Here is a 67,527-nt window from a genome sequence, read left to right on the forward strand (position 1 = left end):
TGTGTGTGTGTGTGTGTGTATTATTTTTGGGAAAAGAAAGAGACCTAGAAATTGAAAAGAAAAAAAAACCAACTCTAAATGATGTTACTAAATTTCCTTCTCCCAAGATTAACTCACTTGTAAGGCCCTCAATATGGTTTTTGGCTTAGACCAAGGGTTTACACCATTGGAGGTTCCAATAGACATGTGCATGTATAGCCTAAAAAAAATATTGACTTAGTCTATTTACTCCTTTTTTGGTCTTAACAATTAGATGATTTAGATGGGTTTATTCTATTGTAGTAAAAAAAAAAAAAACTATTTTTGTTTTATTAGCCTTTTTTTGGAGAAACATAGGTATGAAACAATGGTTGCTTAACTTGTGGCTCTTATAATAAGGACTACATACACTTTTTCTCCCTAAGTGGTACTCCCTTCAGTTCTCGTAGCCACTCCTTTCAAAAGAAACCACTTTCAACCATGATGAATTGAACTAAAATGTGGATATCTCAACCATCTTCACTATCTTTGGAACAAATAACAAACATAGAAAAGAAAACACAAACATAAAAATTGAAACATAAAACTAAAACACAAAACTAAAACATAAAAACTAAAATATAAATTTTTCTATAAAAAAAACACAGTATAGAAAAAAAAATACTAAACAAACTAACTTATTTCCATATTAAATTTCCCTCTTCTTTCACTATTTATAGTTTTCATATTTATAAGCGACAAGATCTCTCTCCATCCTACAGCTCTAAAGCTACCCCTAGTTTGTTATACTTCCTACCCATGTTGTTGACCTAGCAAGGTAACCATCAATTAAGAAAATTAGCATGGAGTGGTCAGCTACACTTCTTGTCTTTTCAATGTGACAACATGGTGGTGTAAATGGATCGATGTGAGCTACAAGGGTGTTGTTTGCTACATGACCTTGATGAATGCACAAAGATGGGAAGACATAGCACTAATGCAAAGTGAACCAATCAACACAATGCATTGAAATGGAAGTTGTTTAAGGTGCTCTTCATAGCTAAAAGAAAGAGCTTACTTTATTAGGCGCAGGTTTGTTGTTTTATTTATCAAAATTACTTATTATTGTTGTGAGTTTGACTTACTACTCAATAGCATACTTATGGTGTTGGTTTTATGAGAGTCATACAAGTTGAGGTGGTGTGGTTCACTTCCTTCTTGGCATGCTTGAGTGGTGCATGGCAAATGATGCACCTTAAGGGAAGTGGGAAATCTGAAATGAGCCCCTTTAATGTGCAATTATGAACTGTGCCATTACTAGAGTGTCTAAGGGGAGTGTGCTATTCACCAAAGTAAGTGTAATCTAAGAGGCATCTTTTTAGAGTGCAATAGCTAGGAAGTGCAAAATGTTGACCCAACTCCTTAAATGTGTAATCCAAACCACCAATTAAATTAAGTGCACTTCTCCAAGTGCACAATTTGGATTGATGTTCCCAGGATGTGCTATCTACACTAATTTCTTTTTAGTGCACAAACTAAGGATCCTGCTTAGTGTGCTATTGGTGATAGCATCCCCTACTTAGGTACTCTCTTGTCTACGAAGTGCTGAAAGTGCGCCAAACAAACCTTAACTCTGCAAAAATCTCCCAAAACAAGTCAAAACAAATTTCATTAGGGTTTAAAAACAAGTTGAAGAGATTGCCATGTTATAAGTGCTTCATACACACTAAAATAGGCTCTTTTATAGTCATCCCACTGTATAGTTTGAGTTGTCATTAGATAACCTATTAGTCTAATAAGGGATTAGAGCTTTAGGTGGATGTCAAGCATATACTCAAGTATTCTACGAGAATAAGGGATTATAAGCTTGTGAGTGTTTGTAATAAGTTGGTGTTCATTAGTTACTAGGAATTAGACTTTCAGTCTAATGATGACTCTCATAGGTTAATCTCTAGGTATGTGTATGCTCTTAGTGGTAATTGTTGCTCATTTTAAAATAGTAAAGGAACTTGTTTGGCTTAGGGGTAGTTCCCTTGACTATATCGTCCAAGATGTTGTCATGTGATAATAGTAGGGTGATAGCACAATCTAAATAACCAAGGTACCATTGGAAGAGAAAATACATAAAGAAGAAGTACTACATTTTTTTTTTTTGTGATAGTTTAAAGAGGTTATATGACTATAAAGCATATTCTTTCTACAATATCTAGTTGTTTTTTTAGGACTAGTAGGAGTTTTTTAGGATAGTGCCCTTAAAAACAAAACAGGATGTAACAAAGTTAGATATGAGCTTCCACTTTTCTATCCTTTGTATGCATTGATATGGATTTGAGCCTTTAAGTCCATATCATTTGCATTGTACATGACTTGGGTGCATTAAGAGTTACAAAGAAGATATAAGTCATAAGTTCCTTACAAGATGATAAGTATTTCATAATCAGTTCATGGATTTAGGCAATCCAACAAAGAATGTAGTGCACTACGTCCTAATTGAAAGAATGGATTGTCTCGGCCATCAGGATATGGTTCTCATGGTGTGTACACTAGTGTGCATGGTTACGCATTAGACAAAACCTATGGTGAGTTATTACATAAGGTTATCCAATATTCATGATTCACCAAGCTACTATGTTGCATGGACTCTCAACCTTGGGAAGATATTGAGTCTATGTTGAAATCAATAGGAGGTTTTCAGGTAAGGATGAGAACCTAATGTGATCATATATTCCTTACGGATTCAATCATTGTTGATGGAGGCTAGTGGTAACATGTATTATCTATAGAGGTACCATGATATCTCATAGGATTGAGACAATGCATCCTCATGAGTGATTTAAAGGACATGTGATCATGAAATTTTTTATCATAATAATTTCTTTAGTAGAATTCGACATATGTTCTTTATGAGTTAGAGTATCTTAGTTGATCACATAATAGGAGGATTTGTAACTCAAAGATTGGGTGGTAATCTTAATGGATTGATAGCACTACTCTGTTAAATTATAAAGATTGATCCATTAGGAGTGTTAATGAATGAAAGTAAGTCATGGACTCAAACTTTACCTTGTTATAATTTCATGTGATACTAGAGTGTAGTTGACTCCCTTTAGTGGAGTGTTAAATCAACTTCAAAATTGGATTTTAAAGGAGCCAATATTTTTCTATGGGTCTCAGTGATCCTTGCTCCAACTCCTATTCATGGTGACATGTTTATTTTGAGGGATCTAGGTTTCTAGTTCATAAGTGTGCATAAGGGCGTTTTGATAAAAATGTAAGGTTACACTAAGTATAATGAATAGTTTTTCTAAAATAGCCTAATTAATCAATTGAAGTCCATTAGGTCTAGTTAATTAATTAGGACCTAAGCGGGCTCAATTAGGTTACCTAAGCCCAATTTGGGCTCAAGTTACTTAAGCCCACAGGGAACCCTATATAAACCCCCTTAAAGGTTTAGTCTTTTGCCATTTTGTCTATCGTTTTCCAAAGGGAAAAAGAAAAAAAAGAAACCCTAGTTACCCCCAAGAGAGGAAGAGACCCACACTTTTCTAATGATAGGATCCATAAAGGGAGAAACCGAGTAGAAGATCATTGTGTAGACGAGATCTACGCTCACTACTACAGTTTCGACATCTTCATTGAATATGATTCAATTTAGGGACCTCTATATCACAAATATGAAGGTTTTAATCTCTAAATCTATATTCTATAATAGTTTTTGTAGCTATTTTTTTTCTATTATGTTAGATCTAAAGTGTCTCAGGATAGATAACATGTACCTCTTGAGATTTAGGGCTAAGAAATGGAGTAATCTAAGGTACCTAACAAGTACTTCCTCTTTATGTGTATTCTCTTCCAAGGGCACCTTGGTTCTTTATATTATATCATTGCCCCACTATTGTCAAAAAATAAGATCATAGATGACATGGTAAAAGAAACTACTCCTATTTCCTTAAGGAACATCCAAAACTAAACGACTTCCTTTGTTGCTTTAGAAGTAACAAAGACCAATTATAGTGTACACATTCCCAAAGGTAGACTTGCAAGAGTCCACATTAGACTATAAGTCTAATTCTCTATACCAAAGAAGTACCAACTCACCACAAAGACACAAGCATATATTCTATCTATTCTCTTAAGATACTTTGAGTATATGCTTGACATCCGCCTAAAGCTCCAATCCTAGATCAGATTAATATCTACTCACTATCACTATAACAAAATAATTATTTAGTCTAGTACATTGCATCACATATATATTGCCACCCATTATAGAGGCATGGGATACCATCTTAATGTGATTTCTCTCCTTGGATGTCCAAGGACACTGATCCTAAGAAAGGTAACTTCAAATCTAAGGGTAGAAAACCATTTTTAGAGTCTTGCATCATGCACCTGGCCAAATTTTTGTTAGTGTAGGTGCTATAGCATTATTTTCCTATTCTTGCAATCCCAAAGGACCTTAATCCTAAGAATGTGTTGCGCATCTACTATATTTTCATCTAGAACTAAGTAGACAACAAAATATTGACTGATTATAATTTCCCTACATCATGCTTAATAAGTAGATTGTCATCTACCTACAAGAACGTAGCGCACCATCATGCTTCCTTACCCCTTCTTATACACATAAGGCCATTTGCTACAAAGATGTTTGGTTACACCATATAAATGCTAACATCAAGATGATCGTTTAAGAACTCTATCCTAATATCTAATTGTCATATCTCGTAGTTGAGATGCACTACATTAATGGATAAGAATACTCTGATGGACTGGAGTATGGCTATTAAAAAGGTTCCCCATAATTGAAACAATGTTTTGAACTATAGCCTTTAATTACAACCTAGGCACATAAAAGTCAACCTTTCCATCTACTCCTCTTGTAAACTAACTTACACCTATGGGTTTTATCCCTTCAAGTGCTTCTATAAGAATTTGAACTATGTTATAATATAAGGATTTTAACTATCCCCTCGTAGCTCTTTTCCAAAAATAAGCAACAACATTGCTCATTTCTTCATCCTAATCCATAGGATACAAACCTCCTACTATGATGAGGTATTGATGTACCAAAATTAATAGGAATGGTATATGCTTATACCTCTAGATGCATAGTATCCTATGCAATGTGAGACTATCTTCTAATGTACCAACAAACACCTTCTAATGATCCTAGCTATAAAGGCAATGATTCCCAAGAATATCCTAAAAAGGGTTGTAGGAAATGATGAGAAAATTGTTATCGATCTCACTATGTCCATCAAAATTTGATTTCTTCTTTCCCCCATTCCATTTTGCAATGGAATTCCTGGTGCACGCAACTAGGATATAATCCTAAGCTCCTTAAGGAAATAATCAATCTTATTAGGCATACCACCTTGATCTAATTGAAGTGTCTAATATGTTTACCTAATAGGTTATCCGATTCTGCCTTAAATTCAAAGAATTTATCCAAGGCATCAGATTTCCTATGTACTAGGTACACTTATCCAAACCTAGAGTAATCATCGATAAAAGTGATGAAATAACCATTCCCTCCCCATAAATGAATACTAAAAGGTCCATACACCTTATTATGCACTAATTCCAAACATTCCTTGGTTCCATTTCCTTTAAAAGTAAAGGTCCTCTTGGTCATTTTACCATCAATACAAGATTCGCATATTGAAAGATCCTCTAGAATAAAAATGTCCAAACTTAACTAGTCTTTGGTCCTTGTTTAAATTAACATAATATAGGATTTAGAATCCAAATGTTTGATTAGTGCTAAGTTCATTCCTTTAGTAAGATATGACTATTCTCATTACTTGATAGAGTGATAATCAAGTAACACTTGGAAAAAGTAATATCCCCCACTAGCCTGCATAGCTAACCCTGCAATTGAAACTAAGGTAAGTTCAATCCCATCATATAACCTTGTTACTTGTTGAAAGCCGTGTAAAAAGTTACAAACAATGGACTTGGAATCTATCCACCATAATTGGCGAAATCCACCACTATACATTCAATAATGAGAATATGATGTGTACTTTTCCCTTTATTCTTAGGTAAATCAAGCATTCCTTTTTCAATGTCCTAAAAGGCCAAAAAAAAATTACCTACCGCTAAGTTTGCTCTTTTATTCCATCTCTTGAACTTTTCTTATTTAGTGTTGTTCTTCGTCTTCTTGGTAAAAGAACCTAAAAAACCCTTGATTCACATATGAACATAAAAAAGTTGGGTATTGCTCTAAATATCACTTGAATAACCAAGAGTCTAATAGGGAATACCCAAAGAGGGGGTGAATGTGTGATTTTAAAATTTTAAATAAATATTTATATCTTATAACCACTTTTCTTATCCCAATATATTAGAAGGATAACTTGGATATTCAAATAGGATTTCATCCCAATTAAAAATTAGATTTTTATGGTTAATTGATATCCAAAGATTAACAATATATGTTGAAATATGTTAGGGATAATAATAATCACTACTAGAATGACCAATCTAACAAACTCAACAATAATCTTAACAAATCAATAATTGGTTATAGGTATAACCACCACAAGATAACCAATTCAACAAACTTATTAACCAATCAATCAAATATATTCAATATCTTCAACCAGAATATATGCAGGAATAGATATAAACCTTTTAGCATAGCCCTACAAGACATTAGGTTAAAAAAATTAACCTATTCAAAGCAATTCAAACATAATATCAAATAAATATACAATGAGGCACATGATTTTTAAGTGGAAAACCCCCCACAAGCTGTGGAAAGTCACAGATTTACCTAGCTTCTTTACTCTAAAGATTTACTCTCTAGTACCTACAACTTCATCCACATCCATGAAACAACAACTACCTATTACTCCCTAGTAGATCCTTCAGTCCCTCCGAAGGGATTACAGTCTTCAACCAACAATTCAAAAAATCAATTCATTGAATGAGATAATAGGAATGGTATGACAATAAAGTTTTTCTCACAAGAAGTCCCTTTCTCAAGAATGAGAGGTGTCTAAACTCTAATATCTCTATGATCTCTTAGCCCGAATCTCTAACCCTCAAAGGTTTACAATGGAGGTATTATAGGCAAAATCCATAAGGATTTCAGTATCTTAAGTTTCCAAATTAGAGTTCAATTGAAATCCATTCAAAATACATTTCTAAACTCGACATGATTGACATGACTGCTTGAGCGCTCTAACCACTTGAGCAGGATTAATCGCTTGAATGGGATTAACCACTTAAGCATTCACTACTTTTTGAAAAAACATTTAAAGCTTAAAAATGATACCAAACCTTTTATACCTCAAATAAGAGTCTTATATGTCACAAGCCAAACCTTTTTAGATGTACCTGTGACTTCCCGATTGGACAAATGACTACCCTTGATCTTCAATGGAGAGAAAGTCACTATTTAAAAAGACTTCTATGGCCAAACATTAATTGGAACAAAATTGACAACATATAAACAAGACTCAATGTCCTAACATAACATCCCTATAATCTTCAAGAATCCCTAAAGGAATCTAGTAAGGTCTTTAAGATCATATAAAACTTGGTGTTCATAATAGTCCCAAGGGTAACTTGTCGAAGTTGACCTATCCTTATTACCAAATATTCCTCGCAAATATATATATATATATATATATCAAAGTCCATGGTAATTGACATGCATGGTTGTTGCAATACATTATCCAAAGACCCAAGTATGAGATACTTGGTTTTTTTATTTGTCTTACACCACCTTTGATATATCACTCTCTTTTCTTGCTAGGTTTGTCCATAAAGAATAGTTAGCTCTACCTAAATTAGCTTCTCTACAACTAGTTACTATATCTAGATTATATTGTTTATTCTAAAAGATTAGTTAGGCTTAGTCCATTGTGATATAGAGAGTGATAAAGAAAAATAAACCTAATATCTAGAACAAAGAAAGTAAACATGCATCTTATATGATTGAGCATTCAAGACAAACAAAAGTTTAGCAAAAATGTAAAGCTTTGAGAACTACATATCTTTTTGCAAGGTATCGTAGCATCATAAGAATTAAGCCTAAATGAGGCAAGTCCTGACCTTGTTACTAGTTAGAGATCCTCTCAAATTGATCTCTTTGCCTTAACCTTAGAAGATACCTAAGGTAATATCAAGATACCTTAAAGTTTAGCCCTTAGATTATGCAAGTGGGATTGCATTGTGCGATTCAACCACTTCATGTCCAATTTAAGTGTATAACCATTATTCTTGACATCAACGTCGCTAAGTAAAGAACCCCACTATCAGGATGGCCACTTCTACTATAGACATATATAGTTTCATCCATTTAGAGAGTCCATATCCCTTGGTACTACAACCCATTATGGGGGTGGTGATGAACTCAAATTAAAATGGACTCAACGATGGAGGTTGTGGACTTGCCTAGGGCCCTATTTTACTTAATATTTTGAGTTAAATATCAAGAGCTTTGTGAGAAATTAGTAATTACCATGATGAATAAATTAACTTATTTGAGAATTTCCAAAAATATTTATTTCCTAATTGGAAACCTAGTGTAGTAGGAGAATGTCATCCCAAAAAATTTAAAATTTCTATGAGAGTATTTGGTCTAAAAATTAATTTTGATAAAATATCTACTCCCAAATTTTGAAATCTATTTTCATAAATAAAAAAAAAAAAAAAAAATCTCTTTCACTACATAATTCCAATTAATAAATTGTCTAGGAAATATTTTCAAAAAAAATTATTTTCATTAAATTATTAAGTATATTTTCGTAATATCCTTTAATGATAAATTATCTCTAATGAAAATTTTCAAAATATTTATTTTTCCAATTGGAAACTCTAGTGTAATAAGGAGATTACCAATTTATGAGAGTTTGAAAATCTTGAAAGCACCTTATCCATGAAAGGAACTTTAGCTCTCATATTTAAAATTCCTCAAAACAATTACTTATTCCTACACCTTTCCAATTTAATACATATTCTAATGGAATCTAATTTTCATAATAATTTATTCCATTAAAATTATCAAAATCATAACTTTTAGTAATTCCTTAATGGATAAAATATTTATTTCCTAAAAGAAATAAAACACTCTATTTTAGAAAGCACTTTCAAAATATTTTATTCTCATTAAATTACTAAAACTTTCAAAGATATTTTTGTAACCCTTCTTAAAATCAATTCTCTATCATGAGATTTTCCAAATTTGTTAATTATTTTCTAAATTAGAATGTTTGTATAAAAATAAAATTGCTCTCATATTCCTTGTCCTTAAACTTTTCTTATATAAACATAATCCTTCTTCTCTCAAGTGGGAGAGGATGGAGGACTTGATATTATCATCATTTTCTATCAAGGGAGGGGAAAGCCTAAAAGATCATAATAGGTGTTGTTCTTTTTCTTTCAAAGGGAGAGAGCCTAAAGAACCATCTCAATCATAACAAGAGAAAAGCTTCAAAAGGAAAAACGATTTATAATTAGCAATATCCAATTTAAATAAATTACTTTGGAAAAAAATCTCATTAAAAATTATTTTCTATAAGAATACCAAAATACTTTACTTTGAGGTCATATATACAATTAAATTAAAAGCATAAAATAAATAAGGAAATAATAAAATTTTCCTATGGCCTTTAAGCATCTTGTAGAGTACATTTTTGGAAAATTCTTCCTTTTTTTTAGGAAGCAAACATCCAAAACTTGAAAAGAAAATAAAATAAAAAAGAAACTGTTCCAAACTATAACAAAAAATTATAGAAAAAATCTCCAAAAACATGTAAAAATAATTTTTGCACATAGGATGCACACAAGATTCACGCAGGCTAATGCATGTAGATTACATGTAGATTCTTGCCTTTTTGGAAATGTGGTCCTCTAAGAATGCCTTCTTCCTTTTCTTAGGTTACAAAAGAAATTTTTTTTTAATTAAAAATAAATAAAATTCTACACCCCTATGGGGCTTGCAACCCATCTAGAGAAGGGATACTTCAATCATAACAACATTAAATCACAAATATGAATATCATATTCATTCATTCCTTCAACCCTTTAGGCCAAAAGATGAATAAACACACCCTTCTAAACAAAGTGAGCACACCATATAATATATCTAGCATACAAGAACCTAACTAAGGTTTGGATACCAGTTGCTAGGAACCTGAATCACTTCGCTTCGCTCCTTTATTGAGCATACATGTCCATATCACTTGCATTGTATATGACTTAAATATATTAGAAGTTTTACAAAGGATATAAGTTATGAGTTCTTTACAAGATAATAAGTTATTCATAGTTGTTCATGAATTTGGGCAATCAAACAAAGACTATAGTGCACTACCTCCTAATTGGAGGGATGACTTATCTTGGCCATTAGGATAAGTTTTCTATGACTAGTACACTAGTATGTATGGTTACACATTGTATAAGAATAATACTAAATCATGATGTAGACTATCAATTATTATAATTCACTAAGCTACTTTATTGCGTGGACTCTTAACTTTGAGAAGATATTGAGCCATGCCAAAATCAATAGGAGACTTTGACCTATGGGTGAGATCCTAATGTGGTCACATACCCTTATGGATTGGGTCAACTAATTAATGCATACAAGATAGTAAAGTGAACAAGAAACATAAATAAATAAATTTATTAATGAATCTAAAACTGTTACACTATGTTATGCTTTTTAAAGCCTTATTCCAACATATATGACCATTTTGAGTTTTCACCTATAGGTCAAAGTCTCCTATTGATTTTAGCATGTGCTCAATATCCTTTCAAGATTGAGAATTCATGCAATATAATAACTTGGTGAATCAGGACAATTTATAGTCTTACATCATGATTCACCATAGGTCATGTCTAATGTGTAACCATACACAGTACACTCACCATAGGAAACTCATTTGAATGATCAAGACAAGTCATCCCTCTAATTAGGAGATAATGTATTATACAGTCTACTGAATTGCCCAAATCCATGAACTAATTGCGAACAACTTATTATCTTGTAAGGAACTCATGATTTGTATCATCTGTACAATTTTTAATGTATCTAAGTCATGTACAATACAAATGATATGAGCATGAATGCTCAAATCAATATTCATGCAAAACCAAATAGCAAATGGAAGGTCAATTCTGACTTTGTTACATCATGTTGTGCTTTTAAAAGCTCTATCCTAACATCAATCAACTTAACTAGATAATCCTTTATGCTTTTGTTAACCACCTTAATCAAGATTCCCTTGATTTCTCTATTATCAAGCTCTACTTGACCTTTAGCTTCAAGATGATAAGCAGTAGTCACCCTATTTCTAACTTCATATTTTTTTCATCAAGCTTGTCATAGGTCATTACAAAAATGGCTTCCTCCATCATTGATTAACTACCTTGGCATGCCAAACCATGAGAAAATGCCGTTCCTCAAAAACTTGATCACTAGTTTGTGGTCATTTGATCTACAAGGTATAGCCTTATACCCATGTGGACATATAATCAATAAAAACAAGTATGTATGTGTACCCAAATAAATTAGGAATGGTCACATAACGTCTATGCCCCAACAATAAAAAATCAACCACAAGGATATTTTGAAGAGGCATAGCCCACTACTTTCTAATTGAGCACAAATTTTGACATTTTTAAAGTAGTCCTAAGCATCCTTCATCAATGTATTCCAATGGAGACCAAATTGAATCAACTTAGCAACTATTTTACTAACAATCCACAGGCATCATCATGACATATTTTTAATATAGCTTGAACTTCACCTTCACTTTCACTTTCTAGAATACACCTAATTATTGGTTAAGATAGTACTTACAAGTCTTGCATAATAAACCACCATAAGTCTTGCATAATGAACCACCATAAGTCTTGCATAATGAACCACCATAATTACTAACAATGAAGTGACCTCCACAGGCATCATCATGACATATTTTTAATATACCTTGAACTTCACTTTCACTTTCTGGAATACACCTTCTAATTATTTGGTCAAGATAGTACTTATAAATCTTGCATAATAAACCACCATAAGTCTTGCATAATGAACTACCATAAGTCTTGCTTTCATTTCTCTATCCCAGCACAATTCCTACGCCTAAATCATTAGGATCACACATCAGCTTAATAGAAAACACCTATAGGAACTCTCATAATTGATGTTGTAGTACGGAGGTGCTTAATATGCTCAAAAGCTAATTGACAAGCTAGAGTCCATTTAAACTCAACTTCTTTCAATAATAAATACAGCATGCAAGGTTTAAGCAACTTTTGAAAAGTTTTTTATAAAGCACTTGTAGAAGTTGAGATGTTCAAAAGTTGTTTCACCTCCTTGACATTTGTTAAGGTTGGCAGCTTCATAATCAAATCAACTTTTGCTTTATCTACCTTTATTCTATCCTTAAAGATAATATGGCCTAATACTATATTGGAAGTACTTTCAAGGGAAAACCTTGCCCAAAACAGCAGCTTTGTGCAATAGATTGAAAAGGTCTTAGAAAAAAATGAAACTTTGAAATTTTCTAAAATTTTAATCCATGTACATCATTTTCTAGTGTTTTGAAAACTAATTTTCAAAATAAAATTAAATTTCCTAAGCCCCAAAAATGCTAAAGATAACTTTCAGATTTTACCTAGATGCCTAAGATCCTCATGAAAAAGTTAACCAAAAGAAGAAAGCAACAATGTCCTTCAAGATCTTGGCATGCTTGGGATGTAAGTTCCTTCAACCACTAATATGATTTTCCAGGATTTCTTTGACAACTTGGAATGCAAGAAACTTTTAGAGGACGGCTAGGATTTCTAAGAAGAATGAGAGAGGATGTAAAGATCACAAAAAAATTATTAATCCTCTTTTTATATTCTCTTATATAGAGGAAGAAGAGAATCAAATTAACCTATACCATATAGGAATCAACTAGATTTCTAAATTAACTCCCCATAATTTACATGAGACTTAGAATATCCCCTTATTGAATTTAGAAACCTTAAACTGTCATTTTTTAAAAAACTTATTTTCAAAGCCAAAATAACTTGTCAAAAGTCTTAAAACAAATATCATCAAATAGGTAAGTTTCCTTTTTCACATCCATGCAACCAACTACTAAAAATTTCATCTGTGGACAAATGAAAGGACTCATCTTTGATGACATCTCTCAATTCTATTTCATTCCTAAATCTATTAAGCTTCTATGAATCGATTTAGTACGATAAAATGTACAAAATGAGATTCATATGTCAATATAGCAACATTGGATCTCAAGCACCAAGCTGTCTCAGAAATCCTAATTTACAATCCACCTAAGTTGGATTCCAACCCATCAAAGGTGGATCTGGCCTATGTAAGCCTATCTCCTCACTTCGTTCCAAGTGTTCCCAATTTAAAATCCCATGATTTTATATTACAAATATACTTCTTATAACCCATGCACCAAACCATAAGAACCCACCATTTGGGACGTGATTGTCATCTTACTTCTTAGCTCCCTATATCAAACATCAATATTCCAACCAAATTCCCATGGTCTAAGACTATAAGAGTGTCTTAATACAATGTTGTGATTTCACAAGCCCCTACATGATTATGATCAATACAAATAATTGATGTTGATAAAAAAAGGATGTTGACTCTTCACTTTTTTCTTTTTGTTTTTTGTGTTGAATTTTGAACTAAATCAGTTTCAACTGTATCCATGTTGGTTAAGTACCCTCACTCTACATGTCCTACATCACCACCATTCCTTCAGCACTCAAACCCATCAAAACCAAAGGGAATGAACTATCTCTGTGACAAAGAATCCTTGTTTCCCTCGGAAATGTTGGGTTATTTTTAAGAGAGTGGTGCAGTTGCTCGAGATATGTTGCTGTGTGTCTCATTGTGTCAGCTGATTACTTATAATTAGTCCAACAACCGACAAAGGATAAGCAATCTTGAGGTTAGTTATATGGAGGTGTGGGTTGGGGCACCGGTGAGAAGCAGAGAAGATTGAACAGGATGTGATTACCGAGAGCCATGCATTGCGGTTCTTGCTTCAACATGGCTGGAAGCATAATCCAGTACTGAAAGCAATGCCCTGCCACAGGTTGCACACAAAAGAAACGACGAGTAGAGTGGTCCATCCTACTAAAAGCTCATCTTTTGAGTGGGAACTTCTTCAGAGTCACACACTACCACCCCCAAATATGGATAGAAAATGTCAGCTAGACTTGGATTGCCAGCTATTATTTTGAAGATGAGTGAGGCTACCAACAATTAATAATTAATAATGTTGCCACTTCTCTTCAATCAACGCTTGCTGACAAGAATTCGAGGACATGCAGTATGCCCATCATCATGGTTCCATTTTTTATTTATTTTTTTTATTTTATAAAAGAAAGACTTGTTTGATTCGTCCTACGTAAAAGACCAAATCCGTGTTTTTTAAATGATTTTTTTTTTTAAATAAAAAATATATTTAAAAATTAGAAAATAAAAAACATGATATTTTCAAGAAAACATTTTTTTTCATTTGTTTTTAAAAAATTATTTAAAAAAATAATCATATAAATAAGAAGGATAAATAAAAATAAAACATTAAATATAAAAATTACTTTTAAAAATATTAAAAATAAATAAAAATAAATTAAAAATATTTTAAATTTTCAAATAGAACTGTTTTAAAAAACAATTACAAAGCACAGTCCTAAATGTATTCTATGACAAAAATCAGAATTTCTTAGTTCGAATTTACTCTAAAGACGTATTATTTTTAAAAATAAATTAAAATGTTTGTAATAATTAACAATTGAAAATGTGAGAAACAATTTGAAAACTTTTTTCCATTATATATAAGGGTACAATTTCTTTAAGAAAAAATAATCGAGAAAACTTTTTTTCATTAACAACCTTATGGCCTCTTGTGACAAGGAGAATGTGGATGGAGGTTTGATTTTTATGCTAGAGTAGGAAGAAAAATTAAAAATAACATGATCCCCTCATTCAAATTTTGCAATTACAATTAAGTTGGGACTATGAACACCAAAAGTTGCGGAATATGATTCATTCAATTGCGTATCAAGGAACATCAATATCATCCACCGGTCCCGGTTACAAAGAAGTAATCAAGGAATACACTTCCATAGGGATGGGAAAGCAAACCCCCCAAAACTTCCTAAATCTGTAACTGACAAAAAGGGTTTGGGCTTTCTCTCTCTTTTACAGAGGGTTACAGATGTATAAATCTCACCTCTTCGATTGTTTCTATGTTACAGTTATCTTCGCCATCATCTGAAGGCTAATACTCTCTCTCAATTTCGTCCATGCAGGAAATTCAATCAATCCAAACTAAATAACGCCAGACCAAAGAATGCTATTTTGTAAGACAGAAGATTAAAATGAAATCTGTGAACCAACTTAATCTACCTTGAATATGGCTTCAATAATTTGATACCTCCACCCTCATACATCTACAACTCTCCGGTAGAAAAGAACATAAGCAGCTGAAGTCTTTATCTTGTCCTCAGGGATGGGAGAAACATGGCTATCATCAAAATCATACCACTGATCACCCCCATGCTGTAAGACAGAGAGAGAAAGAGTGAGTTAAAACTTAACCAACAAAAGCCATCATTCTTAATAAATGATATAGCAGATAAAGAATTAAGCCTCCAATCAAATATTTCTTAGTGTTAAACCAAACAAGTTCTTTTCTTTCCTTTGCATGTGCATGTGAGCATGTGTGCGCCATGCCTGTGTGCAGTAACCACAGGAAACACACATTTCATTAAAGATTAAGAATTTCCACTGTCTGGCAGGGCCTTTACTTGGTGCGCTGATCAGGATTGACTCTTTTTATAGAGAAGATCACTTCTTTGTCTCAGCAGATTGTGAGGAAAACGTCTCCAATGTGGTGAAGGTTGTGGGATGAAAACAGGGAAGAGCATGTATTGGGGTTTAATATAATTCTAGCCAGCTTTGTTCTATCCAGGAAATTTAAGGCTCTAAGAAGGATGTCAAACTTTGGAACAGAGGGTTTCTTGAGAAGGCAGCATTGCATAAGGCTGGTACTTTGGAGCAGATGACTTTTCACGCATGTAAAGAGAAGGAAAGAGCCTTGTCAGAAGCAGAGTTGGAGGTTAGGAGTTCTGCTTTGGAGTAGCGTAATCAATTGGCAGTGGCAGAAGAGACTTCTTAGAGGTAGCATTCCAGGGTTTTTGTGAATAAAAGTAAACAAGTTATTCTGCAGAATAATGAATGTTTATTAGAGGGGTACACCTTCATCAGCAGACTGAGAATGAAAATTGAGTAGCTCCTTGAGACTTTTCAAATCTTTGGTCCATGATTATGGGGCAGCTACAGGGGACTTTAGGAAAAGAATTTGTTGCACATTTATCTAACAAAGAGAGGTAAAGCACAGGGTGATCTAGATGGCTTCAAAGCGACTTTTTGATAGAATAGTTAGAAAAAAATTAAAGGTGATCTGATGCTTTTTCCATTATTTTCATGAAGATGAGTCTTTGAAAAAGAGCGTAAATGCAACTCTTTTTGTTTGGTCCCTAAACATGCATGGAAGAAAAGACATAAAAGACTCCAGATGTCCAATTCACTCACCACTGCTACAGATTGAGAAAGCTTTGATGAATAGATTAAAAGAAGGTTATTGGGAAAGTGTGTCCAAATCCCAGAATGCCCTTCATGGTAGGAAGCCAAAATTGGATGCAATCCCTGTTGCTAATAAGCTTATTGAATGCAAAAGAAAAAGTTTGAGAGAGGCTACTTGCACGTTGGATATTGAAAGGAGTATGACCATATTAATTAAGACAGTCTCCTCTTTGTAGTGTGCAAGATAGGTTTGTGTCAGAAGGGGACGAGGTAGATAAAGTCCTGTATCTCTTCAGTGAGGTTTTCTGTCTTGATCCAACCACCCTCTTTAAGGGCTCAAGAGATCTATCATAGGGTGACCTCTTTCCCACTTTTTGTAGGTGTCAGTCATGTAAGCTCTGAGTTGTTTCGTGTTCAAGGTGATGGAGAGAGATTCCATCAATGGTTTCATGGTGAAGGGTAGAGGAGTAGGAAAGAAGATTTGGCATTTACATCTTGCAGATGACTTTCTTCTCTTTGGAAAGCAAGTAGTAAATTATTATTATATTTGAGGTTTATTCTCCTTAATTTTGAGGTAGTTTATGCCTGAAAGTGAATCTAGAGAAAAGCAAGCTCATTTCAGTAGATGAAGCTCCTTAGGTAGTTTCCTTCGTCAGTTCTGGTTTGTACAGTGCAAGATAATGTTGGAAATAGGTTCCATAGAACACTTGCTTCTTGGAAAGGGTAATACTTGTTTAGAATGCTAGTTTGCTAATTACTTCATCCTTCTATTTGACTATTCTTATATAGAGCACTCTTTCAGTTTAACAACTTACTTTGTCTCCCATTTATCATTCTTAAGGAGGTGTGCCTTAGGTTCAAGAGGACTTGCCACAATTTTCTTTTGTGGGGTGGGGGGGTGGTCTTTATGGTCGGTCATCTATTCAGGGAATATGATCAGTTTGACTTTTGAAACTTCCAATTCTAAATAACGTTCAACTTGGTAAATGGCTGTGGAGATTTGCACTGGAGCAAGATAATCTCAAGAGACAGGTTATTTTAGGTAAATTTGTGGAAGAGCTTGGAGGCAGATATGGGATTGATTTGTAGAAAGTTGTCCGAAGTGGTTGAATGCATCTAGAACTAGTCTGTTTCTTAGGATGCTAAAATGCTTGTTTTCTAAGGAGATTCCATGATAGTTGGATGAGTGGAGTTGTTCCAGCAGCACATCCAGTCAGTGATGGTGCATTGAGACTGAAAATTGTTTAGTGTAAGGATGTGCTAAAGACGAGATCTGCCCAACTCTTCAATAGATCTTTGGACTCTTCAACTGGTGGCCCTTTCCCTGCTAAGGACGTGTGGGGTTCTATGGCTCCTCCTATAGAGGATGTCTTCACTTAGAAGGCAGATGGAGAAAACTTTAATGACTGACCAACTTATAAAGAGGGATTGGCCTTTGTTTAATTGCGGCTGCCTGTGCAAGCTCTGGGAGAGAATCAGCCAACTACATCCTCATCAATTGTAGTTAAGCCCAGATCATGTGGCACCATTTATTCTCCCTCTTTGGTCCTTCTTGGGTTTTTTCTTGGTCAATAAATAAGGTTTTACTTTGTTGGCATGGGGGTTTCATGAGCAAAATGTGATAAGAACAATTCTTTTATTCTTGTTTTGAATCATTTGTAAAGAGAGGAACTGTAGAAATTTTGAGGCTTTGGATGTCCTAAATCAAACTACAAAAAAGTTTTTTTTCTCAAATTTTTATTTGAATTGGTCTAACAACTCTTTAAGGGCTAATGGTAAGTTTCTTGATTCTATTCCTTGTTTGGCAAATAGTGTTCTGCATAAGCCTTTTCCATTTTTTATCCCTTTTGACGCCTTTTCTCACTTATCAAAAAATAAAAATTATGGAGAAGAATGAGCTATAGTTCAAGAATAAAGAGAAGAATGCAGTGCCCTAGAAATTGAGGCATAATATTTAAAATTGCTAGGGTCCTCCTAGACCTAGAGGTAATACTGTCTCAGCGAGTCAAAAAATGCCCCACAAAGCTATTTACGACCAAAGATGCAACAGTAGTAGCTAACCAGTCAGCTACTTGATTGACTAGTTCAAGGATCCATGTGAAAAGCACCCCAAAACCTTCATTATACTGATAGTCTTGCAGATCCATGGACCAACCTCTAAACCCCTCTCTTACCCTAAGAAACCAAGAAAAATAAATTGAATTCCCTACCCCATTGAAATCATTAACACCCATTGTTTTCACTTATATTAGCCCTAACTCACCTTGGCTCAACTAGCTTTGAGCATAGTCTTGCCACATTGCCAAATGATCTCCACAAACACCTACAATCTCCATCTCCACCTCCACCAACCAATGAACAAGTATCAAAGTAAATCTTAACACTACCAAAGGTAGGGAGTCTCCATAGAGCAAACTGTGTGTTAATGTATTAGGTTTAGTTGGCAATTTTGCTCCATTGTTACAGATTAGAATGTGATTCTTCCTTGGGTCTTATTGATTGCAAGAGGACTTCAGACTTCATTAGGATTGATTTTGGATTACTTTAGAGTCGCCATTTTCAAGGTAAGGATGCATCAAGGTTGGTAAAACTTATGGAATGGTTAAAATAAGAAATTAAAATGGAAATTGTGCAGAAAAGGCACAAGAAACAAAGTCAGGATTGGTTTTCAGCGCAAACATTTGAACACCCAATAAGGAGCATTCAAATATCTAGTAGAACGTTCGAACATTCCTCAAGGAAATTTCAAATGTTTATCCCAACATTCAAACATTCCCTACAGGGCATTCAAACACTAGTTGGATTTTTTTTGTAGTTTCACTCCGACTTCGTGTTTTCGGGGGCAATTTGGTAAAGCTAAAAATTGAATTGTTTTCCAAAACTAGTCTAAAAGGGATTAGTGTTGTTGAAATTTGCTACCCTAGAAAATATAGTCATTGATTAAGCTCGGTTCTCCATCTCTCAAAGTTTTTGGGATTCTTCGTGAAAGTACCTATTTGGCATAACAAAAGTCTAAGACTCACACCACATAAACTTCAATAAAGGCTTCAAGGGATCCACTAAGAAGCACAAGGGAGTGCTGCATCAAGGACTTCGATTACACCACAAACCATCCCCTAGCTGACTTCTTCCTTCCCATTTCCCACTAATGCTACCTAACAAATCAAACATCTTACATTTTGATTGTTTATAAAGCTAAGTTGAAGGGTACTACACTTTAATGGTGGAAGTGAGTTGAGGAATAACATAGTTGACAAGGCAAATTGAAAATCAACACATGAAAGCAAAGGTGCAAAGCAAATCTTATTGGGAGATTATGCTATGGAGTAGTATGAGTAGTTCCACTCATTAAAATAAAGAGGTATATTAATGGCTGAATACACTTCTAAGTTTGATAATCTCTCTATTCAGGTCAGTTTATATGAAAGCAGTGAACAAATGACATCTCGTTATCTTGCAGACTTGAATTCATCAATTAGAGATGAGATGTGTGTGGTTTCTTGGTTTAACTTACAAGATGCCTAACAATATGCCTCAATTGCTAAAACAAAAGTAATGGAGCTGTGATGCAAGAAATCTGATGTTCGAGCGCTTTGATGGTGCGCTGCATAGACATATAGCTGCTGACCAGAGTATTTGGAGTAATCTAAGAGTCAAAACGAATGAGCAGGAGACCATCATAACTAGTCAAACTGCTCCATGTTGATAGGGGTGAAAAGGGGGAGGAAGTAAATAGGTTCGAAATGCAAAATAACCTAGCTACAAGCTCTTCAAAACCAAGCACTATGTCACAAACTAGTTTCACTGGTGCTAAAATATGGCATACTTATGCATTTCCACAACGAAGAGTAAACCAAATACAAGATGAGTATGAAGAACAAAAGCTATCAAAGCCAATCAAGGATTAAAATATCAAAAATATCGGTAGTTGGATTTTATAGAAATATTTGAAAATATCAGGCAGAACTTCGGACAAAAACTATCGGTAGGGCTGAAATTAATCAAAACTCATAGAAATATTGAAAAAAAAAACTCCAAGAAATGATAAAGTAAGCAATAATACACATATTAAAATTGTTTTGTTAAAGAAAACAATATATGATGATATAATAATTCATGACATTCCACAATAATATGTAGAATTTGAAATTACATTTAATACTAAAATGATGATCTATGTAGTATTCAAGAAATAAAAGAAATGATGATGATGATGATGATATATATGTTTATAATTGTATTTACAAGTTAATATTTCTCTAGTATTTAATTACTATATAAAAGATATAAAGAAAACTCATTAAGAAGATTATTACGACTAATTTTTTTTAACCATTTGTTAAATGGAATTTGAAAATAAAATAATGAAAATTAATTTAATTAGTAAAATTTTATTTGAGTATTCGCTTTTTTATGAGATGCTAAAGTTTAGGAGAGAGAACTATCCTATCCATACAATCTATGCACTTATATATTTATCTAAGGGCAAAGTTGCCCAAGTGGTTGCATGCCCATCATCTCATGCAAGAGTTGTGGGTTAGAGTCCCAGCCCTCCTCCCTTTTTTTATTTTAGGATGATGACCAATTGACCATGTTGACCATCCAGAAAAGCATATAAAATGGTGATATAATTGCCAAAAAAAAAAAAGACCAATAAAATCAGAAAAACAGTAAAAAATTCAAATAAAATTGGGACAAATCCATGACTTTTGATCAAATGATCTTTCCCATGTATATGTCACATTGGTGTGTACCAATATACCGATATATCCCCAATATTTTGCTGACTTTAGGCAATATTTTCATCCATGGAGCGAATATATGATGAACACGCCAAAGAAGATAAGACATTGAAAATTTTTCAATGTAAGGTAAATCCTCTAAGGTTTTTCAAGAAATGACAACACTATAAATTGAATAGAAAGATTAGAAACAACATAGTATTTTTCATACATATCTTTTGTAGTCAAAAGGTGTACAAGTTTAGTCTTAATTGTGGTAGCAACAAGACTATTTTTTCAAAAGTGGTGGTTGAAAGTTGATTTTGCCCATTGAAAAGCATACTATTCGATTACAAAATTGCATGGTTTTGAAAGAAGAAAAAAGTGTTAGTTACTACCCATTGTTTAATGAAATTCACTATGGGGGATGCCATTAATAATGAGGCTTGGTGAGATGTTGTGCCTAGCTTGTCACATTCTATTAGGAGGACCATGGCTATATGACAAAGACATGGTTCATGGCACTAAAACCAACACATATTCATTCCACAAAGATGGTGAGAAGTTAATATCTCAGCCCCTTAATGAAGAAGTCACTAATCCTACCAAAACAACCACACCAAAGGGTTGCTGACAAGTCAAGATTTTGAACATGAGCATGGTAGGAAACCAACTAGTAAGAGTATGTGGGTTGTGAAGGAAGAGTCAAGAAAGATTGATCTTGAAATATATACTAAAATGGAAAAAGTTTTCTTGTTAGAGTTGAGTTTTTCCCTACCTGGAGAAACTGATGCAGGATCATTCAAAAAATATACTAAGGCCAAACCACTTTAATATAATAAAAATAGAATTTGTTCACAATTAGGGACTCACTTAAAATAGGTTTCCATATATTTAAGTTTCCTATTCGGATTAGACTTTATTTATATTTTATATTCTGATTATGATTTTATTATAATAATTTTCTATATTATTTAGACTTCTACTTTATGTTTTACTATTAGGAATTTAAAATTAACTCTATAAATACCTAAGATTGTAGATAATTATTTATTTATTATTCAGCCGATAAAAATAGTTTGTCTAGAAACTTGCAAGAGTAGCATTTTTATTCCCTTCTTTATCCCCTGTTTCCAACTCCTTCCCATTGTGTCATTAGAAATTCAATGTATGTGAAAATATGAAAAAAAAAATGAAGTGCCAATGAAGTGAATTGTAACAAAAGTTGAACAGCTAGATATCAGAACTCAGAAAGATTGAAGAGTGGCATTAAAATCCTTGTCAAAGCCACATGCCAACATACAAGCCTATCTGCAGAGACACAGGTATTGCACATGAAAAAAAGTACACAGATGTTGACTGATAAGAACTGAGCTTAGACCAATAAAAAGGAATTATCAGCATCCCAGGATTGGGGCAGTAGATATCATTATAATAGAGTATTTTCACAAAAGATCTTTTCAAATATATTTAATAGAAAAATCATGAAACTGCTCTGTATCTAAAATTCTGAACATAGAACACAGGAATTGCTCATGGAGGTCCAAGAGTCCATGGGTGCTCAAAGATTTAAAAAAAAAAAAAAGGAGCAATAAGACCGCATGTGTTTGAAAAAATAATGAATGAATAATTGTACATAAATCAATGAAAATAAAAAAATAAAAAAAATAAAAAGATGAAAAAAGTGATGAGACCCCATGTGTTTGTATGAATAATGAATGAATGATTATTCATTTTGTATGAAACAAAAAAAATCTCATCATATTTTTTTTAATATTAGTTTATTTTCATTTTGAAATCTACAATAATAAAAAATAAAAATGCTCCATGAAAGGGAAAAAAAACACTATTAAACAATAAGCATCACTTACATGGACAAATGCAGTATAATGACCACCCCCCATGCTTCCATAGTGATTACTAACTGCGTAAAGCATGTAACGATTAGATACCATGCCATTTTTGTGGGTTATATATGTTGACAAATCAAGATTATCAACAGGAAAGTCAACATATGTCTCCAGCTTGTTCTTCATAAACCGGCTGTAAGAGAACCTCTTCAAATGAATAACCAGGATCTCTGGCAGTCTCCAAAGATCTAATTTTTTACTGGCTTGGCGGTGAGTCTTGCATCCAGGACAGTACCTAAAATTACATATAATAGTACCAATCATTAGAATGACAATAGCAGACCACATTTTTGGCAAGAAAATCAACAAAAATGTTTATTACATGTGAAACTTCAAACTAGACAGTAAAACCAAAAATAAAAAAACTAATAATACAAAAAATTTAAAAATTTAAAAAAAAAAAAAAAAAAAAAGAAAACCCCACAAGCATAAAAAAATAACTTTTCACCCCAAAATTTTGTCATTCCCTTGGGTTCACACCCTGGATCCCAATCCCAAGATCTGAGTCCCCATCCATGGATCAACTCATGATTTCAAACCCATACTGGAACTAATCTCCATTAACTAAGTCCAATCATAAAACCACACAGTTATTTCAAATTTAAACCATCAAGTACTGGCAATAAAACCATTAAATAAAATGTACTAGATTCAACCCTAGCAAACTTCAAAAATCATAACCAAGTCTAGAAATCTCCAATTATGCTAAAACTTTCTTTGTAAATAGGCACATCTACTTCAGAAAAATATTCAGTACAAAAAATTATTAGACATAGCATTAACAATTTTGAAAAGTCTGAAGTGTTTGATTTCCATTGAACAAGTTAAATAGATTTTACACAATTTCTATTCTGAAATCTAGGGGCATTGTATAAGCAAAGCATTTAAGTTATGCTAATGCAAACAGGAAATTTTCTGCAGTTTTTTCTGTCCTAGAATCTGATTTAAACATAATCCAAAATAAATCAATTTATAATGAAACTAATTTGACTAGAAATCTAATAACAAACTCAAACTTCTCTGTTATCACCCAAATCTGTAGATGTGAAGTTTTAACATGACGTTTGAATGAACATAGTCCTTGTGCAAAATTCAAATAGCAATTCTACTACCATAATCACATGCCAACAAGAAATAACAAATGCTCTTCAAAATGAATTTTCTATTATGAATTCCCTAGTCAATCAGGATTTATAACATCCAAAATGACACAAATTGAATACTGATAAATTTAGTAGCGATTTAAGCAGGGAAAAGTATAGAAACTAGATTTGATTAAGCTTTAAGAGAGAGAGAGAGAGGGACTCTTAACACTCAAGTCAAATAATCATTCACAGTTTAAATAATACTTGAACCACTAAAACTGCAAATAATATGCTCTAATTTCCCAAATATAAAAGCTCCAAATTTAATTAAACAGTCCCTATCACATGAAAGATACTCCTATTAAGGAGCAAACTGATCTCCCCCCTTAACTGTATTGTTCATGTAGCTACCTTGGATCTGAAAATATGTATATGCAATTTGGACAAACTCAAAGCACAATTGGTACTCATTCCTGTGGCAAACAACAAAAAGTCTCATGGCCAAACAAAATGATCTCTTTCTCAACATAGTAAGAACAAAATAACCAAGGATATGATTCAGGCCAAACATCAAGAATGACGAAGTTCAAGAAACAGATTTAGTTGCTTAGCTTAAGAATGCCCTTCATGCTATGGTGATAGTTTAATTAAACTTGAATTTTATATTTGGGGAAATTAAATCTTCCAGCAAAACTGTCTTAAAGTCAGAATTGCAACACTACTTAAGTGGCTTTGGTCGTATCTAGCATATTTTAATTAATGGTTCTATTTTAAGAATGGTTTAACCTAAAACTTCTGTATAATTTGATATTTGGACTTGTGTGGGTATTGTTTCAGGTCTTGGGTTCAAAACTTGGGGCATGCCAGTTACAGATCAACATAATGGACATTTAAACCAGTGTCATTAAAGGTGAGCTAAGGCAAAAAAAAGCAACAACGTGCAGAAAGGTGCACCAGAATCACATGGTCTGGTACCAAATGAACCAAGTACAAGGCACATGAAAACCATGGCCTTCCAATAATTTAACTTATCAGTTTATATTTTTCTTCTTCTATGAACCTTTTGTTGTATAATTCTACACCATATTTATGTTGTTTCATTGTACAAATCTTACAGTCAATAATAAAAGAGAAAAAAGACATGTTCTTCAACAAGGCGTAATCAACAGCCCTTCAATTTCCATAAGGTTCTAAAGAGATTTGGCTAGCAAGAAGGTAAGAGTCATAAGACCAACCATAAGCTTCCTTTTCTTCTACATGCTTTTAATTCAGCTAAATTCTCTGTCTTCCTTTCCCCTTTTGATTTTTTTGGCCTCCCTTCTTCTTTGCCTTTTTAATTCAGTTTCTGAGTGATCTGATATCCTGACTTAGACAACACCTCCTGTTTTTCATACAAACAAATCCTAGAAACCATCCTTCTATGGGTAATATTTTATAGTACATAACATTTACTACTTACTCTTTTCTCTTAAATTTCTTTTTTCACAATATTCATTTACTTTTTCTACATATTTAAAGATTATTCTGCTACAAGTGAAATTTGGGTAGTAATGACATGGACCTAGCATGATTTTGATTATTCAGCTTCTTTCGCTTTTTTGTCATAAAGATTTTTTCTTTTTTTTTTTTGTCTGGACAAGGTTATTTTTGTAAATTTACCTAAATATATGCATTCCTTTGTTCAGGCATGCTTTGCTTTCATGCCTTGCACCTAAGCTTTACTGGCCACAAGTAACTTTGCACAGAACTTTAAACTAGAGCCAGATAGCTTAAATAAGGATATTTGGATAGCAACTAAACTTGAAAAGATTTTTCAAAAATAGACAACAAGAAGTTGCTCCACTGGTTAATAAAGAAACAACATAATTCTCAATATGATTATTCTTCTGCACAAATAAAAATGGCACTAGTTTGAGTTCATAAAGAGAATTAAGACAATAATAAAATAAAAGAAATATCATGTTGTCAATATTAAGCAGAAGAAAGCTTGATGAGAATGATTATAATGGCAATCAAAGTGATAAGAACAAATTAACCAATAAGTCCAGAGCTTTTGTGGAGCATAACTGCCCTAAATTAACTACCAACAAATAAAGCCAATAAAACCTGGAATATTGAAAGAATGCATCAAACCAACAAACTAAAACTAAATCCTTTATGGAATGACAAATCTTAACATACCCCAAAGTGTATCACATATTAAATGGGTAGCTATCAACAATGTATGAATATTTTCAATATTAAAGAGCTGGTGTACACACTCACCACATATCATCTGGTCCAAGAGGCTCCTCCTTCAAGAAAGCTTCAAGGCATCTATATAGAGAGACTGACTCTTGAGGTCTTCTTGCAATAAAACCAGACTTGAAAATTTCAGGTAATGAGCTAATAAGGTGGGTATCATACTGTTCTATTTTTTTTTCTGGCCAAAACACAAGTAGATTTAACCGCCTGGGCAACCTTGTCACTGGCTCATCCATTACTAGCTTGGAGGCCCTAGTTGCTCCTTTATCATCTGTTAAGTAGAACTGTAATTCAGCATCAGAGTCTGGGTCAACCCATATCTCATTGATGCCATTTACACCTGCACTCAAAACAGGACTTATGGCATCTTTCAGCTCCTTAACTTCTTCAATCACAGTTTTTTCACTGCTATCAGAATTGTTGCTGATACCTTCACTCGTTATTTGGAATGGATTAATCAATTTCAGATACAGGTTATAGACATCAGATCCATTAACAGAATTACAAATCCTTGCCACAAGAGGAATCCCAAATGCCTTCCAACTAGAACTCAGCTTTCCATGGATGTACTGCCTGACAATATAAGTCTTATCAGATAGCTTGGACATCAAGGTTGATATTTTCATTTGAAGATGACTTAATAAGGCCTTCAGAATTTAACAGAGCAAGGATTATAAACATTATTAATGTAATGATAAAAGAGGTATATAGAAAGTTGAGAAAATGGATATCTTGCATTCTAATAGTGATCCACCAGTATCCTGGGTAGAATGTAACAATCATGATATGAAACAAAATATTTGCATACAATTAGCAGCATCAACAGTCTCCTCAACTCTACTCTGATATCAGATGGCTCTTTGATCTTTAACCTGATCATTTAACCCTATTTTGTTTAAAAATCCATAAAGAATCAGATACAGTGGGCAGGAAAAGGGACCCTTTCCTAAGATTGTAGTTTTGGGATAAATTGCCTTTTCTTTCTAGTTTAAGGCTTTAAACTCACCCTACTGATCATCTGGACGTGAATTAATGTTACCCAACATGTGTTCTGTTGAGAATCTAGGAGCTTCTAGACCTACATACTATGAGGGCATTTAAAAAGTTAAATGTTAAGTTCTATAAGAAAAGGATGAGCAAAAATCTTTAAAAATAGAAAAAAAAATTAAATCAGCTGAAGAGATGGACTTTTAAAGAAAGGCAAACTAAGATAAATATCACATAATCTATTTTAATTGATCTATAATATTTTGTAATAGCATTTTTGTAAGTATATTATATAAATTTAAGAAATATGAAAAAGGAAATATATTATTCTAGTAAAATTTTGAAATTTCTGTTTAAACTTTGTTCTTCTTAGATTTTTTTCTTTTCTTTGATTAATAAGGAAGATAATTTGCTATCATTTATAAACTTACTTAAACTAATTTAAGCATGTCAAATAATGAATATTAATTTTAATCTAATTTGACAACCACTTTCACTATTATTTGGTTTTATAATTAAATAGTTAATAATCTGTTTGATATTAAGATAACTTGTGTACTTTTGCATTGATGCATAGTCTTCTATATGCAGTCTCCCACATAGAAACTTTATCCCATGCAACATTCCTAAGAATGGTTAGATTTAAATGGATGTTCATCTGATTTATGCATGTTTATCTCATGTAACATTCTTAAGAATGGTTAGATTTAAATGGATGTGCACCCGATTTTATGCATGTCCATTTATTTACAACTTAACCAAATAAAAAATAACAAAATGTAATAAAATTGAAACTAATTTCTAGAATTAGGTAAACAATTTCTTTTTGTTTTTATTATTTTTAGAACTATTCCCAACTGATATGAAGAAATTTTGATAATTTTCTCCTTTGCTAAAACTGTTTTCAAAATTTATCAAAACCAAACATTTTTTGACCCAAAAATTCAAGAAACTATACATTGATTTTGTTTTCAAATACCTGCTCTTCAAAACTAGTTTTTATTAGTAAATCGAAATGTGCACAAAGTTTCTCCAGTTTGCAATTGATACCATTTTTTTCCAATCATCAAGCAAAGACAACTTATCTAACATTAGGCATACCCTCAAAACCTTTAGGTTAACTTCTGGCCTGAAAATTAACATTTGTAAAAGCATCTTGTCTGAGTTCAATATTTAGCAGGAGCACATCCCAAAGTTATAGCTAACATCTGCCTTTAGCAAGTGGCTTTCAAAGCAGCTTGGCCTTCCCTTAGGAGGTACCTTAAAGTTTCCAGTTTTCAGGAACCTACGGCTGTTAAAGTCTCCAGGAGACCCAATGGCTGGAAAAAGGTCATTTCATCCCTGGGAGAGAGGACTACCCAATATGATTTTTCCGGGCCCAGTTTCTCCCTTATTTCCTCTCGATCTTTAAGACTCTAATTAGCATGGTTGCTTAAATTGAGAAGTTTCAAAAAATCCCCCAGTCAGATCAAGAGGAACCCAATAGGGACCACTGAATTAACTGAGAGACTGAGAGTAAACTGAACTTGAGGAAGGGTTAGGCATTGAGGGTGTTTTTAACAAACAAGGAGTTACTTGATAAATGACTTGGAGGTCCTCAAACATAGCAAAACTCTCTTTGTTATCCTGACATTGAAAAGCAAATATGGATTGTAAAATACCATTCAAGATGCTGATTCAACCACAAAACAGTCATCACTATCCTTTGAAAGCAATTCGCCAAGGCATTGTCATTTTCTCCACACATAAGACACATTATTGGTAACACATCCAAGATGCACTTCTGGGAAGACTTTCAGTAGGGGACCAACCACTCAACAATTGTTTACTATATTTGTTCATATTCCCGAGATGGAGAAATTCTTCTTTTTTTTTTTTTTTTTGGATAAGTAAGAGAGAAAACTGTATTAAAAAACCCACCAAAACAGCGGCTGAAAGTATACAAAAGGAACCCCAGCTGGAACAAATTAGTTGCCAAGAACAGAGGTGCAAAAGGAACCCCACCCTCAACGGGTTCCCACCCAATCAATAAAATCAACTAAAATCGAAGGACTATCTTTTATAAACAATTTCATCTCCGACCAAAGGAAATAAAAAAAAAAAAAAAGAACTCCTAAGTCTTTGGATTGACAGCACTTCTTTCTCAAACGCAATTTTGCCTCTTGCCTTCCAAACCGTCCAAAAAATACACAAGGGCCTGCTCTCCAAACTTCCTTTCTCTTTTTTCCCACAAAAGACCCGTCCCAGCCTAAAAGCATCGCCTTGACAGTGGCTGGCAGCACCCACTGCACCTCAAAAAGAGAGAAAAACATCGCCCAAAGAGTCCTTGCCTTGGCGCAATGGAGCAGAATGTGGTCTATAGATTCTTCATGCATTTGGCAAAGGTAGTATCTATTCGCTAAAGGTCAACCTCTTCTGAAGTTGGTCCAAAGTAAGACCTTTTCCCCATGAAGCTTCCCACCCAAAAAAACTCACTTTAGGCTGCACACAAGCTTTCTAAATGACAGTCGAGGGGAAAGAAACTGGAGGGCCTGAATCTAATGCTTTGAAAAGAGACTTAATGGAAAACTTTCCACATTTAGTCTTCTCTCCAAAGCACCCTATCTTCCACATCCTGCTGAACTCTCCCATTAAGGCCCAGAAAAAACCTGTGCACCTCATCCACCTCCTAATCATTGAAAGGTCTAGAGAAGCGTGGGCTCCAACTCCCCCCTCCCTCAATGGAACTCCACACATCTTTGACCCAAGCATCCTTGACGACAACTAAAGCAAATAAAGTGGGAAAAGAAACACAAAGGGGTGAATCCCCACACCATCTATCTTTCAAGAATTTCACCCTTTGTCCATTCCCCACCTCAAAAGAGAGTCTACTACTTACAACATGTCACTCCCTCCTAATTGCTTTCCACAACCCGACACCATACCCACCCCTCACTTCCTTGGAACACCAACCCCCTTGCTCCTCCCCAAACTTTCCCATGGTCACTTGATTCCAAAAAAACCCCTCTCTCAGTAGCAAATCTCCAGCTCCATTTGCACAAAAGCGTCTTATTGAGAGTAGAGAGAGACTTTACCCCCAGCCCCCCTTTACTTTTGTCTGGGCAAACCAAACCCCACCATACAAGATGAGGTTTCGGCTCAAGAGCCCCACCTCCCCACAAAAAATTCCTCTGAATTTGTTCTATCCTCAATCTAACCATTCTGGGCAAAGAAAACACAGACATCAAGTAAATGGGCATGCTCGCCAAAGTGCTCTGAATCAAGGTGATCCTCCTTTGGAGATGTATTGGCTCTTCCACCTAGCCAATTTCTTCTTAAATCTCTCCTCGACTCCATCCCAAACAACCATGTATCTATGAGGAGCACCTAAAAGCAATCCTAGGTAAGAGAATGGGAGACTCCCAACCTTACACCCAAGATCTGCAACCAAAGCCTCCACGTTTTCCACACCACCTACCAGGATTAACTCACTTTTATCCAAATTAACTCTCAATCCCAAAATGGCCTCAAACCACATTAGAATCCAACTTCAATACATCATCTCATCCTGAGAAGCCCCACAAAAAACCAAAGTATCATCAATGAATAATAAATGAGACACTTGAACCCCTTCACCACCTCTACCCCTCGCCTTGCAAGCTACCAAAAAACCTCCATTTACAACTTTCTTAAGAAGGCAACTAAGAGCCTCCATAGCAATCACCAATAAGTACGGTGAGAGGGGGTCCCCTTGCCTTAAACCCCTAGACTCTGGAAGAAACTTGAAGATGTCCCATTAACCATAACAGAAAGGCTAGCTGTGGAGATATACCACCGCATCCACCGAAGCCATTTCAAGATGGAGAAATTCTTATATTGCTAACATTGTCCTTAAATACAATTATTCTTTTACCTAGATCTTTAATTTTCAAAAGAATCTTAATGACTAAGAAACTACAGACATCACCTCCCTTCTCCATACTTTATATACATATTTCCTATCTAATTCAAACTTTTGTCAAATATATAAAACCTTGAATAAAGGCAGTGTTTTACATTCTAGACCTTTCTTCCAACTCCTCTCTGGCTAAATTAACTTGGTAAAACAAAGCCCTTGTAAGTTCAAAGCCTTTGCTTGGTTCATACTTAGTATCCCCCCCGAAGCTCAAACCAATAATAGTTTTCAACTTCATAAACTTTATAAGAAGTCCAGACAAACATGTATTATGTTTGCTGAGTGAAGAATCAGTTGGATCTTCATTGCTATATCTTTAGAGTTGCAGATATGCATCTTCTTTCTTTAGAAGGTCATTTTTATTTTTCTGATTTTTTTTTTTTTTTTTTTTTTTGTCTCTTTTTGGTGACCACCCAAGACATTTGTAGTTATTTACTTCCTTTGAGAGCTTTGGTAGGGGGGAAGGGGGATAGACTGCTGCCAGTGCAGAGGGTAGAACTATGTGGCAGTGCTCCCTCCCTGCTTTGATTTCACTCATATGGCTGATTTTAAAAGAATAAAAATAAATAAATAACATCAGAATATTTGAGGATAAAAAGAAGCCTAGGGATGATAAGTATATATCCTACCTTCTCTTAGAATGATTACAACCAAAGAATTTCTTGGTTTTTTACAAAGCATCATCTCTCTGGATTAGAAGCTCACATGTTTATATAAGCAAAGAAAAGAGAAAATCAGTTGTTTGTAATTTGTTCTCCCATCATAGCTTTATGCTAGACTTTCATGGTTGCACTGCATGCTTTCTCCAATCTGAATTTGAATTGGATTGGTATTGAAGTCAAGCTCTTACCAATCTTGGAAGGTTTACTTCAGCTTCTAGATTGAGCAGCAAGAACTTTCCAGTGGAAGGGGATTCCATGGTGGTTATTTCCCAGGTAGGAGGATTCATTCTTTAACAAGATACATTCTTGGAGGCAGAGTTCATCTACTCATGTTGCTGAACTGGGCCAAGAGGGGAGCAAGATCTTGAGTTCTTTGATGGGGGTTTTTACCCCTTGACTGTGTAGTTCATTCCTTTGAATAGTTTGTACTTAGGCTGAAGATTCTCACCACCTCCTTAACTCCCCTCCCCCCCAACACAAAGACAATTATTTCCTGGCCAAGATCATCTAATCATGTGGCTGAATTTGGCTAAATGGGACGAAGATCTTAGTTTTTTGTAGGGAAATTTTAACTCCTTCCCTCTAAGCAAGGTAATAGAGATCATGGTGGATAGAATTTCTTTAGAGAAATTTCATTTGGCATGATGTCAATCAAGAGGGAGATGTTGAAGATGCTAACATTAAGACAAGAGTGGCAGATGCTGTCCATAGGGCTCTATTCAAGTCGGGGGAGTGGAAACCAAGTATTAGGGGGATACACCTCACCTTCACCTCCCTTTCCCACCCCTAAAAAGCCAAGGTAAGGGAGATCATGGTGGATAGGGTTTCTTTTGATTGAAAACAATTACAGTGTGAAATATGATTGAAAGGATTTGAAGGGTTTCCTTTGAAGTGATGCCTCAACAAAGAGGAAAATTCACCTAGTTAAATGGGACAATTTGTTTGGAAGAGAATAGAGATGGTTTGGGTCTTTTAGAAGGCTCATGATGCTCAATAAAGCTTTGTTAGGTAAATGGCTCTCTTTCTCGTGGTGGATAGAGTTTCTTTTGCAATCTCAATTAAGGTGTCAAATAAACTTAAATAGATTCAAAGATATTTCCTTTCTTCCTCTCCCTAAGCATCGTAGCAGAGACTATGGTGGACAGAGTTTCTTTTGTGATCCCAACTAAGTTGCGACATAGACATGAAAAGAATTAGAGAGATTTTCTTTGGGGTGATGATGCCCCAACAAAGAACAATATGCATGTGAAATAGATTGTCTCAACCAAGGTGCAAAATCAACTTGAAAAGATTCAGAGAGATTTCCTTTGGGGTGATGATGCCTCGACAAAGAAGACATTCTACTTACATGGGACACAATTTGCTCTGATGAGAATAGGAGTTCGGGTTTTAGGAGACTCTAGAATAGGAGGAGAGTAGGTCCGGTGATTATAGATATTGTTTTATTTACCAGACCTTAGCATGCCTTGTATGCTTCTCAATACTAGATGTGCCCTTTTTTCTAAGGTACCTATTTATATAAATACTTTATATTCCTAATTTCCTTAATTTGATCTACTATCCAACTGGAACTTCTTCAGTCCAACATCTTCAATTCCAAAATCTAAGTGAACAACTTTCATTTAAGACTATATTAATATGAATATATTAATTGCTGACAGTTGTTATAGGTTATAGAAATTCTAAAAGAAAAGATCTATTCTGTTTCTGATCAAAAAATAATTAAAGGAAAAAAAACATACGCAGCAAGTCACTACATAAAGCTCATTTAAAACTTAAGGATGTCATTGGTACCTCATATATTAATGATCCAAGGAACTTATATTACCACAGAATTTATAACCCACATAACTCAAGGAGAAAGTTGTTGCATAGACAAAATTATAGTACAATCATTTAATATCCCTCTAGATGAACAAATATATGTTACCATATTTTTTCCCAATTTTTTAAAATGAAATTGTGTAAACAGATTGTATAAATAACCAGACTTACAGCATCTTAATTCTAGTTCCAATTTTCAAACTGCATTTTCTTGGAGAAATAACCATACTGCACTGTAGTCAAACAATTCCAGTATAATATTTTCTTCATAATTGAACTTACAAATTATGACTCAAGCAGAGGTCAATAAACTACATGGGATATATATCGAAATTATGGACGAAACAACATATTAAAAATATGATAAAACCAAGAAGCATACAGAACTTACTCATCAATCCGTTGATGCATGAATACAACCAAACGGTCTTCATTAGTAACCTTTGGCAAACGATAAGCAACCAGTCGATCACCATCTCTAATCAAAGATAATGAATCAGTTGGATCCTCCAGATAACGTATAATCCGGTTGTTATATATCTGTATAGAACTCCACAGCTTCAGAGCTCAAAATGAAAATTATAGACACTAATACACAAAGCATAACCAGTCTAACCGCCGTCACAAGCAAAAGACTTTTGGATTAACACAATGGCTGCAATATACCTCAGCTACTAATAGTGTCTCATCATCCTTTAAATAACATGAGCTGCTTAAAGCTTGAATAAGATCCTCGCACTTTCCATTCTTGGGCACAGTAATGGTGCATGGGGATGGCTGAGTAATTCCATCAGCACTCACAACTGTCAAAGTCATTGTCCTCATTGTTGTTGAAGGTAGAGGTAGAGACAGATACATGAATGGATCAAACGTAATGGAGACCTTTTTGCAAACAGGACACACTAACGTTGACCTATACTGTCCCTGTGGTTAAAAATAAGCATAACGCATTTAGTCAAAAATGTAAAGAAAATTATCCTGAAAATTTGCAACAGCACCTAATTTCATCTTCGAATTAACATATATATGTGTGTGTGTCTCTGTGTGAACTTATATTTACACATGTATAGGACAGTAGTCAGATCTGATCAAGATATACATCTGAATCCAATGTAATAAAAAAATTCCAACACAATCCAATCTGAGATTCTCATAGATGGTTAGAGTTACTTTTTGTTTGGTCATATATATGATCTGATGATACAAACAAAAAGTTGTAGACATGGCTGAATGATCAAAATACGTCTTTATGTTAGAAAATGTGACTGCATAAATATATAAGGGTTGATCCTATCAAATTGTTATTGGTTTAAATCAAGCTATGTTTGAATTTCAATCATTTAGTGCTCATTTGGATACACTTTTTGTTTCTATTTTTAAAAATAAAAATAAATAATAACTTCTATATAAAACATAATAACTCATATATAAAAAGTATGGAATTATCTTATGTCCTTAAAAATTACTATTTAAGAATTTTAAAATTTGAGATAGTAAAAAAAGTTTTAAACAGTTTCTAAAAATCATTATTTTTTTGAAGTCTCCAAGAGTTCTTATATTAAATATAGGAGTTACTACAATTTTCTGCATTTAGAAACAGAAAACAAGTGTATCCAAATGACACCTTAGTTAACTTGTTATTAGAGCATTGCACAAATGCTACCACAAGTTGACAATCACTAATCATGGCCTAATACATCAGCAGGCCTACAGCCATACACACTACAAAACTCATAGAATTGAAATCCTAGTATAACTGAATTCATTGAAAATTTTAAGTCTTCTAACAAACAAGTCACAAGATCAACAATCTGATGCCATTTTCTATCCAAGGCTTTAACGTCACCAATTAAAACTACAAGCACTCAATGAAGTCCAACAAACTCATAAAAGCTTTAGAGTTCAAAAAACTTCACAAACCAGAACCTTAAGCCTAGGTACTAGAGTTTAAAAAGATAGCTTTGGCTTTTTTTTTTTTTAGTGAGATTAACATCCTGAGGTCTTGGAAGTCCATCATTATCATGTGTTTTGCACTGATGTTCTTGCAATTTTGCAGGTTCAGAGAAAAAATACAGAGGGAACTTTAACAAAATGGTACTCACCTGAGACACATCAACAATGATAGAGTCATTGCGAGCCAAATGATTCCTCCAATACTCATCAGCCACTTCTTCATCTGGCCAACCCTCTCCATCCTTAGCTTCAATATAGGGCTTGCATTTTACGCGATTGAGATCTTCATGTAGCCCATCCAATAGAAAAGCAAGGAGCTCCTACCATGAAAAATCCATAAATGTCAAGAGATTTGTTTTTTTTTTTTTTTTTTTTTTTTTTTTTTTTTTTTTTTGACAACCAAGGAACCTTCCATGGTACCCTTTGGACTCCTCATGAGGACCTAGACCTCAGGGCGTTGACCCCACCCACCATTCTTTGATAAAACTTCAAAAGAATAATAATAATTATCAAGGAAAATGAGCGACCTCACACCCCCCAACCTCAAAGAAAAGAAATGAAAATTAAAAAAGCTTTTCTCAGAGCAGCAAGAAAACCTTACTTGGGAATCATGCTGATTAAATCCACTAAATTGGGGGGCGAAACGAGCAAGCTTTGACTTAAACATTCTTGGTGCCACTGGAGTTGCTCCAGGAGCCCATAACTTCCTTATTAAATCTCCAAAAGCTAAGGCAATCTCACCCTGGCCAAGAAGTAAACACTGAATAATTGACTGCACAAAAAAAATGCAGACACTAAAAAGGCAACAAGATAAAACTGCTTGCTGAAAAGGCGACTTAATAATTACATAAAACATAAAAAGGAAGACAAAACAAAAAGAAACTTATTCCAGGGTGACTTACATCCATTCCCAACGCATTTTCATGATTTATTTCTCTACTATAATCTCCAAGAAAATAGTCAACAAGCTTTGGTGTGTGTGCTAAGCACTGGAGGGAACTGTTCATGAAGCAAGTATTTCCAAGATTCTGCAATCCCGTCAAGCCCAAAGAACCAGCTTCACCAGAGCTTCCATAAAAGACTGGAGAATTGGTGTGAACAGAATTAGAGTTCATACAGGCAAGGCTACCATTCATCATAAGTGAAGCACCACAAGAGGAACCGGCCAAATTAGAGTGCTGTGCTGCCATCTCATCTTTCTTCCCTTCTCTGCACCTCAAGGAATCTGATAACCCATAAACTTGCAACTCCAGGAGAATCTATAAAGAAGCATGACAGAAGTGCCCATGTTTAAGTACCACAACATAAAACACATGGAGTGACAAAATAATTTCATATATAGATTATAGGTAAGGTACCAGCTTAAAACAAAATGCCTGGAAAACATTGTAGCAACTCAGAAGCTAGAATAGACCTCATATTTTAATGGTATATAAACAACTGCTCACTAGAGTTACCCACTGAAGAGATGGAGAACCTTACTATCATTAATTTATGAGAAATTTTAGAAATTCAATTAGAGGGTTCTGTTTGACAACATTTGAACCCCAGTAAAAGCTTGCACAGAACTCAACCATGGTACCTTTCTCACTTCCCTTGGATACTGAAAAGCCTCATTACCAAATATAGCAAATGCAAGAGCCCCTCAAGAATTTGCTTCCCTCTGACAACAGACCATTAAATTGGGGAATGGTATCCTGAAGAACCTTATGAACATATTTCAAGCATACTTTCACAATGACATTGTACAAGCAGGCTTTAATAATGACATTGTACAAGCAAACTTTCACTTATCTTTTACTTTTGGCCCACGTCTCGTCTTGGGCCCCCTGCACATTGATGAGCCTATTTCTTTTTGTTAAAGATACCCTTCTCAGATTGTCCATGGGAGCCCTTTTAGAAAATAAGGCACTGTGTTTCCAGCCCTGTCCAAAGTTGTAAAAGACCCGGACCTTTCCAAAACTAATGGCCCACTGATTTTGAAATTTGAACTGAAATTATGGTTTGACAGGATGCAGTCTTACTCCACTGAAGTCCTATCACTGCCACCTGCTCTAATAGGTGAAGGCTTCTCCATCCTTTGATTTTGTTCCATCTCATGATAGTGAGCTAGCCTTCTTAAGTTCAAACCTCTTTTGCTCCAAGTCAACTCACAAACTTCTTTGCCATCTTCTTCCCCAACTACTATCACTATAGCTGTAAAAACCCACGCTCCATCTAATATTTTCATAATAGTCAAAATCACAGCATTCTCCTTCACCTCGACTTTTAGACAAACCTTAGAGAGATTGACAAGCTTACTTGAGCGTCAATAATTTCAGCTACCTTGCCCCAACCCATCAGCTAGATGCATCAAATATTTCTCAATCCACATATGAAAAGGGACTCCTTTCACTTCTATCAATGTGGAAGGAACCCAAAATATGTTTACCCAAGGTGACCATCCAAAATGCTTGAATATTTACCCCTTTATTTATTTTTTTTATTAGAAACAAAAGATGCATTAATTATGGATAAAAAGAACATGAGAAGGATGAGGAGTCCTCCCCAAAATTGTAAAAATCTTATCAAAATACGATTGAACTCCTCCATGATATAAGGAGCCTATACAAAAAGCTTTAGACCAAATAACAATATACATAGATGTCATATCCTTAAGTCATAACTAAGTTCCTCTCAATTATCCAAACCCTTTTGATCTGCACATTGAATGTCAATTGAGCTAAACAACATTGAGAGGAATACCTTTAAAAGCATTGGTGCAAGAGGCCCAAAAATAGGAATAGAAGTGAAGTAAACCCCATAACATCTCTTATAAATTACTTCTCATGAAGGAATTTTGCTTTATCAATGGAGTCTACGAAGAAAATACCTAAAGACCCAACAAAGGGAGAAACGGAAACTCTACCTTTCATCCCCAACTACTTGGCCAAAGCCCTTCCTGCCTCAAACTTACTCACCTCTACATTTGGGTATTCACAAACCATTGCCATTGCCCTTACCCATCTCCATATTGGACCTACTCCTCCTTTTCTTAGCCCTCCCTCAACCAAAACACCGGTATAACTCTGCTTCATTCAAACTTCACCTAATATCCCAGGATTGACTTTTACTTCTTTTGTTCCCCCGAAAACCTTGGACAGATCTAAGGGCTTGTTCAAAGACATAATAAAATCTTTCACTTCTTCCCATCCACTCCTATTTTATCTTTCTAGAATCAATACAAAGGATGATTTCCATCCTATCATGAACTCCAAAAAACACAAGAACCTACCCCTAGTGTTCAACTTCACCTCCTGAAGATGCACTCTCAACTTTCCTTTAAATTTGCTATTAAAACCCCTAAATTTGAGCCAACTCCATAGCCTTCTTTAGGTGATCTAAAAAGCATTCAATCTCTTCTTTCTAAAAAAGCCCACAGTATATGAAGCACCTGAGATCTTTCTGTAATGGAAATCCATGTGCCAAGACATTTATTTTCCAACTTTATCTCAAATGTCTTCCTTTCCACCAAGCATGTTCTTCTCCAACTAATATTTTCCTCTCTCACTCCAACATCCAATTTCAAAGCTAAACCAAATGATCTTTATAGTGGAGACCTCAGTATCAAAGTTCAAGTTATTAGTTTCAATATGATTAATGCCCTTAAAAATCAAAACAAGTAATATTATCTTATTGTGCGTGGACAAAACAAAGAACTTACCTTAGTACTTTTTTTTTATAGGTAAATAAGAGATTGTATTAGAAAAGCCTAGAATAGGCGAAAAGAGTACACATGAAGTATACAAGCAACACCCAAGAAGCTAGGCAAAAAGAAAGAAGAAAACATTTCTCCTATCTAGACAATAGCCACTCTATAAAATCAATCAAGGACAAAGAATGATCCTCTAAATACACTCTACCCCAATTCACAAAAGTGTACAAAAAAAAAAATGTTTTAAAGCTTGGTCGGAACATTCAGTGTCATTGAACACTCTTTCATTTCTTTCCTTCCATAAGGTCCACATTAAACAAAGGGGAGTAGCCCTCCAAGCCTTTTCGTTTCTCTTACTCACAAAAGCACTATGTCAACCTATCAAATTCCTTTTGATTGAGGAATACAGGACCCACTGCACATCAAAAAGAGAGAAAAGCAAGCTCCATAGCATTGTAACCTTCTTACAAAAAAGGATCAAGTGGTCACTGGTTTCCTCTTCCACTTTATAGAAGTAACACCTGTTTGACATATTCCAACTCCTTCTTTTAAGTTGTTCAATGGTCAAGATTCTGTTCCAAGACGTTTCCCAAGCAAAAAAGCTTACCCTCATGGGAGCCCATGATCTCCAAATAATACTCCAAGGAAAAGGGTCACTAGAGGCTTTTGGGAGGGAGCGGTAGAGAGATCTAACAAAAAAGGAGTCGTTCTTGCTATTCTTCCAACTCAAGACATCCTCCACATCTCTATGCAAAACCAAAGAATGGAGTTTCCGGAGCAAGCCCTCCACCTCTTCCATTTCCCAATCATTTAAGTGTCTTGAAAACAAAGGATTCCAAATTCCCACCTCTCCACTCTCCTCCCAAGCATCAAACACCCATTGATCCTTGTTGACCGCTAATCGGAAAAAGTTAGGGAAAGCATCTTTCAAAGCTTGGTCCTTGCACCACAAATCCTTCCAAAATTTGACCTACTTCCCATTCCCTACGATAAAGCGGGATCTAGAGCGAATGTTTTCCCAATCTTTTCTAATAGCTTTCCACACTCCCACACCATAGGCTCCTCTCACTTCTCTCAAACACCAACCTCCTTCCTCTACCCCATATTTGTCTATGATAACTTGTTTCCACAAAGAATTCCTCTCTATAGCAAATTTGCAGCTCCACTTCCCAAGCAAAGCTTTATTTAGGGCCACAAGACTGCGAATACCTAAGCCTCCCTATTTCATATCAGCACAAACCGCACTCCAATTCACCAAGTGCGTGTTTTTCTCTATGGCACCACCGCCCCACAGGAAGTCTCTTTGGATCTTTTCAAGTCTTGTACACACCTTCCGCAGAATGAAAAAGAAAGACATAAAGTAAACTAGGAGACTTGAAAGAATGTTCTTTATCAATGTAAGCCTCCCCCTTTAGAGAGATATTGTCTCTTTCATAAGGACAAACGCTTTCTGAATCTCTCTTCCGCTATGTCCCACACCCTTGAGGATTTGAAAGGAGCACCCAAGGGTAGACCCAAATAAGAAGAAGGGAGCTTCCCAATCCTACACCTCAATACCGAGACAATATTCTCCAAAGAATCAACCCTTCCTACAAGGATAGCCTCACTTTTATCCCTGTTCACTTTTAACCCAGAAATCGCCTCAAACCATAAGAACACCCAACTCAAGTAACTCAGCTGCACACTATTGGCCTTGCAAAATAAAAGGGTATCGTCAGCAAACAGAAGATGAAGCAGATCTCTTCCTACTACATTATTGCTTCCCACCTTAAACCCCTCAATGAAACCCCCGCTTCTGGCTCTGAAGAGCGGCTGGTTGACAATCTCCATGACTAATAAGAAGAGATAAGGGGATAACGGATCACCTTATCTCAAACCCCTAGTGCTACGAAAAAAATCTGAAGGGGTTCCATTAATCAAAATTAAGAAATTAACTGTGGAGATGCACCATCTAATCCAATTAATCCACTTCTACCCAAACCCCATCTTGGACATAACTAATAGAAGGCAATCCCAATTGACATGATCAAACGCCTTCTCAATGTCCAATTTTAGGACTCCAAAGAGACTATCCTTCAACCTGAGTCTACAGCCTCATTTGCAATGAGTGCGGCATCCAGAATTTGCCTATTCTGAATGAAGGCATGCTTGTACTCTGAAACCACTTCCCCAACAGCTAGTTTCAACCTATTAGCCAAGACTTTGGCGAGTAATTTGTAAAGGCTCCCAACCAAACTTACTGGTCTAAAATCTTTCAACTCTTCCACACCCCCTTTTTTGGGATCAAAATGAGAAAAGTGAAGTTTAGACTCCTCTGGAAAGTACCAAGGCAGAAAAAATCACTAAAAAATGTCATAATCTCAACTTTGGTAAAATCCCAGGAAAATTGCCAAAATGTCATGGTGAAGCCATCCGGACCATGCGTTTTATCTCTAGAGAGGTTGCATAGGGCTTCAAACACTTCTTTTTCTGAGAAAGACTCCTCTAAACTTCTGAACCTTTCTGTCCCCAGAACACGAAACTGTAAATCTCCAATTCTTGGTCTCCAGTCCTCAGTTTCCGATAACAAAGTCCTATAAGCCCTACACACCCCAAACTTGATATCTTCCTCACTAGTAAGACAGTCTCCATTAATATTCACCTTGGATAAAAGTTTTTTCTCGCCCTGGCGTTGGCCATCTTATGAAAAAATTTGGTATTCTTATCACCCTCCTTTAGCCAGATTTCCCTAGATTTTTGCCTCCAGAAAGTTTCTTCCATTAAAACGCACTTCTTGTACTCCCTCCAAATCCCCCATTCGAGCCTCTGCTTCCTCAAAAGATAGGGGTTTAACACTCTCCTTTGAATCCCATAACTGAATTCAAGAGAGGCCCTCAAATTTTCTAGCAGAGACATTACCAAAAACTTCTTTATTCCATCTTCTTAGATCCCTTTTAAGAGCTTTCAACTTTTTAGCAAGGCAATGGTTGTTAGACACTGTAACCACGTGCCCTATCCACCACGCGCTTATTAGCTCTTTGATCCCATCCAACAAAAGCCACATATTCTCAAAGCGAAAAGGAGTCTTGCCTTTTTTAAACCCCCCCCCCCTCCCCCGCCCTCCAAGGAAATGGGACAGTGATTAGAGACTATTCTAGGGAGAGCACATTGAAAAACACCCAAAAAGTGATCCTCCCACTCATTGGAGATTAGAAAGCAATCCAATCTTAGAGCTGCTTGAGAATTAAGACCACCATACCACGCGAACTGACCATCGAAAGAGGGCAGATCCTTTAGAATCAACTTCTCGATGACCTCAAAGAACCTTCTCATCTCTGCTATCAGATTGAGCCCATTCCTCCTTTCCCCTAGAAATCTAATGGAATTGAAATCCTCCCCCCCACACACCAAGGATCATCCCACAGGCCTTTAATAGCGCCCATTTCTTCCCAAAACTCCTCTTTTTCCCTCGATAAGACTGGTCCATAGACACTAGTGAACACCCAAATAAAGCCATCTTCCATATTCCTGAAGCGACCTGAGATGGTGAAACTACCGCGCTCTAGCTCCAAGAGTTCCAGAACCCTGTTGTCCTAAAAAATCAAAATGCCTCCTGAGGCACCCCCAGCATCAACCGCACCCCAGTCCATAAACCTTCCAGCGCCCAAGCTTTTCACCACCTTTAACGACATCTCCTGCACCTTTGTTTCTAGAAAACAAACTAAATCTGCCTTCTAGGCTCTGACTACCAAATTAATCATCCTCATTTTCTCCCTGTCGTTGAGCCGTCTAACATTCCAAGAGAGGATTTTGATTTTCATCAATCCACATAGATCATTTCCCATTTGTTCCTGCCACTCCTTCTATTCGCAAGCACAGGCTCTCCATAGCTAACCGTACAATCCAATCTCTTAAGTTCCCTTTCAGAGCGTGATGCGGACACCGTTTTCTTCTTTCTCTTTTTACAAAGGGTCCCCCCACCAGTCATCTTCAACTTCTTTAGCAATAGAGCTATTTTTTCTTCGCACCCCTCAACCGGAATTTCCAAAAATCTACTGAAATCTTTGAAATTGGAAAGCTCCTTGTCGGAGGGCGGATCCTCTTTGGAGGAAGCATTCTAAAGGAAAACCACCTCTGACCCATCTTGTAGAACCATAGATAAAGGCCCATTTACAACTTCCCACTCAGAGGATCCTCCCCAACGCTTCAGAAACAGTGTTGTCCCTTTGCGATCCTCGCCCAAAGTAGAAGAATCCGGCACCCAGAAAGGAGTAGTAGAAGAAGAAGAAGGCCCTTCCCCCCAAGAAGAACGGGACGAAGACAACATACCTTGGAATCTGAGGACTTCTTCTAAGAGAGAGATGTCAGCTAGAGGTTTCACGATCACCTCCAAAGCCATCGGAAAAGACGCACAAGGGTCAAGGCCATGGGAAGGACCCATCGCCGTGGACGGGGAGCTAGGGCACCGATCATGAAGAACTTCTCTAGGAGAAGAGTGGAGATTCTCCCCTCCTTTTAAAATACAGGCCAATCCTTGTTTTTTCAAGGTCAATCAATTCACTTAATCCTTGAGTACTCAAACTTATGTTTCAATGATCAATTTGAACCCCCAATTTGATGCCCACAAAAAGATTACTTTGATTTAAGAAAATGTTGTTTAAATACATTCATGGTTTGTTTATTCCCTATCCTGAAAATCCTATTTTGTTGGATCAAAATTCTCTTGTATGAGAAGCGTTGAAAATTTTATCTCAAAACAACAAGTGAAGAAATAAAAGAACAATTTTTCTATTAGTAGGGAAACAACAAACAATAATGTTAACCCTGTTGAGTACAAGTATATGGTAGCTACAAAGCAACCATGAAAAAAAAAAAGCCATATAACACACTGGCAAAGCTACAACAAGCATTGTCCCCTATATTTAAATCAGTATAAATGAATCAAGAAGTCAAATAAGTATTATATTTATTATTGAAGCATTAAAAATACTAGCTTTCAGTTAGATCCCATAATTCAAGTATGCGTAAGTTAAAAATCAATGATGTTTGTTGAAAGAGAGAGAGAGAAAACCTTAATTCTCATTCATATAATTAACTTCTTACAATAGAAAAATATATATACAAGGTTAGGTTGAACTAACTACCATATATGTGACCTATATTAAGAAAGGAAAGAAAGATTGTACACTATAAATACATTATATTCAACAGTGTTAATCTGTTTTTATCAATTTAATATTTCAGTTTATAAATATAAATAAACCAAGCTAAGAGTATCACAGAGAACAACAGGGAAAAAATAAAAAATAAAAAAAAGAAAAAAGTTGACCACAACATTTTATTCAAATGATAGTATGAAAATTTTACAAAAACAAGGAGTGGAATAACATTCAGCTCCAGGGATCAAGTATCAACTCTAAGTATTTTCAGACTGATGTATACAAATGTCTTATCATCAGTGAGAAGCATAATATGAACAAATTATTATCAAACAAATTTAAACCTTACCTCCTGATCTGACTGCCGTTGACAATCTTTTGGTAACTTATTTTTGTCATTTATGAAAAACAAGGTCGTCTGCCCAGAAAAGTCCCAAATGTGTAACTGGAAAATAGCAGAAGTTAGAAATCCATCTACTTCTGCCAGCTTAAATGAAATATCTTAATTAATAATTATATGGCCTACCAACTCAGACTCAACACTGAAAATTTTGCAGGCTCTTCTGAAGAACTCAACTGCATTGTCCTGAAAAAATCAACATCCACTGTGAGATATGGGATAAAGAAATCTATAGACAGGCAAGATAGTCTAAAGACTTGGAAACCTGGAAACATCAGTAATCACAGGTCAAATGAGGAAAATATTGAAAGTGTAATAAATTTAGTCACATCATATAAGTACTTTTTTTATGATAAGTAAATAGAGAGAATATATTAAAAGAGCATAGAAAATAGCGCAACAAAGTACACACGAAGTATATAGTAAAGGCCAATAGGCAAGCAAGGGAGAAAAAAAGAAGCGCAAATACCAATCATCCAAAGCAACTAAACCCCTACAACCTAAAGACCAGGAAAGAAGAGAAAACACCGCTGGGCACTTCTGCCATACATAGCCCACAACCAAACTGAGAAACAAGAAATGACCTCATAATAGGAGAGATTGAACCCCACAGCTCCTCCCCTTTTCCCTAACTGAGAGAGGAGAGCTATTGTAATTAACCAAGCATTCTAAATTACGAATTTCCCTCTCAACATGGGAAGCCGAAAACATTTTCCTCTTTCCCCTTGAGATCCTCACCCCACACCCTTTTCTTGCCTCCATTTTCCTCAGGAGGGAGGTAATTTCCTTTTCAAAACCCACCACTAGCATCCCCAAAAAGCTACTGAACTTGGAAACAGGGAAGGCTTTCGGAAAAAACCACCTCCCCTACTGAATCGTTACTAGCCTCCATGGCCCTAAAATCCTCCACCTCTTCATCCCTAACCACTAAATCCCTCCCCGTAAGACCCTTTTCTGCACTCCTCGTTAGCTCCAACAACCTTCCATCCTAAAGCAACATCCTTAATGGCTGAGAACCCAAACACAAGGAAGACAAACTCCACCCTTGATAGGCAAACTGGCCCGTTGCCACAGTTGAGCAATCCAACTAGAGAGTGAGGAGGAGGAGAATGGTGCGTGTGTGTGTGTGTGTGGTTGGGGGGGGGCGTGCCAAGGGGGTGTGAGTCACTTCTTCCAAGAGGGCTTCATGAACTCCTAAAACCCACTCTATCGGTCCCTAAGTCGCCACCTTTAGAAGTAGATCATCGAAGAGCTCTAAAGAGCCAAAATGAACTCCACCTTAAGGAGGTCTTGAAGTACCCATTTGGGTCTTTTTTTTCTTTTGATAAGTTCCCACTTGGGTCTTCTTGCCCAGGCTCTCATAAAAAGGGATGGAGGACAAACCGTTTGGCCGGCCCTTTAGAAAGTTTAAAAGGCACAGCCCACACTTGGCTAGCCCACCAAGGCTTCCTTCAGACGAACGAGAGCCATTTGCAAAGGACTAGCCCAAGTAGACGCAAAGGGCCCCTTCACCCACTACACTTTCTAGAAGTCAGGGACCCATCTTCAAACTCAAATAAAATGAGAGATTCTACCAACAAACACAGATTTAGCTCACCTTTCAATCCCCTAAGAATGTCAAGCCCAAGAATTCAGCAAGTTTAAAACCGAAAAACAGCTCGAAAGAGCATCCCCTCTCCCCACCAAACACTTCTTGAGAGACCCTAAGTTGCGCAAAACCTCCTCTGTATCGCTATCAATCCACACTGTCTTGCCCACCTCCCTCTTGCCTTTGTTCAGCACCTCTGCAAAAGAAGCATGGTTTATAAGAGCACCTCCTCCCTTTTTTTCATATTCCTCCCAGCACCCAGCAACCTCCTTATGAGCCTCCAAAGGCCTAGGCTAAGTAACAAACCCTCCTTAGCTTGGTGGCAAGGATCTTCCAACCCCCTAGGAACTCTTTTCCCTCTAGAAAAACAAAGGAGAACCTTATTTCCTATGCGCTCCAAGCTGAACAAAGCAAAAACCTTCCAGCTTTGCTGCTGCACAACTCCAGTTTGTAGCCCCTTCCACTTTCATTCCACACCCTTTTGAAAGACTCCCCAAACTTCCCTTTATAGCAATCTTCCACCCCCCTCTAGAAGCCCAGCAAAACCCCTCTCCCCAAACCTGATCCAAGAGGAAAACCCTCTGCCCCTCTACACAATCTTCCCTATCACCTTACCTTTTACTAACTCCAACTAGATTTCAAAAGTTTTCATCTCCACTCCAAACCAACAAGTTCCTCCAAGAGTACCCAAGCCAGCATCTTCCTCCATTGCACAAAAGCAAAAATCTTAACAGAACGGCCAATCTTCCTCCATAGAAAGCTCCATTGTTAATGAGTTAGGCCCTCAGGATGCCACTACTGCTGCTTGCACACTAGGCTCGCCATTGTCAAACTCCACTAACGTTAGTCTCATTATATAAGTATACAAATATTTAAAATTCCTAGACATTAATGCATGCCTACTCTACATTACTTGGGTTCACATACAAGTTAGTACAAGTATGTGACTATTGTCTGATCTTTCAAATTCCTACATTTTAGAATACGGGAAATTGGCTAAAAATAATCTCAAGTATGAATACTTACAATGAACTTTTATATTATTTTTTTTGATAGGCAAACACACAACAAAAATATATTAGAAAAGGGCGCCTTGAGGCTGACCCAAGCATACAGGATGTATACAAGAGGCGCCAATAGGCACAAAAAGAGAAAGAAATACAATACCAGCTCTCAACTAGCGCCTAGCCAATCAAAAAAATTGATCAAAGGAATAGGACCATCATTTACAACCGATTTAGTCCACAGCCAAAGATTACAAACAAAAGAATTCTTCAACCTATGAATTGATAACTCTTCATTATCAAAAGCTATCCTGTTTCTTTCCTTCCAAACCGCCCAAAAAATGCACAACGGGGTTGCATTCCACACCTTCCTACGCTTCTTGCCCAACTTAAAGCCACTCCAACCACTAAGAGTATCTCTAACCGAAGAAGGGAGGACCCAAGTAACACCAAACAGAGCAAACAATAACTCCCATAACCCTCTTGCCTTAGAGCACTGGATAAGAATATGATCAATTGACTCTTCTTCCATACCACAAAGAAAGCATCTGTTAGCTAGAGACCGACCCCTCTTTTTAAGTTGATCCAAGGATAGCACCTTCCCCCAATAAGCTTCCCAAGCAAAGAAGCTCACTTTGGTAGGCACACAAGTACTCCAAATATTACTATAAGGGAATTGAACATCTCTTCTTGAAGCTAGCGAACTATAGAGGGACTTAACTGAGAAAATCTCATCTTTAGTCTCTTTCCATAGCATTCTATCTTCCACAAGAGGATTAAGCCTCCTACCCCGGATTGTCAGAAGTAATCTCTCCACCCCCTCCACCTCCCAGTCATTAAAGGACCTAGAGAAGCTAGGATTCCAAACCCCTTCATCTCCCGAATGATCCCATAACACCACTAACCAAGCCTCTTTAAATGAAGCAAAGGCATACAAAGAGGGAAACGAATTACTAAGAGAGAAATTCCCACACCAATTATCATTCCAAAATTTCACCCTTCTACCATTCCCCACAGAAAAGACAACTTTGTTTTGCAAGAGAGCTTCTTCCTTCCTTATTTCCTTCCACAAGCCTACTCCAAACCCCTCCCTACCTACTCTAGTATACCAGCCCCCTTCTTCCTCCCCGAACTTCCTACTAATGACTTGCCTCCAAAGAGCCTCCCTTTCATTCGCAAACCGCCAGTTTCACTTGCATAAAAGGGCTCTATTGAGAGTAGACAAACGTCTAACTCCCAAGCCACCCTTCCTTATGTCCGAGCACACGGAATCCCAATTTACTAGATGAGGCTTCCTCTCCAAAGCACCTCCCCCCCACAAAAAATCCCTTCGAATTTTTTCCAATCTTAAACTAACCACTCTTGGCATTCGAAGTAAAGACATCAAGTATATGGGCATACTTGACAAAGTACTACGAATTAGGGTAATTCTACCGCCTTTGGAGATATAATTCCTTTTCCACAAGGCAAGCCTTCTCCGAAATCTCTCTTCCACCCCATCCCAAACAGCCACGGATTTGTGATTCGCCCCCAACGGGATCCCCAAGTAAGAATTTGGCCGCCTTCCCACTTTACAGCCAACCTCAAGAGCCAAAGCCTCCAAATTCTCTACTCTCCCAACCGGAAAAATCTCGCTCTTATCCAAATTAATCCTCAAACCTGATATGGCTTCAAACCACATCAACAACCAGCTTAAATGAGCCATCAGGATAATTTATTTAATTCTATAATTCTTTTTGCATCCATAATACCAGTTTTCGCTATTAAAGTTATATCATTCAAAAGTACGCAGGAAATGTAATTAAAAATTGCCATATTATTTCTCCAATTTTTTTTTTTTTTTTGGGGGTGGGGGGAACATTTCAGATTTTTTACTTTATTATTTCTGTTTTATTTCATTATCTCTTTAAATTTTGTTATTTTAAGATTAACAAAATTATGTCCATGGATCTTGAATCATCCTATCTTTTCTCATCTTATTTCCTAGTAAAAACTTGTTTCTTTTTCATATTATCTCAAAACGTCCTCATAAAAATCCAAGTTCCATCAAACTCCTCTCCTCCTATAGTGGTTGCAACCAAAAACTCAAATCAATTGAAAAACCAATCATTCATATCAAAAGTAAAAATGAGGATGATCACAAATGCTTTTTGATGAAATTTAAGAGTAGCTTCTCTTTTAGGGTGTAAAGTAAGGAGACTTCCTACTTCTTATCTTGATTTACCCCTTGGGGCCTCATAAAACCTCCCTATCTATTTTATGTCCCTCTTTGCAATTCCCAAAAAAATGAGAATTATATTAGAGAGAATTCAAAAAGATTTTTTGTGGGGAGATCCAAGAGAAAGAAGAAAGATCCGTATGGTAAATTGGTCAAATGTTTGAAAGGATAACAAGTACAAGGGGATGGGTCAAAGAAGATTGGAGGGTCTTAATCAAGCCTTGCTTGGCAAATGGTTGTGGAGCTTTTCTTTTGAGTGAGAGAGCCTTTGGAGGAAGATCATTCATGGAAAATTCAAGGAGATGGAGGGGCGTTGGACAACTAGAGGAGTGAGGGATTCTTTTGATATGAGCATTTGGAAAGAAATTACAAAAGGTTGGGAACAGTTTAGTTTCAGATTAACTATCCAAATCTGAAATGGTAGGCATCCTAGATTTTGATGGGACGGGTGGGCAAGAGAGTTTAAGTTGAAAAGCACATTCCCTGTGCTTTTCATAATAGCCTCTCTAAAAAATGCTATAGTTGCAGATCCATGGGATAGAGGAGGTGGAGGTGGCAAGTGGGAGTTTCAATTTAGAAGACCCTTCCAAGATTGGGAGATACAAGAGGTAACCCATTTTCTAGAGCTTATTTACCCGTTGAAAGTGCAAGAAGGAGAGGACACTTCACTATGGAAAGAAGATAGGAGGGGAAATTCAGTGTCAAGTCATTTTATAAATCCCTAAGTGCAGAGAATAATTTAGTATTCCCAACTAAAGAGATTTGAGGATCCTATGCTCCACTTAGAACATGGTTTTTTGTTTGGGAAGTTGTTTAGAGTCTTAACTACCGATACATTAATGAAGAAGAGATGGCCCATGGTTAATAGATGCATCCTTTGTAAAGAAAACGAAGAATCAGTTGATTACGTTTTGATTTATTGTGATAAGACGAGTGCTTCGGACTTTTTGTTAGCAACCTTTGGCTGGATTTGGGTGTTTCTAGCCTTGGTGTGAAATCTTCTCCCTGAATGGAAATTTAAGGAGCTAGATAAGAAGCAAAGAATAGTTTGGCACTTGACTTTGATTTGCTTGTTTGGAGTATTTGGAAAGAGCATAACTGAAGGACTTTCAAAGATGAAGAGCTCTTAGATCAAAGATTGAAGGGGTTCTTCATTAAATCACTTTTAGAGTGGTCCCATGAGGAAATGGAAAACCCCTCTATTTTGGATTTCTTAGATGCTATTTCTAGTTACCTGGTTTTTGTAGGCTAAACTGGTTAATGTTTGGTGCTTGTTTTGAGATGTTTTGGGTATATAGCCAATATACATAGGATGCACCCCCTCTTTTTGGCATTGCTCAATTCATGCTTTTGTTGTCTATTAAAAATGAAATTTAAGAGTCTAGGTATCAATATGGCTACTTAAAACAACTTATTACAAAATTTAGAATACAAAAGTAATTCACATTATAGGGGGTCAGATCATCAAGAAACGTCAATGCACTCATTACAAAATGCCCAATAACTCATCAATTTGAAATAGACAGGAGAAGGATGCCAATTTGATAGATGTACTGATTCAAAGCATAATTTGGCTTAAGCTTGAGTTGTTATTAGACGGATACTGTTATTAATTCATCTTCAATTCATGCCAAAATCCATTGCTATTCTCCATCATAATAGTTGTTAAAAAATGCCTTGGAGAAGGGTTTTTTTATAGTATACTAAGCAACACTATAAAGGAAGCATTCATAGCACACCCAAAAAGAAAAAACAGAAAAACAAAAGGAACACTAATAGAAAAAGGCCAAAAGACAAAGACTTAATGCAAAAATCTTATAATCTAAACTCTAATACACAACCCTTCAAAAATGAGCTAATTCCACTTGTTCCCAATCAGCAGCACAAAGGCACAGTTTTTCAAACCTTCCACTTCCTTTCCCCAGCAAAACTACCATACCCACCAAAAAGGCCTCACCCAACAAATACTGAAGGCAAAGAAGAGGAAGGCCAAAAAAATTGGGACACCACATGATGGAGGATAATTTGGTAGTTGACTCTTCATTCTTTCTACATAAACAGATATAAATAAAGGAGAATATGATTGAACAAGTTATGGATTTAACACATATTTAAACATTGCTTTTCCAAATTAATTGTTATGTAATATGATTAAATTTTTTCCTTAAAGATACCAGAAAATTATTTATACTTTTATTAAGTTTCCAGATCCTTTATTTTGATACCTTTTCTTTTATTATATTTATTCCATGAGAGAATGTGCAATTGGACTCAGACAATTAGAATGGTGAACCAAAAATCGCTTACTTTTGGGTCCAAATTACAACCCAGGTTTTAAATTACTAAATTAGGCGTCACAGGGCAATACTGAGAGGCCACTAAAATTTTTCTTTCTGAAACACAGTAACCCACTAACCTGACTTTGCAGGAATGGTGAAAAACAACAAATATTAAGCCCTATTCCCAAGGACAATGTATCAAGTAAGCCTTAGACTCCAACTGGGAGCTTACATTCCTAAGCAAAAGCACCTACAATTGAGCTATGCCATCAGAGCTAAGGGAGACAGTAACATACATCACTTTACTACCTTCAGAAATGACCAGATGTTAACACAAATTGACCACAGAAAAATATTCAGGGTTTAAACATATCTCAAATTCAATTTAAGTATTTAATTTAACCTTAATATCCATATCCATCATACAAATTTAAAAATAAAAGCAAAAGTGAAATGGAGCTCAAACCTTTATTTCACTTCTAATCATTTTAGAAGAATTTGTATGCTCAAACTCATAGAAACCCATAAAGTCATAGGTCTGACCTTGGAAGCTTACACAGAGAGAAGCTCGGTAAAGGAAGCATTTGGACCATTTAATCTACCTTATCATCAGTACAGTTGGTTACAGGCAACATGTAATGAAAGGTGGAAATTTTTCTTCTCCCGTTTTGAATATTATGAAGCAAGTTAAACCATAAAAACGGAAGTAAAAGTAAGCCTGTACTGGTTTCGATACTAAATGACGATAGAAAAGTTCTTCTAACATAGTTATACAAAAGGAAATATAAAAATGAGGATACATCATTAAATGGTCTTCTGAGAGGACCATTTACAATGAATTATTAAATGTGAAATCTGGCCACTATAGCAAAAGAAACTTCTATGATTGACAAATTGAGAATCATGAACTTCTAAAAGAGGAAAAATTCACTAATCAATAACCACTCAAGTCAATAATAGTTTTAGGTATAAATGGAACACTTAAAACCTGGTTTAGATCTGCTCATTGAACTTGATTTCCTTATCCTATAAGAAATTTTGGATACAAATGAAGACCTTTCCATCAAGGCCTCTCTCACTATTAAGGAGGACACCTAAAATGAATTACACAGAGAAAACAAAATGATAAAAGTCTTCAGCAGCTAGAAAATCAGCTTACCATATCATATGTCATATGGCTGAATGCATTTTTTATTTAATAGGCATATTATCATATACTTCTTATGGATGGAACATAAATCCATTAACATAAAAGTACCAACTCATATTGCAGACGATGCTTTCAACCTTGATATTTAATCTCAAAACATTTCATTTTGAATGAAATTTAAAACCACAATTTGAATGAAATTTTCAGTAAGCAAGCAAGACCTAGAACAAAAGCCTGGATACACACAATACATATGTCACAGGACTTAATAATATAGCCATTGCAATGTTCCATGCCATAGAGAACCAAAAAAATGAGAGAGAGAGAGAGAGAGAGAGAGAGAGAGAGAGAGAGAGAGAGAGCGAAGCCAATGGGGCTAGTAAAATGAACTAACCTTTTTGGTTATTTTTACTCCCAGTGAGTTTGTCTCTCTCAAAATAGAGAGCCGGAGTAGTAAAGGATAAACATCTGCCATATCATCCTCCATAACTGAAAAGGTCCTACCATCCTTTGTTGCAACCCTAGAATCAGTATGCCTGCATGGAAATTTAGAATAGTACACATTCTGAGATGTTAACTTATTCTTAAAGAATCCAATAAAAACTAATAATGAACCATAAGTTGCATCCAAAGCTGCAATACCTCTACCTTTAGCACATAAGGAAAACATAGACATGAAAACTAGTAGAATAAATTTGTCAAGTACTACCATGCAAGTTATGTTTTTTAATGTACAGTAGAAATTGAATGCCTCCTTTGGAAATTGAATGCCTCCTTTGTTATTTACAAAGCATTTTGGAATAGAAAACAATAGATGTCAATGGCCTCATTCAGAAAACAAAGATAAAATGGCAGCCACCTCAAAATAGTGATGAAAAAATGAAATATCACCCTGAGGAATCTCCAACATAGTCTACCCCAGTTACCAAAATCAGCACAAATAAAGTTGAAAAGCATTAAGAAAAATAATGAGCCAGTCCTGTAAATAATTAAAACTAAATGCGTCTAGAGCAGAAAACATCAGTGTCTTTGGGAATTAAATGCATCTAGCACAAGCGACATGGAACACATGCACCACTTCAGTGCCTTTTTAAAACAAAACTCTCAATTTATTGTACAAACGCCATATGTATTTTTTCAATTTCCAATCAAATTCAAATAGTTCAATTCAACAAAACTTGACAAAGCACAATCTAAACACACTCACCATTTGAGGGCCTGCAACCACAAATCTCCAGGAACCAATGCATAGTCCCTCCCTGACACCCCCACTTCCCCATTCTCATTACTGTGCCCTGAATCCTCTTCTCTCCTAAGATTAAACACAAGATCTGAGTTAAATATGTTGTTTATGATCTTCATGGGACCAACATACGATGAACCCGGCCTGGCAGAGTATAAAACCCCTCTCTTCGCGTTGCCATCGGCCAAATTTGAATCCTGGGCCTCCTTCCACCACCTGAAAAACCCAATTCATGTATCACTCCAAAACACTGCGAACAGATTTTACCAGCACGTTTCAATGCAGAATGCAGAAACACACCCACATTCCAAGAACATGAACCAGAGAACCTATTTCAATAATTCTCAGTTTGGTCGCCGAGAAACCATAAGAAAGCATAAAAGAAAAAAACGGAAAACCTTACGGCAGCAAATCCGCGGGGTTTCCTTCGGTGTTCGTTACTTTTCCTACAATTTCTCAGCACCCAAAAGGGACACTAAACAGGAATCCGAATCTGGGTTCGATCCGAATCGGGATTGGGATTGGGATTCAAGAAAGACGGTGTTAAGTTGAAGTGAAAAGAGAGTGAATCTGTGGAGAGATGAGACCTGTAGGGAACGAAGTAGACCCGAACATCGTCATTTTGCGGGTGAGTGGAATCGGAGAGATCTTCTGAGGGAGCGTCCATCGTGGAGAGAGAAAGAGTGAGAGAGTTTTAGAGAGAGGAAGGAAGTGTATGGATTGTGTGTGGAGGCTTTCGAAACGTTTCCTCTCTCTCTTTTTTTTGGTTGTTGTCGTTGTGTTTAGAGAGAGAAAGAAGAGAGAAAATGGCGGATTTGCAGAGAAACAAGTGGAGTTTTTTCTGTGAAGATGATTGAAAGAAATTAAGCGCACTTACATATTTTTCTTTTTGCCATTTTTGTGAATAGAATTGAACTTTAAGGAATAAAAATTTAATATATGTAATGTCATGTTTTTATAAATATTTATAATAAGCTTAAAAAATCCTGGCCATAATTTATTATACAAATTAATTTTTTTTTTTTTTTTGTGAGAAGGTGTGATAATAGGGTCTGTTTGCAAAGTGTTTCCAAAAATAGATTTTTTGTCCTTTAAGAACAAAAAACACTAAAAAGAATATGTTTGATAAAGAAATATACAATTGTTTCAGTGATCTACATGTTTTCAATTTCAAAAGTCTTGCTAAAAAACAAAAAAAAATGACATTCTTCATGTTTTCTAACATTGTTTAGAGAATTAAAAAAAAATGAGTGTGCTCTTCGTATATTTAATATAATGTTCTTTGTGTTCTTTCCTCCTTTCCTTGCAGTGTGAGTATCTTCACGAGCTCGATGGTCGGTTCTATCTACACAAGCACATCTCCAACGAAACATACTTAATATACTGAATGTATTTCTAATATTTTCAAGTTTTTTTACTAAATAAGGATGAACTTGAAAGATCAAGTGGATTTTAAAAATTAAAAAATTAAAAAAAAAAATTGTTGAATTTGGGTAAAGAGAAAAAAGTGTTGAAATGAACCATGTTAAGATTGGTTGGTTACTTTTAAAGAATGTTTTCAGAATGGGACTGGTCATCGAATTAGAAAAGTTATCTGTTCATGATTCACTGATCGTACTATGATCGAAACCATGATGTCATAAATATATATTTTATATATTATTAAAATTAAAATTAATTATAAAAAATAAAATTTCGTATATCATATTTCTAATACAATATAAGATGTGTTCATAATGTAGATCAATACAATACTTTTATCAAATCATTACCATCCTATATTCACAAATGAGCAATAGACTAACAATGATAAAGTTATTTGAAAATTATAAAATTAGTTTCAAATCATAAATTTATATAAAAATCATAATTTTAATTTAAAATTAAAATTTTTAAATTTATTTTTAAATCATAAACTTATTTTAAAATTAAAAATTTATTTATTTAAAATATGAGGACACAATATTTTCAAAAATTTATTTAACATCATAATGTTTCATTAATTTAGATTAAAATTTAAAATTATAAAGTTAAAAGAATTACAAATGTAAAAATTAAGATAAATAAGGAAATAAGGTAATAGAGGAAAAAGAAATAAAGAAAATCTGAAGATGGACTTATGGCCATCAGGATGGTGTCCTCGTCAATCGGTGATAGCAATTGCAGGAGGGAGAACGGGGTGGAAGAAATGGGTGGGCAACGACTGTAGGCCTGAGTGGGAGAGGGGTGGAAAACAAGTTGGAATAACGAAGAAGAAAGTGAAGGTGTCATTTGAAAGGCAGAAAACAAAAAGGAAAAAATCATTTTGAACCGTTCAGTTCATCAAAACCAATGGTCAGCCAGTTCATTGATCTAACCGTCAGTTCCGACAATTCAAGGCTAGTTCAAAGGGGTGAATAAGACTGGAATGGTGACAATCAACTATCAGACCGGTCCAATCGGCCAATCCGATCCAGTTTTTAAAACATTACTTTTAAGTTTTGTGTTGTATTTATTTGAGTGAATTTTTTTTCAATAATTTCTAGTGTAGTGAATTTGTTGGTTGTGTGTGGTATTTGTGCAATTAATGCAAAAGTTTGGAGTTTGATACTTATGTGTTGTGTAAATCTAGGCTAGAAGTTGTCGATCAAACTCCCACCGGAGTAATTCGTTTCTAAGAAACAAGTAACTAGTTTATTGCCTTGATTCAATACCTACATGGGCAATATTGTGTCAATTGGATCACCAAAACTCCCCCACAAAGTGATAGGATCTTAGCCAACCAATACAAAATTTCCAACACAACAAATTTCTTGGTCTTTTATACTAAATCTAGACTTTTTACCTCTCTCTCTCTCTCACTCTCATCAAATGATCTTAAAAAACTAGGTACTCCATTTTTTTCTTTTGGGAATTTTGACTCATGGACAAGTAGTGTAGGTTGTTTTTTTTGAGTTATTAAATTAGAAGAAAAATGAAAGCTTTCAATGTGAATGAGGCTTTAGAGTTTTTGAACCATCAAGTGGCGGACAACCTACTTGTTCCCTTTTTTATTCAGGAGGGTTTGGTTGTTTGGGCTATGGAGACATGGATTTTTTTTGTCTCTCAAATTGGGTTCTACTTGTGGTGGTTACATAGGCTACAATTTGGGTTTAATTCTTTGTTGGTTTCATGTTTTCTCTTGTTCAATTATTTGTTCATTTTTTGTTTTGAAGTATTAAATGTGCAAGATTTGAATTGTGGGAGAGAGATTTGGGTAGGCAAGTTTGGTTTCTAGTTTCAATTATTTGTGTTTATTTGTTGGGAATGCTTTTTGGATTTTGGTTTTCAATTCTAATTTTGGTTCATTTCTTTATTTGTTTGATTTTTTTATATTACTAGGTACCCAATTTTTTGAATTTATGGGAGAGATTTCATAAGCTAATCTAATATTTGGTTTCCATATCTCTATTTGATTATTTTGTTTCTTAGGAGTTGGAGTTCTGTCTATAAGATTTTTCAAAAAATTATTTACCTTGATAATTCCTCTAAAGGTAATAAAATAGTTTTATATAGTTACAAGAATATAATATGAGAGAAAGGATGAAAATTTCCAAAAGTAAAATAAAAATCAATAATCAAGTATCAATGAAAGAGTCAATTGCCAAAAAGTTGACCAAATTTGAAACTCATGTTTCATTGAGTTAAAGTCGGTGCCATTGTACTACCATTTAGGAGGTAATATAGTATATGCAAATTTGTAGTATATTACCTAAGATCTCAAATTTGTATACATTACCTTTCATCTTGGCATGCCCTAACCCATTTAGGTCATACTACATATCATAGTACCATAGGAAACCCATCCCGACAGTCAAGACAAGTCATCCCTCCACCAATGTACTACAATTTCTATTGAATTATTCAAATCCATGAACTAATTATGGATAGCTTACCTACTTACAAAAAACCCATGACTTGTATTTTTTATGCAACTCCTAATGCACCTAAATCATTTATAATGTAAGAGATATGAGTTGAATGCTCAAATCAATGTCAATGCCTAAAAGGGATAGCTTGGGGACAATATAGTCTAAGTTTGTAATAACATGTCTTTTGTTTAGGGGATCGATCCCAACACAGATAACTCTCTTTAGTGGAATGTTAAGTTAACTTTAAAATTAGATTATGAGGGAGCTAATATTTTCTTATGAGTCCTAGTGGTTCCCGCTCAAGGTCTCATTCCATGGTAACACATTTATTTTTGTAGTTCATAAGAGTGCATCAGTATTTTGGTAAAAAAGCAAGATTGCACTAAATGTTATGAGTGGACTTTCATGATAGGGTTAATTAATTAATTGGAGCCTGGTATGGCTAATTAATTAAATAGAACCCAAGTGGACTAGATTAGGTGACCTAAGCATATTTGGCCTCAAGTCACTTAAGCCCATAAGGTAGCCTATAAATACCCCCTTAGGGGTTAGAGCTTCATATTTTTGTCAATTGTCTTACAAAAAGATAAAAGCAAACCCTAGACACCCTAAAGAGAGGGAAAGAAAAGTCAACCCTTCTCTTATACCAAGCTTTGTGAAGGGAGCGATCAAGTGGAAGATCCTTAGGTAGACAAGTTTTATGACGCTTTGACATATTTCACAACATCTTCTTTAGATTGGATTTGATCTAAGAATATCCAAATCACAACTATGATTCTTCTATTTTCTAGATCTAGCATTTTTAATGTTTTTATAGTCATTGTTTTCTATTGCGTTGGATTTAGAGAAGCCTAAGAATACATGCATGCACCGTATATGATCTAGGGCCAAGGAACGAAATAATCCAAATTTCCAAGAAGAAGACTAAGGCCCTAAACTCCTAAGAATATTTATATAGGCTTCCTTGTGGGCTTAAATGACTTGATCCGAACTTGGGCTTGGGTTGTTTAATCAAGACTACCTAGTTCTTAATTAATTAGTCATATTAGGTTTCAATTAATTAATTAATTAACTCAATCAAGAAAAATCATTCATATGGATCTAGTACAACTTTGCATATTTACTAAAACACCCTTATGCACACATATAAATTAGAAACTCATAAATACTCTCAAAATCATGTCACCATGAATGTGGAGAGGACCATTGGGATCCATAGGAAAATACTCATGCCCTCGTAATCTAATTTTGAAGTTGACTCAACATCACACTACAAAAAGTCAACTACACTTTGGTATCCTATGTAATATTAAACAAAATAGAACTCGGGTTCATGACCTACGATCCACTAGATGTAAACGTCCCATGAATTGGTATCTGAAATCTAACGAGGTATATGCTATCAACCTCTCAAGATCACCTTCTCACTTTTTAAGTTACAAATCCTTTTATTATGTGATCAACTAACATACTCTTAACTCACAAGACCATTTCTCAAATTCCACTTAGGTCATGTTTGATATATGGAAATAAGGAATGAATATATATATATTCATTCCTTATTTCCATATATCTCCTTGAATAGGAATGAATTTAGTGATTCCAATTCTTTTATTTGGATTCATATAAGAATGTATGGTTGTAATGATTATATATTACCATTTCAATGTTAAGTAACAACAAGAATAAGAATGAAAAAAGAAATAAATGAACAAAAATATTCATACATATGATTTTAAATAATCTTTCATTTTATTTTTCAAAAAAAAAAAAACTCACAATATACATAGTTTAAAATAATTTTTTATTTTCATTTAAAAAAAGAACATCTTTGAGAGTCTTTTTGCTGAATAATAAAAACCTATTTGGGCTTGTTTATTTTTTTAAAATATTATTTTTAAAAATTAATGTCATTGTTTGGTTGTTGTTCTCATTTTTTTGAAAACCAAATTGGATCTATTGATCCAATCGATTGGATCATCAACCGGTTGCCTACCTAGTTCAGTCCAATCAAATGAACCATCTAAAGGTTGAACCGGTAGTGAACTAGACAAACTGACGGTTGAACCGACAAACCAAATGAATAGTTCAATTTTCCATGAAATGGTCAACCCTTGGTTTGACTAAAAATTGCTTGGGTTGTCCACCCATTTGGGGTAAGCACCACTAAACTATACAACCAATTTGTAAGATTATACAACAAATATTTATATATCCCATTTCCAAATTATTATTATATAAATCATTTATTTTTATAATAATTATTAATGATAAATACGAAAAATAATATAAATTGTTGTAAAATAAAAAAATAAAGAGAAGAAAAGACGAGAGAATAAACAAGGATATTCAAAGAAAAGTATAATAGAATGTAAGAAGAAAGCAATATTAATTTTCATTAGAGGTATCTCTCTTTTATAGGGATTTACAAAGAAATATACATCAATATGAATGATCATCCACAAGTTCCTATAATTCGATAAATTTTCACATTTTATAACACTCCCCCTTGGATGATCATAAGAATATGCCTCATTAAAACCTTACTAGGAAAAACCCTAGTGAAGGAAAAAGAGTACAACATTCTTTTGGATTAGTATAACTACCTCGTTAAAAACCTTGCTAGTAAAACCTAATGAGACAAAACTTGGATGAAGGAAAAAAGAGTGCAATGTAGTGATATTCTTATCAATTAGCTCTCCCTCATGTTGGCATGATTATATTTTCTCTAGTAGCACAACATGGAGATCTTTGAATCGGTGTATTCCAATGAGCTTCTTGAGTATTGCAATTGACAATGCCTTTGTGAATAGATCTACTAAATTGTCACTTGATCTTATTTGTCAAATAACAATTTCATCACTCTTCTAGAGTTAATGAAAGTAAAAGACTTGGGCGATATATGCTTAATTCTATCACCTTTAATGTATCATTCTTTAATCTGTGCAATGCATGCAACATTATTAACTTGGTAGCATTACCTCTAATGGAGGGTAGTCCGCATGTTTCCATTATTTGCTTGATTGATTTCCACGATATTGTCGTACCACCATATATAAATACATACCTCATTTAAGATCGAGCTTTGTGGGGGTCTGGAAGATAGTTAGCATCTACATATTCAAACAAGTAAGATTTTGATCCTTCGGAATAACATAGACCCAAGTTATTGTAGTACATGATTGATTGGCTTTATTCCAATATCTCCGAGTTGGTGAAGAACTATATCTCACAAGTAAATTAACAAGGAGTGCAATATCTGGTCGTGTATAGTTTGCAAGATTCATCAGTACACCACTAACACTATAATATGGTACTTCTAGACCAAGTAGTTCTTCATTATCTTTTTTAGGACATAAGAGGTCATTTTTCACTTCAAGTGAATAAACTATCATCAAAGAACTTAATGGATGTGATTTATCCATATGAAAATGCTTCAAGACTTTCTTTGTATATGTTAACTACTAAACTAATATTTTGTTTGAAAAGTACTCGATCTACGTTCCACATATATTATAATAATTGCAAATATTCAACATAATGAATATGCATAGAAAAATAAGGTAATACATACATATTTCTCACTTCAAATATTCATTGAAGTGATCATACCACATGTATTTGGATTGCTTAGTCAATACAAGGATCTTTGTAGCTTAATTGAGTATATGCTACAATGTTTTGAATTAGTTGCTTCAAGCATTTGAAATCCTTTAGGGATTTTCATATATATATATATATATATATATATATATATATATATATATATATATATATATATATATTATCGAAAGATCCATGTAAATATGTAGTAACGACATCCATGAGACGCAAATCTAGTTCTTCTAAGACTATTGGTTGCGTCCATCATGGGAGAATATGTTTCCTTGTAATCAATACCAGGTTTTTACGGGAGACCTTGAGCTATGAGTCACGTTTTATATCTCGTGATTTCATTTTTCTCATTACACTTTCTTATAAATACTCATTTATATCCTACAAGTTTGACAACTTTGGGTATTTAGACTACATGTCCAAATACTTCTCATTTTTCTAATAGTCTAATTTTTTTTTAGGATGTATTCTGTCCATTTTGGCTAATATTTTCTATGTTGACATTCATTCATAGTTTCTACTTTGGGATCCTCATCATTTCTTATGATGTCAAAAGGTATTTGGAAAGAAAATATATTGTCAATGACGAGTATTTCAATCCCATTTTTCTCTATATATAAGTAAATAATTGAGATATCATCAATATCAGTTACTTGTACCTTTTCAGGAGCTAATTGTAAAACATATGCCTTTCATAAGGCTATTTGTTTAAACTGTGCCTCTTCAGGGGCTACTTGAGATTGATCAATTATTTTAATAACTCACTTTATGTGCAACTTCTTCAAGAGTGCCACATTTTATAAATCTTTCCTTGTGTTTTCCTCTTCTAGGGAATGTGCTTGTCTTTTCAAGGTCTACCACGCTTTAAGCATGCCTTAGACTCATTATTTAATTGTCCTTCAGGGACATCAACGCATTATTTAATTATTCTTTAAGGAAATCAATTCGTACTGGAATATTCTTGGTCAGTGAAAATGATTTTGTCACTTTCTTTGCATCAATGAAAACATTTGGTGGTTGATTTGCAAGTTCTTGCAAATAAATAATCTTTTAAACTTCTAGTTCACATTGATTAATACGAGGATCAAGATAAGTCAAAGTCAATGCATTCCAAATAATTTCATGTTGTTCTTCTGGAACTAATTCTTCTCCCCCTAACGGTAAGAAAATTGTCTCATTAAAATGATAATTTGCACAACATGTCATTCTACCTTTTAAGTGTATAGGTAGACTAGTCACTAAATAAAAATTTCTGGTTTTATAATGTACATCCATATAACCTTTTACCCTAGGGGACCAAGTTGGTCTTACAAGATTCTTTTGGATTTAGCATTGTATAAAGTGTCATTCACATGGAATAAAATACTGCTAGTGACATAGTATAAGCTCTTCTAGAGCCTTTAATTCAGTTTCTATCACCTGATATGGTATTAATATTGTCTGTCATCAATGTTGTGCAATTAATGAGACAAGAGTTTCATCAAAATAACAAGTCATAAAACATTGTCATAAAGACATCGTCTTTATAAAGTTGAAGAAATATTATCATAGAGAAAGAATTAAAATCAATAGAAAAATATTGGTCATTGATGATGATTTAACTTAATAAGTTGTGTAAAAGCAATGAAAGCAACAAATTCAAGTTTTACAAGGTTTGACATTATCTGAAAACTATACATATAGAAGAATATTAATAAAAAAATATTTCAATTATTATAATAAACTATTAATAGAATGCTTTAACAATATTTCAAGTAAATAATATCTAAAAATATAATAACCTAAAATTTATCAATTATAAATATGGTAAAAATGTATAAATATGAAATAAGAATTAGAATCTAATGTGTGTGTATGTATATATATATATATATATATATATATATATATTTCTTTTTCATATCTTTGGGCTATGATTGTTTTATCATAAAAAAAATGCAAATTAATACATAGCTTTAGGCTATGAATTATTTTATGTAAATTTGTGTATAACTTCAGGCTATGAACTTTCATTATGTAGATTTGTACATAGCTTCAGGTTTTGAACATTTATTTATTTATTTTATAACTTCTAGCTATATAATATTGTTTGGTACAACTTCCAGTTGTACCGTATAATTAAAAATAAATAATTAGGGATCATATACATAACTTCTGGTTATGTATTTGTAATTTTGTAATTTTCCCCATAACTTCTTGTTATAGGGATTGTGCATATTTATGCATTCAAATAAAATAAGTGAAAATAGATAGTCAAAGAGTAATAAAGTAGAAAATCATGATATAAGTTTATCATATACATTTTTGAGAGAAAGAAAAGAGAAGAGTCTTTTTATTTCTCTAAAGAGAAGAACGTATTTTTATTTCTTTTGAATAGAGAAATTTTTTTTATTTCTTTTGTAAAGACTATTCGTACTAATAACGTGTTGTAAAATAAAATAATAAGGAAAAGAAAGAACGAGAGAATAAACAAAGATATTCAAAGAAAAGTAAAATAGAATGTAGGAAGAGAACGATATCAATTTTCATTAGAGGTATCTCCGCGAGTTACAAAGAGATATACATCAATATAAATGATCATCCACAAGTTCCCATAATCCAATAAATTCTAATATTTTATAACATAAATTAATTAATATAATAATTTTTAAAATAACAAAATACATAGATATATAGATAAAATTAAACATTATAATTTTTTTTCTCATCTTAAATATATCATCATCATATTTAAATTTTATACATATTCTATTTAATAAAATTTAACATATTAATAAAATTTAATAAATTAATAAATTTATATTTATATTTATCATTTAATTTGACATATCAAATATAAAAAATAAAATATAATTAAAAAATTTAATTATATATATATATATATATATATATATATATATATATTAATTTCTTAAAATTATTTTTAATTTTAATAAAATATAAATTAGATATTTATAATATCATCGATTTGACCATAATTCAACCACTGCTCGTGAATCAATAACTTTTTTTATTTTAATGATTGATCTGATTTTTAAAACATTGATTTAAATATCAATTCTTCTTTTCCTTTTTCTTTTTTTCTTTTTTTCTTTTTTCAAAGAATGTAATGCACGGGCGGGAATTTTAGAGAGAAGAAGGGTATGTCACTCTTGGTCTTTTTCCTTTCTTTATATATTTTCCTTTTTCCTTATTCTTTTTTAGTTTTTGGTGAATTGGTATTTTTGGGATTTTAGAGGGACGTGGAGCACCGTAAATATCTAATGTGGAGGGTAGGCAAAGCCGCAAAACTGAGTTCATCTTTCTCAGTAACAACCTTTTTGCTGGTTCCGAACTCAAGAGTGGGTCAGCATTCTCACAAAACAAAATTAGCCTAAAATTGAAAATTCACCACTTTGCCAACAGGTTTAATTTAATTATTAAATACCCGTTAATGTAGATTTAAAATCTTAAACTATTAAATAATCTATATTATCAATATTTTTATATAAAAGAGTTTTGTTGGTTTTTTTTTTTTTTTTTCTAAAATAGTCTATTAGCGCTTGTTAGGAATGGTAGGTTTGGAACCCTTGAGAATAGTACGCGTTTGCTTTGTTTGGTTGATTATGAAGTCAATGCAAAATTTGCCTACTGAGTATAAACACCCTTTGGAACAACTATTAGATCCACCTGCAATTTGTTTATGTCCTAATCGGAAAGACCAATTAAGTAAGTTTAACAAATATGGTTATAATCATTATTTTATTTAATTCATTCATTTATCTTTTCTAACGACTTAAAAATTGATTTAGATAATATTTCTCTTTTAAAAAAAATCATAATTTAATTAAAATAATTTTAACATCAAAAGTTTATTTATGTTTCTTTCTTTATATATTACTTTTATTAATGTTTATCTTTTTGAAAGACTTAAAAATTGATTTAGATAATGTCATGGTTTTAAAAACCAGACTAGATTGACGGGTCATGGTTTTGGTTTGGTTTGGTGCTTCAAAGCTTGGACTGGCACTGAATCGTAAGAACCCATGGTAATCGATGAACCCCCTGAACCGAACGGTTCTATGGTTTAACTTCCTATTCACCATTCTCCCCTCCCCTTTTAAAAATTTCTTATTTGAGTTTAAATTAATGAAATCATTGGAATTTTTAATTTGAAAGTAATTTACTAATTTTTAAATTTTATTTTTTAAAAGTAAATTTTTTATTTTAAATAGAGTAGATGAGAATTTATTATTTTTATTTTTAATTTTTTATAATTTTAATATATATATATATATATATATATATATATATATATATATATATATATATATATATATATATATATATCATAATATTACTATTCATATTTTATTAAAAATTATTTATTTTTAATTAGAAATTTATTTCTAATTTTAATAAGATTTCAATTAAATTTATTTTATATTATATAAATTGAATTTACTAATTATTTTTTTACAAAATCAAAATCAAAATTTATTTTTAAAAACCAATTTATCCAAAAAAGTTTTTAGTTTTTGAATTTTTGGAAAAAAAATGCTTTTGAAATAACTTGCAGTAGAGAATCAAGAAACCTCTTCTTAGGGATAAATTAAAATCCCACTTATAGGTAGAATTTCATTTCCTTCATAATCATTCTTGATTCCATTATTATCGTCACTTAAGTTATCCATATATGAGAATGTATGAGAAAATGAATGAGATGTATGTTCTCATTCCTCACTCTCACGTACCAAATATGCTTTTAAGGCCATACATACTAATGCAGTTGGAAACCCATCTTAATGTCTAAGACCAGTCTTCCCTCCAATTAAGAGATAATGCACTATAACTTCAAATGAATTATCTAAGTCCATGAACCAATTATAAACACATCATCTACCTGTAAGGAATTAATGATTTGCATTTTCCATATAACTTCTAATACATCCAAATCATGTACAATGTACGAGATATCAAGGTCGAATGCTCAACATATATAATGCATAAATAGGATGGAAAAAGAAGAATTAGAATCATAATATAAATATTAATGAATTCCCTTTATTGTTTCTTCATGTCATACTTTTAAAAGTTTTATCCCAACATTCTACACATCTATCATCTTCAATTGATCGTCTTTCTACACCAATTCCTTTGAGTAATCCTTTAATGATGGAGATACTACAGTGGATTGTGATTTCCATTGAAGATACTACCATTGAGACTCATGTTCAACACATTGATAAGTAACTCATTATTTTGGAATCATGGTTTGTAACTAGTCAAGTTTGAGCACCCACTAGTTTCCACTTTTGGATATTGATTTCTTGATTAGTTGGCTCCTTCATATATTAGGTTGATGTGAGAGAGATATCTTTTTCTCATATATTGTTTTGTTATTTGCTACTTTATAGATTCTGTACTCCTCTTAGGTTATATTTTGGATTTAGTGACTTGTTATGG

The 67,527-nt window shown here is 34.3% G+C and overlaps 1 protein-coding gene across 3 annotated transcripts; it reads right to left on the reverse strand.

Moving 5' to 3' along the window:
• Positions 1 to 14,987: 14,987 nt before the first annotated feature.
• On the reverse strand, positions 14,988 to 55,484 carry LOC100247876 (ubiquitin carboxyl-terminal hydrolase 8). 3 transcript variants are annotated; one of them, XM_003632165.4, is made up of 13 exons: positions 55,165 to 55,484; positions 54,542 to 54,793; positions 53,729 to 53,870; positions 45,222 to 45,281; positions 45,045 to 45,140; positions 36,766 to 37,122; positions 36,465 to 36,605; positions 36,013 to 36,183; positions 34,577 to 34,834; positions 34,302 to 34,450; positions 26,525 to 27,076; positions 23,136 to 23,409; positions 14,988 to 15,517 (listed from the first exon to the last, which is right to left on the reverse strand). In XM_003632165.4, exons 1-13 carry the CDS (start codon positions 55,242 to 55,244, stop codon positions 15,401 to 15,403), a joined length of 2,649 nt encoding a protein of 882 aa, XP_003632213.1. In that variant the 5' UTR covers positions 55,245 to 55,484; the 3' UTR covers positions 14,988 to 15,400. The 3 variants fall into 3 exon arrangements, with proteins under 3 accessions (XP_003632213.1, XP_010651635.1, XP_019076235.1); XM_010653333.3 differs by having other exon boundaries at positions 36,465 to 36,635; positions 55,165 to 55,478; XM_019220690.2 differs by lacking the exon at positions 55,165 to 55,484 and adding an exon at positions 54,981 to 55,154 and having other exon boundaries at positions 36,465 to 36,635.
• Between the last annotated feature and the right edge of the window lie 12,043 nt (positions 55,485 to 67,527).

This window comes from Vitis vinifera, chromosome 6 (genome assembly GCF_030704535.1).
Source record: "Vitis vinifera cultivar Pinot Noir 40024 chromosome 6, ASM3070453v1".
Taxonomy (NCBI): Eukaryota; Viridiplantae; Streptophyta; class Magnoliopsida; order Vitales; family Vitaceae; genus Vitis; species Vitis vinifera.

Bases quoted from the DNA above. Each gene is read 5' to 3' on its own strand.
- LOC100247876 (XM_010653333.3), bottom strand. From the start codon at position 55,244: ATGGACGCTCCCTCAGAAGATCTCTCCGATTCCACTCACCCGCAAAAT. The intron at 36,184-36,464 runs GTAAGGTTTTCT...TTTTCATGGTAG, and splicing joins TTAATCAGCATGATTCCCAA to GAGCTCCTTGCTTTTCTATT. The intron at 34,451-34,576 runs GTATATTGCAGC...AGTTCTATACAG, and splicing joins AGACACTATTAGTAGCTGAG to ATATATAACAACCGGATTAT.